Genomic DNA, 71,874 nt, shown 5'->3' on the forward strand with positions numbered 1-71,874 from the left:
CTCTCTCCTCACGGAGGCTGCCTCATCTACTGTGATTCCCAGCATTTCTTTTTGTTTTCCGTAGATTCCAGCATCTGCAGTAATTTGCTCCTACCTGTTTCATGGTAAACCATGCATGCATTATTGGTGTAAAATGAGTCCCAGTAAGTAAGCAGATCAGATCATGAGGAAACAAAGCTTACAATTCCCACCAGAAGCAATTTTCCCACAAACATTTTAGCATTTCCAATTAGCAATCCTGATCAGTCTTACTCTAAATTGACTGAATACTTATTTTGTTAATGTTGGTGGAAACTGTTGTCCATGTGCTAATATACATTGGAAATCTCTGTGAAAATTTCCAATGATGGTTTAATTCTACAGCTGCTAATGACGCAGAAAAAATTCCATATCAAGTGACACCTCTGCCATGGCAACAATTGATCCTTGCCAAACATAGTCTATTTCATAATCAGAAACTCAAATAGACTCTGGATTGATCAGTTGTAATAACGTAAGTATACTTTTATATTCGTTGAACTCTCAGCAATCGGGAATACTAATATTGTACAGAACTCCTTTGGGTCTTCATCAGTAAGTGAAACATCATAAGTTCTTGATGCAACAGTTTAATCAATTGCAAGTTAAAATTGGTTTCTTTTGTGGTGAATAGTCAATTGCAAATCTGAAATGCGGAAGTGCATTTCTTTCTAAACAACATTATGACAGAGATCTAAAATCTAATTGTCAAAAATTCTCTTGGGAACTGTTCCTTTAGATTGGGAAAACTGTGCATGTTACTCCATCTTTAAGGAAGTTTTGAGGGGGAAGCCAGAAAATGATAGATTGGTTGGACTAACATCCATTATCAGGAAATGAGTAACTCACAATGATGGGCAGCATGGTGGCACAGTGGTTAGCACTGCTGCCTCAGAGCACCAGAGGGTGCTCTGGTTTCCTCCTACAATCTAAAAATGTGCAGGTTAGGTGAATTGGCCATGCTAAATTGCCTGTAGTGTTAGGTGAAAGGGTAAATGTAGGGGAATGGGTCTGGGTGGGCTGTGCTTCGGTGTGCCGGTGTGGACTTGTTGGGCCGAAGGGCTTGTTTCCACACTGTAAGTAATATACTCTAAGTAAACATCATAATGAAAGCTAAAATGACATTGATCAGCCTCGGATTTATGGGAAGATGTTCTCCAAGGCAGACTTTGGGACGTGCAACAGTGCAGATTTCCGAACAGATGCTTGTAGCTATGTTCATTACGCATGAGGACAGCCTCACCTGGGATCTTGGGCTCGTCTCATGACAGGTGACCCCAACAGACTATACACTCACACACACAGTCATGCACATGGACAAATACACACACCCATGCACAGAGACACACATACACACCCTCTCTCACACATGCACTCACTCACACTCACACTCTCTCACAGGCATAAATGTCCTCACACACATTGCAAACTGTTTCTCAAGCACACACACTCTCACACACATATTATGCATCACTCTCACATTTCTTCTCAGGCACACACCCTCTCTCAAGAATGTGCCCAAACACACACACACACCTTTATTCTGATAAAAGCTGAAGTTATCTTGGAGCAGTGACTTGAAAATAAATTCTGGGATTTACATATTAATCAAAATCTGTACCTACATTCTAACTGTTTCAAGAATTAATAGCCATCTAATTTTGTTCAATACATTTGCAAAAGTTGTATGAACCTTTTTATCTTTGGCTATGAATTTGGTGTCCGATGTATTCTTTCTCATTGACTGCCTGGGGCTCCAAAAGTTTGTGGTTTCAAATAAACCTGTCAGACTATAACCTGTTGCTGTGATGTTTTTGCTTTTCAGCTGATGATTGTGAGTTAGCTTGGATATCTGATAGAATAATTTAAAGACTCAACTATAATGGTGACAAAAAAAAATACCAAAGTACCTTATTTATATTGACTTTTGAGTCCCTTATGAAGAGCTAAATTGGAGCACTTTGAATTCTGAAGTTGGCTGAAGAATGGAAGATAGAGATTACTAAAAATGGACAGGTACTCTCATTAGCAAACTCTGAGAAAGGAAGCTGAACTGGGGATTCAATTACAGGGTACTGGGTGGCCCCCGCCACCCCATTTATCTGAAGCTACCCTTTCACCCACTCCCAGTCCTGAAGAAGGGATACACCCGAAGCTGAAAATGTGTTGCTGAAAAAGCGCAGCAGGTCAGGCAGCATCCAAGGAGCAGGAGATTCGACGTTTCGGGCATAAGCCCTTCTTCAGGAATACACCTGAAGCATCAACCTCTCAAACTACTATTGCTGCCTGGCGTGCTGTGTTCTTCCAGCTTCCTGGTATCCACCTACATTCTTCTATAATGCCAGTTTTATTAATGTGAATTCGCAATAATGCAATTGATGAATTGGGGACACTGTTTCTACATGCGAATGTTTAAAGTGTGTATTGGTTTAACACAATTCTGGCCCAACTAGTTTAAATGGTGCTGCTTTTATGCGATTTTCTTGTAAGATGGGGAGCACAACAATGGAACTACTGGGTTATAACAGGACCAACTGTACTTGTTCAATCGCAACATCGGGAAATCAATCCTCCTATAACAAAGACTCAAAACTTAATCCTTTCTCATGGTGATCCTTTCTGAGTACAGATATCCAAACAAATACAGATATTTCTTGCCTTAATCGCACATACAACTACAACATAAGACAAAACGATTTGTTTATATGTTGTCTTGTAAGAATCATAGGGCTTGACTTCTATTGGGTTGAAAATGTGTTACTGGAAAAACACAGCAGGTCAGGCAGCATCCAAGAAGCAGGAGAGTCGATGTTTCTGGCATGAGCCCTTCTTCAGGAATGAGGAAAGTGTGTCCAGCAGGCTAAGATAAAAGGTGGGGAGAAGGGACTTGGGGGAGGGACGTTGGAAATGCGATAGGTGGAAGGAGGTCAAGGTGAGGGTGATAGGCCAGAGTGGGGGCAGAGAGGTTAGGAAGAAGATTGCAGGTTAGGAAGGCGGTGCTGAGGTCAAGGGATTAGACTGAGGCAAGGTGGGGGGAGGGGAAATGAGGAAACCAGAGAAATCTGAGTTCATCCCTGTGGTTGGAGGGTTCCTAGGCGGAAGATGGGGCGCTCTTCCTCCAGCCGTCATGTTGCTATGGTCTGGCGATGGAGGAGCCCAAGGACCTGCATGTCCTTGGTGGAGTGGGAGGGGGGGTTGAAGTGTTGAGCCACGGGGTGATTGGGTTGGTTGGTCCGGGTGTCCCAGAGGTGTTCTCTGAAACGTTCCGCAAGTAGGTCGCCTGTCTCCCCAATATAGATCACAGATACAAAATTAATTGCTCTTGACCAAAAGTTGTTAGTTGCCGGAAAAACCCTTGGTGAGGGAGCTTTCAATCAGTTGTAGAATTTCAATCCTTTAAGTAGACTTTGTGAAATGCTGAATTCCATAAGCCAAGTTCTTCACAGAGGTATCTTTGGAATTCTGTACGCTAGTGAACTGTTGGCATTCAGCTGTGAAGTACATTCGAGACTGGTATTGTTTGATTTGGGGGCACTTACAAAACCAAGCGACAAGTGAAACGTGGAGTTGATACAGTCCAATGATTGTCTTACTGAAGGACTAGGAGAAAGTGAGGTCTGCAGATGCTGGAGATCAGAGCTGAAAATGTGTTGCTGGAACAGCGCAGCAAGTCAGGCAGCATCCAAGGAACAGGAAATTCGACGTTTCGGGCATAAGCCCTTCATCAGGAATGATGAAGGGCTTATGCCCGAAATGTCAAATTTCCTGTTCCTTGGATGCTGCCTGACCTGCTGCGCTGTTCCAGCAACACAGTTACTGAAGGACTAAGTAAGTTTAAAAGATCCTACTTCTGATCTTTCTTCTGATATCCTTTTTAAACCTAATACATATATTCTAATTCAGTCAGGAACCTAAAACTTGGAATACATGCTGTCGGGAAATTTTCAGTGACCCAAGCAACCAGCCAGCGTTGTATTAGCATTTAGCAGAAACACGGAAGATACACTGTTTGGATATGGAAAACAACTTTTACCACGGCTATATCATGTTTCATCATTGTCTCATGTTTCAGGCAAATGTTTATATTGGTAGTGTTTGCTGGATCCAAACTTGTGGTTAAGCATTCGAATGTAAACGTGACTTGGTCTGAAAGCATTCTAGGCTGGAGAGATTAATGTCCTTTAGCAATATATCTTCAATTTTTCAACAGGATCTGGATGTCACTTGCAGTTAACATGGATTGTCTTGCGTGGAAGAATAGATTCCAGGTTGCATGCATTCTTACTATCTGCTTCACCCTCTCCTGCCCAATTACCCAGGGAGCGAATATATTGGTTGTCCCGCTTGATGGAAGTCACTGGGTCAATATGAGAATTTTAATGGAAGAACTGAAACTCCGTGGGCACAACTTCACTGTGCTTTATTTCTCATCATCATGGTACATCAAAGAGAGGCCTGACCTTTATCAATCTATTGTAATTGAAATGGAAGGATTATTGGGGAGAAATAATAGTGAAGATGTTATGAATGAGATGATACAAAACATACTTGAAGCCTTACAGGATGGTTGGACGCCATGGGGCTTTATTAAGTTCCAATATGCAACAATGTCTTTTATGCATGCCTGTCACCATTGGGGGATGGACTTAAACACTGCAATTTTTGAAAACAAAAATGTGTTAAATCAACTTGAAAATGAGAACTTTGACTTAGTACTTACTGATCCTGTATTTCCTACAGGTCCAATGCTTGCGCATTATTTAAAACTCCCTTTGGTATATAATGTTCGATGGATCACCAGTGGAGAAGCTCATTTCATCTCTGCCCCATCACCAGCTTCCTATGTTCCAATTCCGGGCTCTCAATTGACAGACAAAATGAGTTTTCTCCAAAGAACACAAAATGTTATCCTAAATCTTGTTCAACTAGCAATTGTAAATTTTCTAACATATCCAATGTACAATGATTTCTGCCATCGCTATCTGGGCCCAGACACAGACGTTGAGACTATTCTTCTCAGTGCAGATGTGTGGCTGATGAGAGTAGATTTTATATTTGATTTCCCGAGACCCACCATGCCAAATATTATTTATGTTGGAGGATTCCAGTGTAAACCATCCAAACCTCTAGAGGCAGAGTTTGAGGAGTTTGTCCAGTCCTCAGGGGAACATGGGATTATTGTCATGTCAATGGGGACCATTGTCAACTCTTTGCCAATGCATATTACAATGCAAATAGCAGAGGCTCTTGCTCAAGTGCCTCAGAAGGTTATCTGGAGACACAATGGAGAGACCCCTCCCAACATTGGAAATAATACCTTACTGGCAAAATGGATCCCTCAGAATGATCTACTGGGACACCCAAAGACACGAGCCTTCATTGCTCATGGTGGCACCAATGGAGTTTATGAAGCCATTTATCATGGAGTGCCAGTAGTTGGCATACCTCTATTTTATGACCAGTTTGATAATTTACTCAGACTTGAAGTCAGAGGTGCAGCAAAAGTGATTAATGTCGCAAACATGCAGTCAACAGATCTATTGCAGGCACTTAATGAGGTTATATATAACACCTCTTATCGGGAGAACATGCAGAAACTCTCTGCTCTCCACAGAGACCAACCCGAGTCTCCAATGGAGAGAGCTATTTTCTGGGTTGAATATGTTGCCCGACACAAAGGGGCAGCACATTTACGCTCAGAGTCTTACCGACTCCCCTGGTATGCTTACTATTGTGTAGATGTGATGATCTTCCTGTTATCACTGTTCCTCATGGTTATAATGCTGACAGTCCTACTATTGAAGAAACTTTGTAATGTCACTCGGAAGAAAAAGGAAAAAACTCAGTAAGATTCATTGTTTCAAATTGGGAGCGGGTGATTGAGTTGTTCCAATTAAATCGAAAATTTTAATCAATTAACTGATGCCTGCCCTTTACAGGTATACTGAGGCTTTCCAGGTCTATTTGTAACACGTAAGAATGCAGGCTTGACTGTTAATAGTAGTTCTTGCTTATAGATACTCAGTGAAATGCTGCACTTTTATTAGATTGGAAATCTGATTTTATGATCATGCAAAACTAATCATATTTGTTTACAAGCAGGAGAACCATCATTTAAATATATAGCAGAATCAGGGAACCACTTTGACCCCAGTTCATTCTTTCTCTCTAATACCCAACATTTTCCATCACAGCTCCCCTTGTGCACTAGCACATATATTTCTGCTGGTTCACATGAGGGCAGTGAAGGTCTTTGTTTCATTTGGCTTTACAGGTCAGAGCATTAAGTATAAGAGTTGCGAGGTCATGTTGCCGCTAGACAGGACGTTGGTTAGGCCACTTTTGGAATACCTCTTTCTGGTTATTGGAAAGATGTTGTTAAAGTTGAAAGGATTCAGAAAATATTCCCAAGAACGTTGCTCGGGTTGATGGGTTTAGGCTGTAGGGAGAGGCTGAATAGGTAGAGATATTTTCTCGGGAGCATTGGAGGCTGAGGGGAGATTTTAGAGAGGTTTATAAAATCATGAGGGCAGGATAGGGTAAATAGACAAGGTCTTTGCCACAGAGTAGGGGAGTCCAAAACTAGAGACCATAGGTTTAAAGTGAGAGGGGAAAGATTTAAAAGGAACATGAGGTGCAACTTTTTCACACAGAGGGTGGTGCGTGTATGGAATTAGCTGCCAGATGCTGGTACAATGACAACATTTAAAAGGCATCTAAATGGGTACATGTATAGGAAGGGTTTAGATTAGATTAGATTACTTACAGTGTGGAAACAGGCCCTTTGGCCCAACAAGTCCACACCGACCCACCGAAGCGCAACCCACCCATACCCCTACATTTACCCCTTACCTAACACTACGGGCAATTTAGCATGGCCAATTCACCTGACCCGCACATCTTTGGACCGTGGGAGGAAACCGGAGCACCCAGAGGAAACACACGCAGACACAGGGAGAACATGCAAACTCCCCACAGTCAGTCACCTGAGGCGGGAATTGAACCCGGATCTCTGGCGCTGTGAGGCAGCAATGCTAACCACTGTGCCACCGTGCCACCCACTAATAGATATGAGGCAAATGGAACTAAATTCATTTAGATTATGTTGAAAAATTGAACAGAGGCCACACAAACCAGATTGGGTGAAATTGACAAGCTGTTTATTATAAGCGATATCACTGGAAGAGAAGTTGACCCAGCTGACACAGAACTGACAGTCTGTCCAGGTAGATCAAAGGCTCTCTTCCCTAAGTTGAGAATCAAGACAGTTTTTATAGGAATACAGTACAATGATGCTAATTAAAAATAGCGAAAATACAATGGTGTTGATTGTCAAGTAATCAAGTTACGATGGTGATAATTGCAAAGCAGTTATCAGAAGAAATGTCCTGAATGTCGATACAATAAAGCGTTTGGTAGCATCAATCAGTTCGTAACTGGATCAGGAGATTCCAGCTCTCTTCGAGGGTAGGTGAGAGTGTCTCTTTGCTTGGCAGATAGATGTTTCCTTGTTGCTCTCCTGTGAGCGAGGTATTCTGGTGCCTCTCCGTCTGACCTGAGCTTTGTGTGGCTTTGGTATCACTGGGGTACGAGATTGCCCTTAAGGCTTTGGGACAGCTGTGTTGATCAGATCCAGGTCCAGGTCCATCAGTTAAGTGTACCCGAGTTCTAGTCTGTCCTACAAGAGTAGATATCCTCCTGGAATCCACTATTTCATGTCACCTCAAGATCACATGGTTCAATAACATCAACTCTCATTCTCAACTCCAATGGGTATAGGCCCAACCCGTTCAACCCTTTTTGATAATACAAGCCCTTCATTTGTATTCAATTAGTTTGTTAATCTCCTCTTATTTTCTCAAGTGAACATTCACATGCACGGGCCACACAACTTTAAGCACTGCCCTGAGTTCAACCATTTGGAAGTGCTCCAGAATGCCAGAAACGCAGCAACAAACAGGACTGATGTCCTGGCTGAGCCTATCCCGAGCTGGGAGACCTCAGCTGAGATGCAGACATTAGCACAACTCTAACGATTGGCTGCACGAAGTTCCGGCTCCCCCTTCAAACTATAGACAGCACCATTATCCCACCGCCGCTGTTTGGTATCATGTAGTGTATGTTTACAGCACATAATTACACTGCCTGGACTTTACCCAGAACTGAAAACGTTTCAAGCAGTTAAAACTTCCAGTTTTGGAGATCAATGCCACAAGCACGTTTGAAATAGTCCTGCAACAAACACCTACAGATGAAGGGTTGATCTGAATACATCAGTGCTCCTAACTTCCTCCAAATTCCACAGATAATTACCTGACAAGAAGGTTTATGATACCATCAAGGAAAGATATACTGGTATACAGTAATATGTGAATGCACATTAGTACTGTGTCCTTTCGCAAAGATGTACGAATATGCACAGGTAATGCACTGATTTATAATATTCCATTCTAGTGAGAATACACACTCAACTTAGAGAATTTACACACACTATTTTCACATTAACCGAAGAGGTATGTTTCTGTAAACAGTCTAGATTTCATTAAGAAATAAAACATTCACTATTGATTTTTGAATCCCTTCATTTGATTTTACACCTCAGCCTTTAATGAACTGAAACAATGTTTGAAAAAAAATCACTGACTTCAAATGATTTTGCCAATTGCTTAACCATACAGCTTCGTCAAATTTCATGAAGCAACATGAAATAAACAAAACTGTGACTGAAGTTACATTTTCATCAGAGGAAACTGATACTACTCAACAGCAGGCATGGAAAGACTTTTATCCAGTTTTATTTACGTCTGTATAGTATATGTCACATAGTGGAGATGAAAACATCTCCTTTTATCAACTCAGCAAGTCTGGCTTCGTCTGTGGAGTGAAAGCAGAATTAATTTTTCAGGTTCAGTGACCCTTCCTCAGAACTTTGGACAGTTTGTATAGTTCTGAAGTAGGCTCACATGTTAATTCTACTTTCTCTCCACAGATCCTGCCAGACTTGCTGAGTTTTCTGATTCTGATTTCCAGCATCCGCAGTTCTTTGGTTTTTCTCCTAATATCAAGCTTGGAGACAACGAAATGAGACATGGAAACACACAAACCAGCTTATGTCTCAAGGAACTGCCTTTGGCAGAGACATGGAGATGAACTTTTGACTGCAGAATTGGAACCAGCTAAAGCTAGTGCTCTCTGTACCTCTATTGTGAGAGAAAAGTGCCTGTGACAAAACTAATTGGACAGAAACATCAAGACACCAAGAATTGAAACAGGATACACATTCTTCAGCTGCAAATGTGTTGCTGGTCAAAGCACAGCAGGCCAGGCAGCATCTCAGGAATAGAGAATTCGACGTTTCGAGCATAAGCCCTTCATCAGGAATAAGCTTAAATTTATTTGCCCCTGCTGAGGACTGATCTTTCATCCGCAGAGAGGGGGAGATCTGGAGGGATGGTGAAAATCCGGCAAGGCTGGGAGCTAGGACCTGGTGTAGGACTGGAGCTGGAGCTGGGGCTGGGGGCGGGGACAGAGATCGAAGTAGGGGCGAAGTTAGACGTGGTGACGTTGCTCGACGTGGGGGCGGGGTCATGCGTCGTGACGGAAATAAGCGTGGGGGCGGGGTTACGTGAAGTGACGAAAGACGTTGTGGGGGCGGGGTTATGTGTGGTGACGAAGGTTTGCGTGGGGGCGGGGTTACGCGTAGTCACGTAAGGCGGCGTGGGGGCGGGGAAACCTGAGGATTTGTGTTCCTGCAGGTTAGTGATGTCAGTGGGGGCGGAAGTGGCTGCGCCGACGGCAACCGGAGGGGCGGAAATGGTTGCGGCGACGGAGGAGTGGTGGTCATTCCCGGTGGCCGCGTGGGTCGCGGGTCCGTCGGCGATCGTGGAAGCGGTTGTGTGTGTGGTGGTCACCGGGGCAGTTATTGGGGCGGCGATCGCGGGGGCTCCGAGGTCGGTGGGGGCGGAAGTGACGTCACGGTCGGCGGCGGCCTTTGGTGCCGCGGGCGCTGTAGCGGCCACATGTGTAATGGCGTCCGACAGGCCTGTGGAAGGTTATGGACTAGTTGAGGGGCCATGAGTGTGGGGGTAAGTACATGAAAGTTTTTGGTACTTACTGTCTTTAATCTCTGATATGGCTAGGAAGAACTGTTTGTTGAGTTTGTGGATTCTTCTGTAGATGAAGAACAGCAGGGGTCCTTTGCAGGTCTGTGAGAGTGTAGTCCTGAGCTGGGGTAGGGCTGATTGCAGGGAGTGTAAGTGGCGACGCATGGCTGCAAGGGTGGAGCGGAGGATCCGGAGGGAGGTCTGTTGCTGGAGGCTTCGGATTTGTTGTAGGTACAGGTTGTCCTGGTTGGGTCCAAATTTTGTTGGTTGGAATGTAGTTCGGAGTCCGTGTGGGATCAGTCGGTTCTGTAGACAGGTGCTGAGGAAGGAGATGTGGCTGTGGTAACGAGTCTGTTGGAGAACATGGCTGAAGAGTTTCTGTGCAGAGGTGGTGACCTGGGGGGTGCAGTGAGAGAGGGACTCACTGAAATCCTTGTAGAGGGAGGAAGAGAGCTTCTTCAAGGAAGGCATCCTTGTAAGAGGATTCGCAGTAGGTTAAAATCTTCGAGTAAAAAATGAGGTCTGCAGATGCTGGAGATCACAGCTGCAAATATGTTGCTGGTCAAAGCACAGCAGGCCAGGCAGCATCTCAGGAATAGAGAATTCGACGTTTCGAGCATAAGCCCTTCATCAGGAATAAGCACATTCTTCAGCACTGCTAATGGCTCAAGACACTGACTGAGCAACTATCCTCTCAGGTTAAAATCTTACACCTCATGGACATCTTCAGGACTTTAAACTGTGTCACTTTTGTATTGGACACTAACCCTGTTCAATTTTATACGAGTGAATGTATGTACTTACCACTGCAACTTCATTATTTCTCAAAGTTGGCAAACAGTAAAATTGCTTTTCTTTCACTCAAGAGAACCTTGCAACTGGCCCTTTCCTGACACAGTAAAAATTGGTTAACTACATTTCAATTCAACCGTGACTAGGCTCTGTGCCAAAACAATACAATATTTGATACAGAAAACTGAGGAGTTTGAAAAGAGGGGAGTCAATTCACTCTGGCTCAAAGGTAGAAGACAGAGGGTGGTGGTGGAGGGTTGTTTTTCAAACTGGAAGCCTGTGACCAGTGGAGTGCCACAAGGATTGGTGCTGGGTCCACTACTTTTCATCATTTATATAAATGATTTAGATGTGAACATAAGAGGTATAGTTAGTAAGTTTGCAGATGACACCAAAATTGGAGGCGTAGTGGACAGCAAAGAAGGTTACCTCAGATTACAACGGAATCTTGATCAGATGGGCCAATAGGTTGAGATGTGGCAGATGGAGTTTAATTCAGATAAATGTGAGGTGCTGCATTTTGGGAAAGCAAATCTTAGCAGGACTTATACACTTAATGGTAAGGTCTGAGAGACTGTTGCTGAGCAAAGAGATCTTGGAGTGCAGGTTCATAGCTCCTTGAAAGTGGAGTCGCAGGTAGATATGTTAGTGAAAAAGATGTTTGGAGTATTTTCCTTTATTGGTCAGAGCATTGAGTACAGGAGTTGGGAGGTCATGTTATGATTGTACAGGACATTGATCAGGCCACTGTTGGAATATTGCATGCAGTTGTAGTCTCCTTCCTATTGGAAAGATGTTGTAAAACTTGAAAGGGTTCAGAAAAGATTTACAAGGATGTTGCCAGGGTTGGAGGATTTGAGCTATAGGAGAGGTTGAATAGGCTGGGGCTGTTCTCCCTGGAGCATTGGAGGCCGAGGGGTGACTTTATAGAGGTTTACAAAATCATGAGGGGTATGGGATAGGATAAAAAGGCAAAGTCTTTTTCCTGGTTCGGGGAGTCCAGAACTAGAGGGCATAGGCTGAGGTTGAGAGATGGAAGGTATAAAAGAGACCTAAGGAGCAATGTTTTCACTCAAAGGGTGGTATGTGTATGGAATGAGCTGCCAGAGGAAGTGGTGGAGGCTGGTACAATTGCAACATTTAAAAGGTACCTGATGGGTATATGAATAGTAAGGGTTTGGAGGGATATGGGCCAAGTGCTGGCAGGTGGGACTAGATTGGGTCGGGATATCTGGTCGACATGGAAGACTGAAGGGTCTGTTTCCGTGCTGTACATCTCTATGACTCTATGATTATTCTGGATATTGCACCTGAGAGACGGTAATATGGAAATGACTGCATTTCCATTTAAGGCAAAGTAACAAGAATGCAACTCTTGCACAGCACAGGTGAAAAAATTACAAAACAGAGCAAACAACAGATAAAGTCACTGTACAACTTTACAATATTTACAAAAGTCATAACTCCTTTTAATTGTTCAGTAATTGACATATATATAAACCTTGTGACATTCAATGGTTACATGCTCAATCTTGTAAATCATAATTTTGTCTCAGTTACATAAAGTTTTTGAAGTCATACAAAAATAAAGCAGAAATTCTTGAAGGTTTCCTCTGGTCTCACCTCCAAAATAATTGCAACCCAATGAACTGTTTAACCATCTGGTCGAGATTTTAATCCATCTGCTAAAGGCAAAAGGTCAATGCTTAATTCCACAACTATCCCTACCCATAACAGAATTTCTTTACAACATTTCCTGGAAGACATTAGGAAATCAACATATAAACAAGTTCTCTGGAAAATACTGAGTGAATTGGCATTCTGGATTCTCAGCAAGTGCTTGTTCATTCTGCAAAAACTGTAAATTTAGCTTTTCATATATACATGATTTATTTGCTGTTGAAATGTCTCACCTCAATATGTAATCAAGAATATCATACAGTTTTAGCAGCACTTTTATTATTATAACAACCAGCTTTTAGGTGATAACTGTCGGAAAATTTTCTGAAATTGGGAATTAAAGTGATATGAAATGACATCTGCATCAAATGTGGACATGGTGTGCGCGAAGTGGGGCAAAATGAACAAAGGTTTTACAAACTTCCACATTTCTTCAACTTAATGCATGTAAAAACAACATATCAAGTTATAACACAGCCATGGCAACAGGTGACCCATGCCAAACAAAGTCTGTTGTATAATCAGTAATCCAAATAGACTTTGGATTGATCTGTGCAATCATTCAACAGCACTTATACATTAGTTGAACTCTCAGCTATTGGGAGTATTTGTATTGTACAGTACTCTATTTGTTTTTCACTGGTAAGTGAAACTTCATAATTTCTTGATGCAACAGTTTCAGCAATTGCAAGCTAAAATCAGTTTATTTTGTAGTGAACAGTGAGTTGCAATCTGAAATGCAGACACATTAAGGTCCTGGGGAGTGCTGCTGAACAAAGAGACCGTGGAATGCAAGTTCATAGTTCCTTGAAAGTGGAGTCGTAGGTAGATAGGATAGTGAAGAAGGCGTTTGGTATGCTTTCCTTTATTGGTCAGAGTATTGAGTGCAGGAGTTGGGAGGTCATGTTCCAGCTTTACAGCACATTGGTTAGGCCACTTTTGGAATATTGCGTGCAATTTTGTTCTCTCTCCTAGCGGAAGGATGTTGTGAAACTTGAAAGGATTCAAAAAAGATTTACAAGAATGTTACCAGGGTTGAAGGATTTGAGCTACGGGGAGAGGGTGAATAGGCTGGGGCTGTTTTCCCTGGAGCAGTGGAGGCTGAGAAGTAACCTAATAGAGGTTTATAAAATCATGAGGGGCATGGATAGGGTAAATAGACAAGGTCTTTTCCCTAGGGAAGGGTACTCCAGGGCATAGGGTGAAAGGGGAAAAATTTAAAAGGGACCTAACGGGCAACATTTTCACACAAAGGGTGGTGTATGTATGGAATGAGTTGCCACAGGAAGTGGTGGAGGCTGGTACAATTACAGCATTTAAAAGGCGTCTAGATGGATACATGAATAGGAAGGGTTTAGATGGCTATGAGCCAATGCTGGCAAATGGGACTAGATTAGGTTATCTGGTCGGCATGGATAAGGTGAACTAAAGAGTCTGTTTCTGTAGTACATCTCTGAGTCGAAGTGCATTTACTTTCTAAACAACTATATCATTGATGTCCAAAACCTCATCAAAAATTCTCTTGGAATTGTTCCTTTAGATTGGGATAACTGCATACGTTACACTGTCTTTAAAGAGGTTTTGAGGAGAAGCCAAAAAATGATACATCTGTGGGACTAACATCCAGTCTTAGGAAATGAATAAAGGTTGAAATGAAAAGTAAAGTGACATAGCCACTTGAGACTTTTCAGCTGATGAGTGAGAGTTAGCTTCAATATCTGATAGAATATTTTAAAGACTCAACTGTAATGGTGACAAAGAAATGCTAACGTATGTTGTTTACATTGACTTTTGAGTGCCTTACGAACAGCTAAATTGGAGCTTATTGAATTGAAAGTGAATGATTGATTTCTTCTGAAATTGACTGAAGAATTGAAGATGGAGATTACTAAACATAGGTCCTCGCATTAAAATGTTATGATAAAGCAATCTGTGCTGGGGATTCAATTACAGGTTGCCGGTACTCAACTGTCTACACTAAAACACTTCATCGGGGGAATCAATCCTCTAATAACAAAAACTCAAAAGTTAATACTTTCCTGTGACGAACCTTTGTGAGTTCAGACATCCAAACAAATACATACATTTCTTGCCTTTAATCACATGTACATAGCTACAATATAGGACAAAATGATTTGTTTAAATGTTGTCTTGTAAATGTCATGGGGCTTGACATCTAATGAATTGTCAGAGATACAAAATTAATCACTCTTGATCAAAGTTACTAGTTGCTGGCAAAACCCTCAGTGAGGGAACTCTCAATCTGTGGTAGAGTTTCAATCTTTTAAGTAGACTTTGTGAAATACTGAATTCCATAAGCCAAGTTCTTCACAGAGGCATCTTTGGAATTCTGTACGCTAGTGGACAGCTGGCACTCAGCAGTCTGATATTGTTTGATTTTGGGGCACTTACAAACCCAAGTGACAAGTGAAAAGTGGAGTTGATACAGTCCAATGATTGTCTTACTGAAGGACTAAGCAAAGTTACAAGATCCTGTGGCCTTCTTCTGATCTTTCTTCTGATATTCTTTTTAAACCTAATCTCTCCAGTCAGAAACTTAAGACTTGGAATACATGCTGTCTGGAAATTTTCAGTGACCCAAGCAACCAGCCAGCGTTGTATTAGCGTTTAGCAGAAACACGGAAGATACAGTATTTGGATATGGAAAACAATTTTTACCACTGCTATATAATGTTTCATTAGCGTCTCATGTTTCATGTAAATATGCATAGTGACAGTATTTTCTGGTCCAAACTTGTGGTTAAGAATTCCAATATCAAGCAATCGGCCTCCACACCACACGCGTAGCGAAATCTGTCACCCTAATGGAGTAATGACTCTCAAAGAGCGTCAAATCAAACTCTTAAAGTGGGTGTCATGGTGGCACAGTGGTTAGCACTGCTGCCTCACAGTGCCAGAGACCCGGGTTCAATTCCCGCCTCAGGCGACTGACTGTGTGGAGTTTGCACGTTCTCCCCGTGTCTGCGTGGGTTTCCTTCGGGTGCTCCGGTTTCCTCCCACAGTCCAAACATGTGTGGGTCAGGTGAATTGGCCATGCAAAATTGCCCCTAGTGTTAGGTAAGGAGTAAATGTATGGGTATGGGTGGGTTACGCTTCGGCGGGTCGGTGTGGACTTGTTGGGCCGAAGGGCCTGTTTCCACACTGTAAGTAAGCTAATCATTCTGTATTCCAGAAATACAAACATGACTTGTTCTGAAAGATCCCAGATTGGAGAGATTTATATGCTTTAGTAATATATTTTTTCAATTCTTCAACAGGATCTGGATGTCACTTGCAGTTAACATGGATTGTCTTGCGTGGAAGAATAGATTCCAGGTTGCATGCATTCTTACTATCTGCTTCACCCTCTCCTGCCCAATTACCCAGGGAGCGAATATATTGGTTGTCCCGCTTGATGGAAGTCACTGGGTCAATATGAGAATTTTAATGGAAGAACTGAAACTCCGTGGGCACAACTTCACTGTGCTTTATTTCTCAGCGACATTGTACATCAAAGAGAGGCCTGATCTATATCAATCTATTGTAACTGAAGTAGAAGGAATCATTGGGAAAAATAATAATGAAGATATTTTGGATGTTCTGATACAAAAGACACTTGAAGCCTTTCAGGATGGTTGGACGCCATGGGGCTTTATTAAGTTCCAATATGCAACAATGTCTTTTATGCATGCCTGTCACCATTGGGGGATGGACTTAAACACTGCAATTTTTGAAAACAAAAGTTTGTTAAATCAACTTGAAAATGAGAACTTTGACTTAGTACTTACTGATCCTGTATTTCTTACAGGCTCAATGCTTGCGCATTATTTAAAACTCCCTTTGGTATATAATGTTCGATGGATCACCAGTGGAGAAGCTCATTTCGTCTCTGCCCCATCACCAGCTTCCTATGTTCCAATTCCGCGCTCTCAATTGACAGACAAAATGACTTTTCTCCAAAGAACACAAAATGTTATCCTAAATCTTATTCAACTAGCAATTGCAAATTTTCTAACATATCCAATGTACAATGATTTCTGCCATCGCTATCTGGGCCCAGACACAGACGCCGAGACTGTTCTTCTCAGTGCAGATGTGTGGCTGATGAGAGTAGATTTTATATTTGATTTCCCGAGACCCACCATGCCCAATATTGTTTATATTGGAGGATTCCAGTGTAAACCATCCAAACCTCTAGAGGCAGAGTTTGAGGAGTTTGTCCAGTCCTCAGGGGAACATGGGATTATTGTCATGTCAATGGGGACCATTGTCAACTCTTTGCCAATGCATATTGTAATGCAAATAGCAGAGGCTCTTGCTCAAGTACCTCAGAAGGTTATCTGGAAACATGATGGAAAGATTCCTCCCAACATTGGAAATAACACCTTACTGGCAAAATGGATCCCTCAGAATGATCTACTGGGACACCCAAAGACACGAGCCTTCATTGCTCATGGTGGCACCAATGGAGTTTATGAAGCCATTTATCATGGGGTGCCAGTAGTTGGCATACCTCTGTTTTTTGACCAGTTTGATAATTTACTAAGACTTGAAGTCCGAGGTGCAGCAAAGGTCATTAGCGCCGCAACCATGCAGTCAACAGATCTACTGCAGGCACTTAATGAGGTTATATATAACACCTCTTATCGGGAGAACATGCAGAAACTCTCTGCTCTCCACAGAGACCAACCCGAGTCTCCAATCGAGAGAGCTATTTTCTGGGTTGAATATGTTGCCCGACACAAAGGGGCAGCACATTTACGCTCAGAGTCTTACCGACTCCCCTGGTATGCTTACTATTGTGTAGATGTGATGGTTTTCCTGTTATCACTGTTCCTCATGGTTATAATGCTGACAGTCCTACTATTGAAGAAACTTTGTAATGTCACTCGGAAGAAAAAGGAAAAAACTCAGTAAGATTCATCGTTTCAGACTGGGACTAGGAGGAATCGAGTTGTTCCAATTGAATAGAAAGTTTCATGTAAAGTTCTGTAAATCCCACTTTAGAAATAGAATCAGTCTAGAAACTAGGAGACACACTTTAACCGTACACTTTCAAAGTAGTATTTGAGCTGGGATGACATCTATTGTTAAAGCTAACTTGAGAATGTAACCTTAAAAACGTTCTGGGATTTATATATGAATGAACTGAAACTAACATGGTCATGCTAAAAGATGAAAGACTTAACAAACAACCCAGTTTTTTTCAATATATCATTTCAGTGGTATCAATCCGTAATCTTCCGCTATAAATTCTGTGTTGTATGATCTTGTACTCCACAACTCCATTGAGCACAAGGCACAGTGCTCTGAAAGCTAGTGTTTCTGAATAAACCTGTTGGACAATAACCTGGTGTTGTGTGATTTTTGTCCACCCCAGCCCAACACCGACACCTCCACATCATGACTGCCCTTTATCGGTATCCTGAGGCTTACACAAGTCCATTAGTAGTGCATAAGAATGCAGGTTTGTCTGTCAACAGTAGTTCTTGCTTGTTGACACTCAGTGAAATGCTGCACTTTGATTAGAAATCTGATTTTCAGATGTCATTAAAAATTAATCACGCTGCTTACATGAAGAAGCACCATTATTGAAGGATATAACAGAACCAGTGAGTGTAAAGCAGGAAAAATGAACAATAGTTATTACAAATTTTCATCTTTTCTCAACTTCACGCATATTAACACAAGTCCAAACAACTACTAAAATATAGGTTGTGCACAATTCTTCGAAGGACAAATAAAAGACACATATAAAGGTAAAGGTACACATTTTTTGAAGGTCGTCCAAATGCTTTTCCTGTAAGAACAGCAATCAAATCTAAACCACAGGACTCTGACGCTCCTTCAGTAGTGTGATCAGTACCTCTCTAGACAGTGGAATTGGTCACCCAGTGTTGCTATTTCGAATCACTCATTCTGCTGTGATTCCACCCTCTGGCTTCACCCTTACTGTTAAAATCTTTCATCTCTATTATTTTTGGGATTCTATTTTATCAAAAAGTAAACTGAAACAAGTTTAATTTTCCATCACTCACCAAGATTCTGCTCTGAAATGTTTTCCTGTTCAATATGAACCATCTTGTTGAAAATTTTCAAATAAAAATGTTTTTCTTCAAAGTGGGTCTTCTTCAATGAGAATCTGTGCTAATGTCTACTTTAACACCACATGGCATTTCACGGTCAGCTATCCCACTGGATTTTTTCGGACGTCAATTATCCCAGAATTCAGGTGAGAAATGTTTGAACTGAGACTTGCTTGTCTGAATGTTTTTTGAGATTTCTGCACAGGTGTAAAACTCCAGTGCATAGCACCCTCTGCAGGCTGCACCACCCGATGGCACGAATGTTCCACTGAATCCCGTAGTCTCAGTTCATCAAGTCCAGACTGATCTTCTGTAGGTAGGGATGACCTTCTCCAAGTGGGTGGCAGAGGTGCATGGACCAGATCCCGGAGCTCTTCTTTCGGTTTGGGAATGTGCTCTAGATTAGCTGACAGCACAGGCATTTGCTCTGGCAGAATATTATTTCCATTTTCTTCTCTACCAGGTCGTGCAGGAATTCGGTCAACAGTGACTGGAGTTTTCCCAACATCTCCAAGATATAAAACAGAACAGAAGCAGCATTATTTCACATGCTTTCTGCCAAGTGAGCAAAAGCAAAAGCACAGTGCAATTTAATGTTAAACAGCATCTTTCTCTTCTGATTTATGTGTGCTCAAACGATCATCAGATAGTCTGATTTTCTGAAATGCGTAAGCAGGAGCAGTGAGCACCTCTCACTTAAATCGACTTATCTTACTTCTAGAGAGAAATCGGACATCCATTTTGTGTCTCCTCATGGCACGGTGATGACTAGTGACATCAGAAGGCCTGCAAGTGTAAACCTAACCTCACTGCCCCCACAAGTGGGGCCTTGCTCAAATCCAATCTGTCAGTTCCCAAATCACCATCAGTAGTTTGGTGGATCAAGTGTCACTGTAGAACATGAATTCGTAAGATAACCTGTCACTCAGTGCACTAATGTGGCAGCGTAGCATGGTTACACAGGCAACCCTTCAGAAAAAAATGTTAATTTGAGACCCATACTGCCTCACGAATATATTGGGAAAACTGGGAGTTTTTCTGATATCCTGCCAGTTATCGTTTAACCAAAATTGTCAACATTAAGCAAATGGTATTTTTCACATTGCTGTTTGTGAACATTTAAGAAATAGGAGCAGGAGTCAGACATTTGCCTCTCAAGCCTACCATGCGACTCTATAAGACCATGGCTGATCATGCCCAAGCCTTAACTCCTATTTTGTGTCAGTGAAACCTGCAGTGTACACTTTGGTTGATGGGTTTGCCTACAGAATAACAATAACTACTTTTCAAAAGCACTTTATTGGCTCTAAAGCCAATGGAACTTCCTGAAAATAAGAAAGGCGTTGTATGAATGTAAGTTCTTCAAATTTAATAGGTGAACAAATTGACCTTTTAAGTATAATTAATCATTGGTCCTATTTATGTGAAACAGAAATAGCAAAATTCCCCTCACTTATTCAGACATTGTGATCAATAGAAAAATAAAAGGTGGCTCCAATCAGTGCACATTATTGTACCTTCCATAAAATTCAATTATAGTCGGGGCAGTTTTTAAAGAGAAGCTGTAATTAATTTAAGAACTGAGGAAAGTGAGAAGGAATTAAGTGCAAGTTATAATAAAGGAAGAGGAACCATCGTTCACATTCTTTAGCATTACACAGTGGTTTCCCTCTGGTTAAAATGAGATAATTCCTATGATTGAGAAATGAGTGTGAAGGAGCTACAATGTAACTGAAGTGTCAGTAGCACTGCCACATTCTGATTCTTACATTTGTTTTGCTCTGCTGGCTGATTCACAAGATAACTAGACAGTTCTCGCAATTTTGTGTTCAATTCATGGTTGGCTCGTTTGTACCAGACAAGCTCCTTCTCCAGCATTTGAATCCAGCCCTCATACTGCCTCTGACTCCCAGCAATTCCTTCATCCATTTGTCCTGTGAAAAGACAAAACAAAATGAGATTCTGCAAAGGGTCTGGGACTGTTCCACCCGTTGACAGAAGCTTGAACACAAATCTTCTTTGTTATCGACTCCCTGTCTCTTTTCCAAGGTTCTGGCAGGTCGTGATATCGTGACTTTATGGATGCTTAGCAACCACTGATATTGCTTGGCTGGTCTCGTGTGAATTCAGGTTAATGAGAGTCTATAATGATAATCAACTTGGAAATTCACAAATAATTCTGCACAGAGATCAAGAAGAATTCAGATTGAACATAGGTTGATTTTTCCAGTTTTTTAACCTGGGACACTGGGATTCATTGAAGCATTTTTACCACTGCCTGACAGAAAGCTGAACGGCAGTAAAATTCAGGATCCTGCTCTGTGTGCTCTAGAGCTGCAGTGTAGGTACTTCTTTCAAATGGAAAACCATTCCAGCTCAAATGAATTGCATGGATTCAATCCAAGTTCTAATGGATCTGAGTCAAGCCCATATGCTGTGATCATAAAAGATTTGGAGATGGAAAAAATGAGTGTCAAAACTGAAAGAGTGTGTATAATATTAAACAATATACATCAATAACAGTATCCATTTGGAATAAGAACATCTTGGTACAACGTATAACTCTTTAAGAAATGCTTAAATGATCACCAAGTGTGAAAGCATACAAAAATACAGACCAAATGCTGGAAAGTGAGATTAGTGTACATCGGGCGGTTGGTGCCCAATGGAGCAAAGGGCCTCTTTCTGTACTGTAAAACTCTATGAGATTATAACGATGTACAAATCTACAAATGCTCTATGAATCCAGTCAGTCCGAACCTCTGCAGTGCTGGAGCAGGAGCTGCAGGTTTTGCTCATGTTCCTTCTGCTGGACAGTGAGGCGACGATCTGTCTCGAGGCGTTGGCGCTCGACTGCTGCCTCCAGCCAGTAAACGAGCTTTTGTTGCTCCTCAGCGCGCATCTCCAACTCCATGAAAGACAGTTGCATCTTGCGCTCCTCTTCTCGGAGTGTTACCACCTGCAGGAACACATTCACACTGATTCAGAACGTGCTGCATGTCGCTTTGCCCCACTGTTGCTTACTTTACCTGACCGACATGGCTTAAAAAATACAACACGGCTGTAAAGCACAAGCAGCATTATGAACAATCGGGACTTGGAGTAAAATGTCCAAGCTCCAAGCTGGGCCCATCAATGCCACAATTAGTTTCGCCAATGTTGACAGCATGGTCTCCTTCCTCATACGTCCTTCTTACTCCCCACCTGATGGTAATAGTCTCAAGAAGGTTCTGCTGGCAATTAGACAAGGCATGCTGTGCACAGTAAAAGGAGAAACAGCCCTTACCTTGTCAAAATATTTGCAGAGCAGTGCTCTAGTTTCAGATGCTGAGAGATAGCTCAGCTTTGCCATCAGGTTCATTTCACACTGGGACAGCATGCTGGCAGATGCTTGCAGCACCCTCTGCCGACGTGTGATTGTCTCGTTTTTGTACTCAATTGCAGCATCCAGCGCTTCAATAGCTTCATCCAGCTGGAAAAGGGTCCTCTCTTCCTAGAGAGCAACAATAGACAAACATTAAAAAAGGAAAGGCAATGCTTTAATATAGGGAGTACAGAGGAAATTGAATTATTATCTGAAAAGAATGAATGTACAGGGCTCTGGTGACTGGGTGCGTTCCTCATTCAGACAGCCAACTTCGACACAACGGACCAAATGGTCTGCTTTTTGATTAGAATGATGAGAATCCCTATTGTGTGGAAACAGGCCCTTTGGTCCAACAAGTCCACATCGACCATCCGAAAAGTAACCCACCCAGACCCATTTCCCTCTGACTAATGCACCTAACACTATGGGCAATTTAACATGGCCAAACCACCTAACCTGCACATCTTTGGTCTGTGGGAGAAAACCGGAGCACCCGGAGGAAACCCACGCAGACACAGGGAGAATGCGCAAACTCCACACAGATGTTGCCCGAGACTGGAATCAACCTGGGTCCCTGGTGCTATGAGGCAGCAGTGCTAATCACTGAGCCACCATACTGCCCCAAAACAATTCTGTGAATCACAATACTGTGGCTGCTGGAAATCTGGAAAAACACAAAAATGCAAGAAAACCTTCAGCAAGCTAGCAGTAGCTGGGAGAGGGAGAAACAGAACTAATGTTTTATGTAATTAACCTTTCATCAGAACTTGGAAAGATACTGCCTGACCTTATTGTTTGCAAGTAAAACTGAATACTTCTAAACAAGTGAGGTTAGACCTCAGCTGAACTACCGTGTCCAATTGCAGACGAAGTATAATGTGGACAAATCTGCCCACTTTAGTAGGAAAGAGAGGAAGGTGGATCGTCATCTGAATGGTAATAGATTGGGAAAACAGGAGGTGCAACAAGACCTGGGTTTTCTTGTACTCTACTCGCTGAAAGTAAACACGCGGGTGCAGTAGGCAGTGAAGGCAGCAAATGGCATGCTTGCCTTCATAGCAAGAGGATATAAGTACAGGTGCAATCATACAGGACCTTAGTGAGACACACTTGGCACACTGTGTGCAGTTTTAGTCTCCTTATCAGAGAAAGGAAATTCTGTCTGCACAGGGAGTGCAGCAAAGGCTGAACCCTGAGCTATGAAGAAAGGCTGTGTCAGTTAGGACTATATTCACCGGAGTTTAGATGAATGAGGGAGGATCTCATAGAAACCTAACAAATTCTAACAGGATTAGGCAGAGTAAACACAGGAAGGGTGTTCCCGAGGACTGGGAAGTCCAGATCAAGAGGCATAATCTAAGGATACATGGGTAGGCCATTTTACTCACAGCGGTGAGCCTGTGGAATTCACTGCCAAAGAAAGCAGTTGGGGCCAAAACATTGATTGTTTTCAAGGAGACAGACCTAGTTCTTCGGGTCAAAAGGTATAGGTGAAAGCAGAAACAGGGTACTGAGTAGGTATGATCAGTTATGATCATACTGAATGGTGGAGCAGGCTCCCAGATTTGAATAGCCAATTCCTGTTCCTGTAAGGTCAGATGTCACATGACACTAGATTATAGACCAATAGGTTTATTTGAAATCACAAGATTTTGGATTGCTGCTCCTTTGTTAGGTGAAGAGAAGAGAAGAGAAGCACACAGGCACAGAATTTATAGGCAGAGAGATCAAAAGATCATACAAATGATGCGAGTGGAATGTCGACAGGCTGAATAATAAGTCAGGAGATCAAAGTGTCCGACAGTGTGAGTAAAGTGTCAATAGCTGAATAACAAGTGAAGGGATGCCCTATGATCTGATTAATTGAGACAGAGAGATACTTACAAAAAAAAATAAGATGGTGCTGGAGACAAACCAAATGGCTGGAATAATGTGTATGCTGAGGATATAACCAAAGAATCGAGTAATTAATTAGTACAAACTAATTAAGATAGAGAGATCATAACAAGTTATCAAGGTGATGGTGGCAAAACAGGACAGTAAGGATTCTCCAGATACAGAACAGTTTGGTGGGGTTACATGTAGCTGGAGATAAACCCAAGGCATAAACCCTTGATGGAGATGCATGTGTCCAAGAATGAGACTGATTCTGAAGATGAGTCCATTGTAAGTCTGATGGTGGGGTGAAACTTGTTGATATCATTGTGCAGTTGTTTTAGTGATTCCGTGCCATGAGTCCAAAGGAAGAAAATGTTGTTATGTATCTAGTGTATGGAGTTGGTTGGAGATCCTGTGCAGCGAAGAAGTTTTGCTCAAACTTGTGCATGAAAATATTGGCATATTGGGGTGCAAATTTGGTCCCCATGTCTGTTCCGTGTGTCTGGATGAGGAGCTGGCTGTCGAAGGTGAAGACGTTGTTTAAAGATTTTGTGAAGATCTGCAGCTCGGGAGCTCGTTGGATTCGTTGTTGGTCTGTTCTCCAAGCTGGTAGGTTTGTTGGTAGATATTTCTAGGTGACATCATCAGTGCTGTGTTGCCTCTTGTGAAATATTACTGTACTGTTCCACTTTGAATTGATGTGGCGCTGCCTGAACTATTTCCGGTTGTCCATTGCAGCAGTTTGTATAGTGGGTCCGGCCAATGTGCTTGTTGATGGAGCCCAAGGAAGAGTACCATGCTTCCAGGAATTTCCTTGGTGTCCTTTGTTTAGCCTGTCCTAGTATTGGTGTGTTGTCCCAGTCAAACTCATAGTTCTTGTTGTCAGTATGAAATGGATGAGTTGTAGGATGGTGTCTGGAAATTGGCAATTGTTGATGTTATTCATCTGTTGACACTTTACTGACTCTGTCTGATGCTTTTGATCACCTGAATAGACTTGTTACTCAGCTGTAGACACTCCACTCGTGCCACTTGCATGATCTTTTGATCTCTCTGTCGATAAATTCTGTGCCTGTGTGCTTCTCTTCATTTCACCTGATGAAGGAGCAACGCTCTGAAAGCTTGTGATTTCAACTAAACCTGTTGGACCAAAACCTGGTGTCACATTTTCTGTGTTGCTATGTTTCTAACTGGAAAGATGGGCAGATTGAAGAGGTAATTTTTCAGAGAGATAGTGGGAGTGAAGAGACCATAAGACATAGGAGCAGAAATTAGGCCATTCAGCCCATCAAGCCTGATCCGCCATCAAACAAGTCTGATAAGTTTCTCAATCTCATTCTCCCGCTTTCTCTCCATAACCCTTGATAATCAGGAATCTATCTATCTCGATCTTAAGTACGCTCAATAACCTGGCCCCCACAGCCTTCTGTGGCAGTGAATTCCATAGGTTCACCACTCCCTGGCTGAAGAAGTTTCATCTTATCTCCATTCTCAAAGGTCATCCCTTTACTCTAAGGCTGTGCCCTCAGGCCCTCGTCTTTCCTACCTATGGAAACATCTTCCCAACATCCACTCTGTCCAGGGGAAGCTGGCTGTGTTTTCTTTAGAATAGAGAGGTTAAAGAAAGATTTAAAAGGAAGTTATAAATCATGATAAAGCAAAGTAGAACCAACTGCTTCTAGTGGCAGATGGGTTGGATTTAAATATATTGACACAAGAATCAAAGACAATAAGGCTTTTTCTTTAAACACAGAAAGCTGTGGTGATCTGGAAAGCACTGCCTGAAAGAATGATGAAAGCAGGTTTCATAGTATCATTTAACTGGGTGACATATGTAGGTAAACAGTGACGGGAATTTAGAGAAAGAACAGGAGTGCAGCTAGGTAGTTAGACTTACTAAAGAGCCTGTAGATGCACAATGGACTTCCTGCTGCATTCTATCATTCTATGATTCTCTGTAATTTCATTTATTTACAGAAGATGGTTAGATAGAAAACTGGTTAAAACTCACTTGGATGCCTGCCCCATATTAGCACCTCAAAAACGAGAATAACTTACTTACCCCTCTCCTCAACTTGCTTCTCTCTGAAGCTGTTGATGATTCCAGGTTATACTATGAACACCAAATCCCTTCCATTACCCCATTATATACATGAGTCTAGAGAGTTTGGCTTTCTGACAGCTGGCGGGGTGGGGTAGGGTAGGGAGACCAGCATTATGACAGAGTCTGGTTCTTCTTTCATTCAACATTCATGCACAATTGCTTCCTAGGAGCAGATATTGATGACAGCTCAAAACCCTGGCTGATTGGACAAAGGAAGAAAGGAAACAAAGCCAAATCATGAGGAACATAGGTAAGGTGAGAGCAAAGGTCTTTTCCCCAGGGTAGGGGAAATCAAAACTACAGGGCAAATTTTCAACTGAGAGGCGAAAGATTCAAAAAGGGGGCAACTTTTTTTCAGACAGAGGGTGGTTTGCATGTGGAATGGAATGCCAGAGGAAGTAATAGATGGAGGTACAGTTACAACATTTAAAATACATTTTGAAAGGTGCATGAATACAAAATGTTTAGAGGGATATGGGCTAAATGCATGCAAGTGGACTTGCTTAGTTTGGGAAACTTGGTCAGCATGGACAAGTTGGACTGAAGGGTCTGCTTCCGTGCTGTACGACTCTATAATAACTGCCATTTGCTGAATACACACAGGATTGGAATCTGTGGTCCTTTGAACTCTTTAGCTCTGCAGCGCAGTGTACCTGCTGAGAAATGAGACACACACCTGCTAAAACACAAACCTTTACACAGCGAGGCGCTGCAAAGTGGAATACACTGCCTAAAAGGTTAGTGGAAACATGTTCAGGAGTCGTGTTCTTTCCAAAGGGAAGTGGGCAATTATTTGAATATTTATGCTTTTAAAAATAATTATTAACAATAAAGAGGCTTGTATCTGCAATGTACAGCAGTTTTAAACACTGGCTGAAATGTTTATGAAATTTGAATCTTATGGAACTAATCTACACACTCAGCAGAACAGGTAAGTGTTTAAATACTAATATGCTATCACTTAAATGTAAAAAATGAGGTCTGCAGATGCTGGAGATCACAGCTGAAAATGTGTTGCTGGTTAAAGCACAGCAGGTTAGGCAGCATCCAAGGAATAGGAAATTCGACGTTTCTGGCATAAGCCCTTCATCAGGAAATGTTTCCAGAAAACATACACCAGTCTTCAATGGCTCAAATGACAAAGGCATCACCCAAAATGCCATTGCTCTGTATACATTCAGTGTGGCCATAGGAGTGGCTCCAAATGGCAGCAGTCTCCTGTAGAATCCAATATAAATATCACCTTCAGAGGGCACCATGGTAACCAATCAGACATTTAATGACAGGAGATCACTTCTGCAGTGATCTTATTCTGTCATCAGTCCACCGGACCCACTGGAATTTTTGGACTTGTTGTAAAACAATAATTAAATATCAGCTTTTAAAGAGATCTCCCACGATGTTGTTCATAGAGAGACTGCTTTAGAATTGAAGTTATGAACTAAGTGTGTAGGGTAAGCAGTGCAAGTAACAAACCTTTTATTTATAGTAAATGATTACTACTACAAACATATTGCACATGAACATATAATTCACTGATTTTCCTCTGTAACACTGGAATATCAATCCCACTGCATGATAAATAAACTAGAAATGGTCCTGCATTAGCTAACTCATGAATAATAAGGGTGTTGTGTATTCAACTGTGCTTGCAGCTAGTTAATGAGGTGAAACATTATTCTAACATATGACTGATTCGGTATGATTTTACAATATGCTGCTGGATCAACTGGCTTCTCTCCCAACAAGCCCTACCTCTGCAGACAGCAGGTTTCCCATCCGGAGTTTCTCATCGAGTTCAGTGCGCTGTTTCATCATCTGATCCTTCTCATGCCGTAGGTTGGAAATCTCTTCCCGGATTTCCTGTTGGTCACAGGCACTGCCATTACGCAACTGCCCATTCTTCTCAGACAGCTCCTTCTCCAGAGATTCAATGCGGCTCGACACTCTCACAATGTCATTACTCAGCGCCTAAAGAAAGAATAATAGTAAAGAAAACTAACCAACACTCCAAGGTCTTGAAATAAATTGAAAGAAAGTGAGAATACTTTTTCTACAATCTGCTCATGTTAACAGTGAAAGGTAATGTTGGACAGGCCACAAGCTTCCAGGTTTGGTCTCTGGTCTGTGTTTGGAAAGCTGATCTCATATGGATGATGATTACAGTGTCATAATGGGTTGAAAAATGGCGAGTCAGCCAGTATTCCCACTACTGATCAGTTTGCACCCAACTCTGCTGTTAAGTGAATGCTGAGCACAAGGTTCAGCAGGCTCAGAGTTTAATGGCCCATTGAAATTTATTCTCTATGCTTACATATACAATACTGTATATATGAGGTCAGAAACTGCTGCTGACAATAGTAGAATGGTATATTCAGTCAGTTGCTTTAGGAGAGGATGGGAGAAAAATTGCAGAAAATCAACTTGAACAAGTTCTCTCTGCACTTGAAATGTAGTCCAGTACTCTCTAATCTGATTGGCCTTCAAATTTAACTCTTAAGTAAATAGGATCCCCATTTTTTTCCTTTTATAAGGTGGTCTTGACTCCAATGTTCCTTCATCCTACTGAAAAGTGTTCACTTAGGCTCTAATCTGATGCAATGTTGGAGTTGCTACCTCTCAATCACTCATTCTATAGAAGGAATTTCTCACCTGACTGGACCGCAGCCTCTTGCTCTCCAGCCCATTCTTCTCCTGCAGCAAGGCCTCCTTCTTTTCTACAATGATCTCGCGTTTGTTCAGCTCCTCTTCCAGGTCATCCAGAGCCTTCCGTTGTTCAAGAACCTTCTCAATCTCAGTGTCTAACCACCTCTTCTGCTCTTCAATTTTCTACAAGAAAAGTTGATCATCACTACACGTGTCACAGCAAAGGGCTCAGAAAGGAGCTTTTCCCACTTAAAATAATCATGGGTCATTAAAGTCTGTGTGTGTTTTCACGCACTCTCACATTCATCAGTCGTCAAGCACAATGCACTTTCAGCTTCTGATGTGAGCAGCCGCATGTTGGCAGAGATCACTGTCTATCACAAACATGGCTCTTCCCACAGCCTGCCAAATCACAAGGGGCTGCAATAGGAGGCTAGAATATCCTTAGCTTTACATTTAATTTGAAGGTGCTCCTGGTATTCCACCACAGTTGCCAAGCTTTTGATGATCTACCCTTATGTTGTGTTTTGTAAGCTGGTGTCAAAATGCTTTATCAATTATGTTCTCATTAAGTGTCATGGGACATTTTGTTACACCAGATACTATATAAATGCAAGATGGTGTTGTTGTTACACAGGTAGGGAGTTTCCTCACTATGGCCTGGTTCTGCTGGATAGCTGGGAGAAGGCACATCAATCTCTCCTAACAGCTGTGGAGCCCACCTGGTGGTCCAGCACTTAGTTCTTATTGCTGTGGTTGTGGATGAAATTCTGCCACCTTTGTGACTGGCATGACAGGGGAAGTAGAACACTAGCAAAAAGGTCCTATTAGAACAAAGTAGCGTGGCCTTTACCCCCACCACCCCTCGATCTTTGGCAGCTACAAAACAAATGCCCCGTCCATGTTCCTCACTCACTTAAAGCAGATGCTCGAGACATTTCCATCAAGGTATGTGTGTCCACTAGTGTTATACAAAAGAGGGAATGTCACTCAATCATGGATACACCACAAGATTCAAGCTGGTGTCAATTCCCATCCAATCTTCAAGGCTGTGATGTGCTTATAGGTACGCAAATCATTCAACTGTACTTGCTCTTAATGGGGCTCAAGCAGTCCTTCATTGACTTATCCAATTGCCATTTGTAACGTCTAATCATAAAATGTAAAGATAAGTACAATTTTTTAGATTAGATTACATTCCCTACAGTGTGGAAACAGGCCCTTTGGGCCAACAAGTCCGCACCTACCCTCTAAAGGGTAACACACCCAGACTCATTCCCCTACATTTACTCCAGACTAATGTACCTAACAATGTGGGCAATTTAGCATAGCCTATTCACTTAACCTGCACATCTTTGGATTGTGGGAGAAAACCCACGCAGACACAGGGAGAATGTGCAAACTCCACACAGACAGTTGCCCAAGGCAGGAATCGAACCCGGGTCCCTGGCGCTGTGAGGCAGCTGTGCTAGCTACTGTGCCACCGTACCACCTTTTGTTTCTGACTTAGTCTTCACCCAATGTCTGCACACATGCATTTTCCAACAAACATCAGAAATCAAAATCCTGGCCTTTACATAGAGGTGTCAATTGGAGTACACATTGCTCTGCAGAGAAAGGAAAGAGAATCTGTGACTATCCTGGAACTTGTGACTCAAATCAACGGAAGGAAGTGCATTCCCTGAATTGTTAAGTTCTACTGAGCATAACAAATAGGTAACATCTTGACCAGCTGTTGAATTTTAATTTTTCAGTCCGTTCACTGGTAACTTCCTTAGTTGCTTGTGTGCAAAATTAGTAATAGTCGTAGAGTTACTGTCATAATATGTCAGATCTCAGTAAAACATACAAACAAAATAAAAATCCACCCTACTCACTATTGTAGATGTACAAAAAATATAGTATGGTTAAGCTTTTAAAAACAACACTTAGCTGTTCCATGCTGTGAGGAGCTCCCCATACTGAGGTTTCTCTGAGCTCAGCTGTGAATTTCACTGTTTGTTTATTTTTCTTAGACTGAAATCCAATGTCCAGAGATGCTTGTAACTACATACCATAGGCAGTCAGCTGTGCAAGTTCACTGCCTGGTCAGTCAACTAAAAGAATGATGTTGTGAAACTTGAAAGGGTTCAGAAAAGATTTACAAGGGTGTTACCAGGGTTGGAGGATTTGAGCTATCAGGACAGTCTGAAAAGGCAGAAGCAGTTTTCCTTTGACCGTGAGAAGTTGAGGGTGACCTTATAGAGGTCATAAGGGGCATGGATAGGGTGAATAGTCAAGGTCTTTGCCACAGGGTAAGAGTGTCCAAAACTAGAGGGCATAGGTTTACAGTGAGAGGGGAAAGATTTAAAGGGGAACTGTAGGGGGTGGTGCATCTATGAAATGAGCTGGCAGAGGAAGTGGTGGAGGCTGGTACAATTGCAACATTTAAAAGGCATCTGGATGGGTATATGAATAGGAAGGGTTTAGAGGAAGATGGACCAAATGCTGGAATAGGACTAGATTAATTCAGGATATCTGGTCAGCATGGACCAGATATCCTGAATTTGACTGAAGGGTCTCTTTCTGTACTATAGATCTCTGTGACTCTATGTCAAAAACAAAGGTGAGAGGAAAGTAATTGTCAAATATTAAAACAACCCTTTAATTAGCAGTAAAATATACATTCATGGAAGTTCATAAATTGGCACAGGAGGTATTTGGCCCATATTGGACAGAACTAAGAAACAAATAATCTAATCATTTGAAAATAGAATTTTGTTGATGAAATTGAACTGCTCCAATCAATGTTCAGATGCTAACCACCGAGTTGCTCCAGGCACGTTATCACATTACCTGCTGCTCTTCGAGGCTGACTACAGACCCATTGCTGCCACTTCTCCTCTTTCTTTGGAAAGCTGCAATCTCTTCGGTTTTAATCTTGAGAATTTGTTGCTGCTGCTTATGCTTTATTTCAAGCTCCTGCATACAGAAGGAGGGAAAATGAGCTCATCATTACACTTGGGGGCATCCACAATTTACTACGTATTCACATATCCTATCTCTAGTCATTACATATACATTAAACTGGATGAGCTAAATATCTCAGGATTACACATTTCATCTCATCTGACATTGAGCCTGACTCTGAAGTTCAACCAGTGAGAATGTGTTTTCAGGTTCTTGGCTGTTAGTTGAGTTTTGCAATTCATTGTCACCTGTTTCTATTAAGGAATGTTGTGATCCTGAAATCTACCGGACTAGCAAACACTGTTGACAAAATAGCTGCTGTGCACTTTTAGAGTGTGAGGAAAATCCCACCCAAATTAGCATCAATGTTCTGCAGGCTTTTGACTAGGATCCCCAATTTCTTGTGTATGCAATGCTGACAGGAAGGTAGGGAGTTATTAGCAATTCATCAACACCAAATATTCAGGTGCAATGAAATGTAGTTGTCACATGCAGTCCTCAGCTTTTGTTCAATGGGGTGCTTTTTATCCAGCATTCATAGTGGCAGGGAAACTCCTCTCTCCTTTAAGCAGATGTAAAATGTAGGCATCCATTTGCAGAGATAGTGCAGTTTCTCTGCCCCTAAGGACGCTGGATAAAAAACACTCTACTCATAAAAGTATTTTATTATGTGCTGCACCTTGTGTTTACTCGCCTGTCTTAATCCTGATATTGTAACTCAGTACCAGAAATATTGAACTGAACAGAAAAGAACCAAAAAAAAATACACACCGTGCCCAAGTATTTATTTTGAACTACCAATTTAGTCGATCATTAAATTGTAAACTGACTTGATGTATTAAAGATTGGTGAAAATAACTGCGACTTCAAGGTGCAGTTTGTATCTCTTACAATGGAAGTTAATTACAATTGCCAGGAAGTGTTTTTTTGAATAGCTGCCTCTTTGAGTTGGTTTCACTGTTCATTGGGTTTAATGTTTCACTGAAGAAAAATGCTAAATTCTAAAATGTAAAACATACTTCAGTCTGTGCAATCACAACTTGTAGCAAACAGTACCTTCACTCGATGTTTTCCTTTCTGCATTTCTGTCTCAAGTCGTCTTTTCTGATCCATTTCCTCTTTCAGCTTTTTCTGCAACAGTGCTTGTTGCTGCTTCATCAGCTGTACATTTCTCTCCATCTCATGGATTCGCCGCTCACTCTGCGATGACAGTGAAACCAGTTGCTCTGTATCCCGCTTCTTTTGCCTGAGTACCTGGAAATGAAATGCATGTCAAGATTAGCAGCAGCTGAAATCTAGATTTACGATATATAAAAACACAGCAGTTTCTAGTAAGTACAGATGGGAGAATCCATTACACGATATTCACAGGACAGAAATAGGTCATTCAATCAATGGGACTGTGCTAGTATTAAAGCTCCATGTAAGCTCCCTTCCATCCTTTTCATTTAATCCATCAATATCATCCTCCTATCCCTTTCACCCTCATCTAGCTCCCCCTTAAACACATCAAAGCTGTTTAACTCAACTATCTTTATTGTAGCATGTTCCACACTGTAATCACTCTCCAACTATAGAACTTTCTCTACAGTTCCATACTGAATATATTTATGACTATCATATGCGTTTTTTTAGTTCTGATCTTACAAGTATAAAATCTTTTCCATATTTAACCCATCAAAACATTTCAGTCTTAATTACCTTTAACAACTTTTAATCTTGAATGGGTATATGAATAGGAGGGGTTTGGAGGGATAGGGGCCGGGTACTGGCAGGTAGGACTAGATTGGTTTGGGATATCTGGTGGCATGGACGGATTGCACCAAGGGTCTGTTTCAATGCTGCACAAGTCTATGACTCTATAAATGAGCCTCAACCTGTTCAACTTTTGATAGTTATTTTCATATCATGTTAGCAAACTGAATCTTTCACCGTCTGCGCCGCTCCATCCTTCCCATAATAAAGAGATCAGAACTGTTCAATGTTACAAGAATAGTCCTATCAAGATTCTACGTAAGTTAAACATAAATTCTTCGATTGAAAAAATAGCTGTACAATAATATTTTGCTTGCAATTGTAAGTGCAAAATCAAATTGCACACAGATTCTCATTCTGCAAGAGCAGCTATATCTCCTTCTCCCTCTTTTGGTGTCATTTTTCTACAGGTACAAACAACCTTTGTGCCCCACCTTGTACGAGTATAATGTGTTCCCATTATACAACTGCTGCATATGTGACTTTCCACTCAATCTAGGAATTCCATACTCAATAACCCAACGTATCTGTCTGTCAAATCAAACTTGCGCCAGCACATTTAAATGAGTCAAACATGGGAATTTTACAACTAAGAATGAATAATAAAAATGACAACCTGGGTTTTTCAGGAGTATAGAATTAGATGGGGCACAAAAAATAACTAAAAGGCAACCCATGTACTAGATTGCTATTCAAAGATATACTGCTGAAGAGAGACACGGTGCCAAAGCTTTTTGGTTTGCTCCCATAGGACAAGTGCAAGAACACCAAATTTCAGATAATCAGTGGGCGGCACGGTGGCACAGTGGTTAGCACTGCTGCCTCACAGCACCCGAGTCCCAGGTTCGATTCCAGCCTCAGGTGACTGTCTGTGTGGAGTTTGCACATTCTCCCTGCGTCTGCGTGGGTTTCCTCTGGGTGCTCCGGTTTACTTCCACAGTCCAAAGATGTGCAGGTCAGGTGAATTGGCCATGCTAAATTGCCCGTAGTGTTAGAGAGGGCAATTACTCTTCGGAGGGTCAATGTGGATTTGTTGGGCCGAAGGGCCTGTTTCTACACTGTAGGGAATCTAAACTGATCTCTAAAGTTGCAAGTTACAGTACATGGTATCAGCTGACAAGTGGATTCTGATTGGCCAAGGTCTTGCTACACTAATTACCAATTTAAGGTAAGCGGTTGACCTAATCGTATGCCTTACTTCTATTTGCCAGAAGTGACATATATTCATATAAGGGGACAAGTTCACAGCAAACGAAAGGAATACTTTCAAAACTTGCACTTTTATGAATTATCTGGGAGCCTGGGGAGCTTAAAGTCCTTTATGCTTTGTCTATGACAATGGCTCATCAATCCATCAGTATCACTTTTGTTTGGAATACATTGTAACTGTTTGAAATGTAACATTCTAGCACGAGTGCTGCACTGAAAGCTTCACCAACATACCCCCCTCCTCTCAGCAACACTGAAGTCTTGTACCACAAAGCAACTGTTTACAAAGATATATACCAGATTGGGACCCTGAAATAAATATTTTGAACCTGGCACATGTTGTGCCCTTTTGTTTTAAATAGTGGCCCAATAACACAGCATATTTTTCACCGTGGTCCATCAGAATTGGTACTTCCAGATTTTTACTCTTTCACTGTTTAGTTTAGCCATTTCATCAGAAGGTATTCGCAGCCACATCACCTCACATACCTGCACTTTACTTTGTGCTGCAACAATTTTTTTGTGATACTCCTGAAGTTTGGCCCTTTCCACGGGGTCCCTGGGTTCTTTCTCCTCAAAGTCCTGGAGCTGTTTCTGAGCCTCTGTCAGCTCCGCCCTTGCCTGCTCCGCCTCCTGCTCCAACTCTTGAATCTTCTGGAAGTACTGTTTATTCATCGCTTGGGCATCTTTCCCTAGCCATTCAAACATAAGCTAGTTTAGCTAAAGAGATATGGAGTGACTAACAGAAAACAAAAGGTCAGAACCTGTATATCCTGTCACAGTTTTATTTTCTCACTCACTCAAGGAACATAAGTGGCATGGACGTTCAGTGGTTAGCACTGCAGCCTCACAGCACCAGAGACCTGAGTTCAATTCTAGCCTCAGGCGACTGTAAGTATGGAGTTTGCACATCCTCCCTGTGTCTGTGTGGGTTTCCTCTGGGTGGTCCAGTTTCCTCCCACAGTCCAAAGGCTAGGTGCATTGGCCATGCTAAATTGTCCATAGTGACCAGGGATGTGTAGGCTAGGTGGATTAGCCATGGGAAATGCAGGTTTAAGGGATGGGGTGGGTTTGAGTGGAATGCTCTCTGCAGAGTTGGTGTGGACATGATGGGTCGAATGGCCTGTATAGGGATTTTAACTTGGTCCAATTGCAAAAGGTAATTTGAGGCTCTTTTTAATTGAAATGGCAGCATTAAAGCTGCAAAAGGCAATTTCACCTAACAAATGCAATCTGTTATTGTGAAATAATCAAATAGAATTTGCAGTTTACACATAAAAATGGCAACATGAAAATTCAAATGTGTTTTTACATGATTATGTTAATTCACTGTCAGATTGTAAACTTGCTTTTGTGACTGCACAATGTTTCTGTTAAAATGTGGACACAGGTGTTCACACTGGAAAACATTCAACACAAAAAAATGTGACTGAAAAACTGCACAAGTACATTATTTGGTGCAAATAGAAGGTTCAAACATATATATTTAAATATATTACAGATATAGATATGCTTGTTTATTATAGAGTCGAATGTGTCATAACACTTCTGCACTCAACTGTCTTTTCCGTGTAATGCTATTTCAACTTTCAAAAACATGAATTGAATTTTGATGCTGATGAAATACCTCACCAAATGAAAACACTATTCTGCCAAAGTCGGCACCCTGAAATTAAAAGAAAAATTATTGGAGAAACTTAGCAGGTTTGGCAGCATCTGTGCAGAGGAAGCAGAATTCACATTTCGAGTCTGGTATGATGCTTGTTTACAACGCTCAGTTCCGTTCTGAACTTCAGTGCATGCGTGGACTCCTGGAATGGCTGTGGAGGGTCAGCTCAGCAATAGTTGAGCGGGGACTCCTGGATGCAGTAAGCCCAGGGCGGGGACACTTTCAACATTGGTGAGACATTGATTGCTGCAGTATTGGTGCCCAAAGCTGGGACTTCTGGCTCTTGGCTTTGAACGTGGACCTTACCGAAGTCCTGGAACTGTGTTGGCACCGAGAAGCGAAGGGAACACTTTTCACCGTTTATGCGAAAATAAATCATTCATTCATTGGTCTTGAAACATTAACTGTTTCTCTGCCAACAGACACTGCCAAAATTGCTGAGTTTCTCCAGCATTTTCTTCTTTCGTTTTGAATCACTTCACACCAGTAGTTTTGACAGTTAGAAACAGTCTCTGAGCCAGCATTTAATGATTTTTCAAAATTAACCCCTTCTACCTGTTTTGATGAGTTCTTTGATCAATTCTTCCTTCATGCGGATATTGATGGCCAGTTCCCGCATCTTGTGCTGTGCTTGGACGAGTCTCCACTCAGAGTTGTTCATCTTGGGATGGTACACAGGGGAAACTTCCTTGAATTCAGAGAATGGCAGTGAGTGGGCCCCATCCTGGTCACACCTCCTGTGGGGAGCTGAAGAACATTAATATGGTCAGCCGTCAGGTTCTTTAATCTCAGTCTACCAAAAAAAGGGAAGCAAAACAGCTAACAGCAGTCATACATTAAGGACCGACATATAAGAGGTAAGTTTATAAACGTTATAATTCCAAGTAAAATCTATTTGCTCCTGTTAGAATTTGTGCTTCAAGAAAGAATCTGAAATTATTTGCATTTTTTTGGGAGGACAACCCCAGATTGTGCTGGGGCATTCCTGATTTAGTTACTGTTGTGACGTATAGAATCAGGCTCGTGGGACCTGACAGTTGCACCACAGTGAGATTGCCAGAGAAGCCCAAGTGCTCTTGATCCCATTACTTATAGTCATAGAGATATACAGCACGGAAACAGATTGCAGCTTTCACAGTTAGAAACAGGTTAATTTGGACAATGGCTCACTCGAACATGGGTCCAATTCTGTAGTCTATCACTTGCTTCCCCAGCTAACATTGTACAGAGGCAACTAATTCTATGGAGAATCTCTATAGAGAAGGCAAGATTAAAGTGATTGATGATATAGGTTACATTCAACACTCTGTAACAACCAGCCTAAATTCAGGATCAGTGTTTGAGATCATGTGTAAATGCAGATTACAGAATGACCTCGTAGATAAGTGGAAAAAAATAAACTAAAGGAGGAACATAGCTTTCATAAAAGGTGCATGCAGACATCATGGATGACATGCTCTGCTAGTTTCAATGCAGAATTCCAGGCACCACTACACTGTAGAGTCACCACGTAAGGGTAAGTGTGAGATAACGAAGGCAAATTAGAGAAACCTCTTCATGGTGACTGGGGAATTTAATGATAAGCAGAAGAGAGCCAGGGTCTGTACAAATAATAAGCAAAGGAGTGTTCATAGTCAGATAAGTCAAGTGTGAAATAAGTGCTTCAACAAGAAAAAACACAGACGATAGCTGAACAAAGTTTGACATGAGTAAGCCCATACCAGATGAAGGTCTTTGAGACATGGCCCAGTCAAGGATAAAAGATGGAAACCTATGTTTAATTATCAATCTAACTTAGTTATAATACATCCATAAGCCTTCTTAGTTATCGTCCATCATTTTACCTGAAGCACGAACAGCTTCAGGATATACCTGAGAACAATTAGGAGCAAGAGCCTTGGATTGAACAGACTGATCACTAATATACAGCCAGCATAACAGTCAGTTCATGAGAAGCTGCATACATTTCGTTACTTCACTTTGCAGACTGCTTGAATCACTGTCTTGGAGCTGATTAAGGTTGTTTCTGCTTTTCACTGTGCTAATCATTCCAGGCATATCTCTTTTTGTCCAGGTCCGATTGATCTGATATCTGTCAAGGGACAAGAGATTAATTTTCAGGGATGAAAACAATGCAAAATACTTTAATGTTTTCAGAAGAATGTTACACAGGTCATTACAAAATTGTTGCGCACTGCCTGCCTGTTTAGTCTTGAGTACTGGTATTTATTTTTTTATATCAATTTTTTTAGCTAACTTCTAGCTTTTTCATGTTAAGCAAGTTTTCAATTGGAAGAACGAAAATGTAAACCGGAGGACAGGCTTGTTTTATTTTGGTTAAAGTATTCCAAAGATTTAATTGACAGATTAACAGTGTAAAACTATACCAAAATTAGGAAGCAGTAACTATGAAATGAAATCATTAAAACTGCAATAAAATAAAGAACTGTGGATGAAGGAGACCTAAACAAAAACAGGATTGCTGGAGAAATGGTTCTGGAGAAGAGTCACTAGACGTGGAACAGTTATCTCTGCACAGATGCTGCCAGCCTTGCTGAGTTTCTCCAAAAAACGTTTCTGATTTTGTTGCATTAACAGTGTAGTTACTTTTAAGAGACTAGGTAAAAATCAAATGGTATTTCGTAATGGATAAACAGCTAAGTATCAAGTACGAGGGCTGATCAAAAGGTATAAAGTGCAGATATTAGGACACATACCTTGGAATTCAAAGAACTGGCCAGGAAGCACACCAAGCCCAGAACCATAAGTGTATTGAATTTTCCAGCTAAATCTTGCAAGGTGTTGTCGTAAGAACATGATTAATAAATTGACGTGCATTCAAGGTTGTGAACCCGCACATTTTGTGGAAAAGGTTATAGGCAAGAACTCAGACATTAAATGAACGCCAGTTTTGAGTCATAGAGGTCTATAGCACAGAAAGACACCCTTCAACCCACCGAGTCTGCACGGGTAAAATAACAACCTAATTATTCTAATCTCAGTTTCCAGCACTTGGCACTTTGCCTTGAATGCCATGGCATCGCAAAGGACATCTAAATAATTCTTAAATGTTCTGAGAGTTTCTGTCTCTACCATTCTTACAGGCAATGAGTTCCAGATTTCCACCTTGAAACATATTTTTCCCATATCCTCTCTCAACCTCCTGCCCCTTAAAGCAATGTCCTTGGTCATTGATCCCTCCTCAAAGGTAAAACGCTTCTGCTTATCTGCTATATCTGTGCCCCTCATAATTATATACATCTCAATCATGTACTCATGCAATCCTTTCTGCTTTAAGGAAAACAACTCCAGTCTGTCTGATCTCTCTTCATAACTTAAGCTCTCCAGTCCAGGCAACATCCTGGTAAATCTCCTCTGCACCCTTTCCAGTGTAGTCATATCCCTCTTCTGAGGTAGATTCCAGAACTAGACACAATACACTAGCTGTGGCATAACTAACTTTTTGTACAGTTCCAGCATTAGTTATCTGCTGTTAAGGTCTATGCTTTGGCTGATAAAGGAAAGTATCCCATGCACCTTCCTAATCATTTTGTCTACTTGTCCCATTATCTTATAGGACCAAAGGACATGTACACCAAGGCCCATTTGATCCTCTGTGCGTCCCAGGGTACTACTGTTCAGCATGTATTCCTTTTACTTTGTTTGTCCTGCATCACCTCACACTTGTCTGGATTGGATTCCACCTGCTACTGATCAGCCCATCTACATCCTTCTTTAATCTAAGGCAATCCTCTTCACTATTTACTACTTCACAATTTTCAAATCTGAAGTTCTGTTTACCTGGTTTTTCCTAGACTCCCACAAAAATCATCCTCCTCATCATCATCAGATCGCAACACAGTTGATCCACCATCTTTGTTGCAGTCTCTGTATAACACAGAATGCCTGTCCCCCATGCTTTGCTGCAGGCACTGACTGTGGCTATGAAATGCAATACTTGCATGTTCTGTGGAAGAGGCATTTGCAGACATCTATTGATAAAAGAGAGGAACATAATTTGCAGTCAGTTGAGTTTATAAACAAACAGGAATAAGATTGTGAAGTAACACATAGCACAGACAGCTTGAGACCAGTGTCTGAATTAAACCCAGAACTACAGTACGGATGTTTATTGCTGAACGATCATCAAAAGAAAGCTCAAAAATAAAGTCAACTGATCAAGGTCTGCTTTAATAATCTGAAATGGCACATGTTGATGATTCTGTGGGTAAATACATCACTTGGTAGACTAAAAATCAGAATGGTACACTTGTCTGTGTTGAGTTGTGTTGTAGACTTTGAGTCATGATTTCCAACTAATGACCACCTACTGTACAGCGCATGTCTGTGAAAATCAAATGAGGTTCTGGTTAGGCTTAGCTGTGTAATACTGCGCTGACAAAACAATTTACTTGATTTTACCACTCAACTATAAATGTTGAATAGATGATTGACTGAGGCACTGGAGTATATTTGGTTGCCAGTGCAACGATGCTGAGCAAGGCGATAGCACCTTCAGAAGACAGCGGAAAAAACTGTGGGAATAAGCCTCTTTCACTGCTTATTTGCAATCCTGATTCATTTGTTAGTTTACTCATTTCATTTGGATCACTGCTTGACTCTGGCCCTGCATCAGCACTTCATCAAACTTCATTCATGACTATGTTACTGTGAGGTTTGACAATTCTACTGATCAACCGGCTGACCTCTGGCCTTTCACCCTAGATAAAATGGGGTACTGAACAAAAGCTTTCTGTTTGAGGCTTAATTGTCTTTGAATCTCATTTCCCCATAACCTGCTGTGCATGATGACATTCACTGGCTGCCTATTAAATAACATCTCAATTTTAAAATCCCCTTAATTATTTTTAAATCCTTCCATTGTTTCATTTCGTATCATCATTGTCACTTTGTCTTGGGTTGTGATCTATGAATCAAAGAATTTCCCTTAGCCTCCCATTTTATCAGTGCCCAAACACCAACTGACTAGAGCAGACATTCCCATTCAAATCTGAATCAGTGAGTTTACATAACAAAATTGTGAAGAGTAACCTGGGTTTGCCATTTTGCTTTTCCCACCCTCTTTAGCCATCTGAAATTTCTACTCTGAAATTCCTACATGAAACCCATTGTACCTCTCTCCATCAAAGCTCACTTCTTTCAACATGCTTTTAGTCACCCTTCCTAATACATCCCTCTTTGGCCCTATATCAAATTATGCCAAATTGCATTCCAGTGAAATGCCTGGGGTCATTTTTCTAAATGTGCTACATAAATGCAGGTTGTTGTCATAGAGATGTACAGCATGGAAACAGACCCTTCGGTCCAAACTGTCCATGCCGACCAGAGATCCCAACTCAATCTAGTCCCACCTGCCAGTACCCGGCCCATATCCCAAGAATTTACACCACAGACCATGGAATCACCCAGTCTTCTGACTGCAATGGAAGAATTGACAATATTATTGAGTACAGTGGAAGATGCTGCGGTAGTGAGTACCATAAAAATAGAAAATGCTAGAAATAGTGTTAATAGAGAAAGAAATAGTGTTAACGTTTCAAGTTCAATAACTCTTCTTCAAATCTGAATGGGGCTGGAATATGCTGTTGACAAAAGGAGAGGAGGAATACATGGAACAGGCAGAGAGGTATCCACAGCAAAACATGAAGAGGGTGCTCATGATAGTAAAGGAGAAATCCGGATACAAAACAGATGTTAACGATAGGTGTGAATCAGTAGGTCAGTTGGCTGGACAGCCAATGTGGATTGAATTTGTTCCATAGCATGGGTTCAATCCCCCTGTCAGCTAGTGTTGATACGGGACCGGTTTCCTTGTCATATCCGAAAAGTCTCATTAACATAAACAAGCCTTTTCTTGACATGACCGATGGCTTTGTATTGGCAGGAACATTTGAAGAACTCATTTCTCTTCTCTGACTAGTATTATTTTATCGTTAACATCCATCTAAAACACCAGGGAGAGGACTGATAGTTTACTGTCTCATTCAAAGGATTAAACTCCCTACAATTCAGTATTTACCTGGATTGTCAGTTCACATTATGCATTCTCAAAGGGCTTGATGTCACAACCTTTCAACCTGAAGGCCAAATGAGCAAGCCAACATCATTGGTGAACCATCTGGATGATATATTTACAAGTAGCACAGAGGTTAATGGAAACTCACCTTCTTGGAATGAGTTCTTCCAGTTTCATCATTAAGAATGCGACTGGAATGTGGCACGTTCAAACTGCAAAGATGAGGGGCTGTGTGAGGCCTGCAGCTGGGATCAGCAAGCTGGAGACTCTCCAAGACCTCATCCACCAACACTGCAGACTGATTCCCTCCTACTAGCTTCAGTCTACTTTGTAACTCAACAATCTGGTCCTCCTGATCCAATAATGTTTCATTCTGAAAAACAGTTCAAAAGAAACTATGAACAAATTCTTTGTCTCTCTCCCTCCCAATTTTCCCTGTTGCTTTCCCATGCATTAGGTACAGAATTTAAAAAGCAGTCTAAAAGAAACTTCTCAACCGAAGATTAAAATATAGAACTTGCTACCACATGGAGTAACTGAGGTGAGCAGCAAAGATACAATTCAGGGGAAGCTACATTAATATGTAAGCGAAAGGAATAGAAGGAGATACTGATAAGGTTAGCTGAAGCACAGGAGGAGGAAGTTCAGGTCGAGTATAAACACTAGAGTAGACAAGTTGGATTGAATGAATTGTTTCTTGTTATACATTCAATGTAATACTAATTGTCCCCTCAGTATCTTTCTCAAAAGGTTGCTTTCTGTTTGGTAACCTCGCAGTCAAGACAAGCCAAATTGGATTGTTTGGACTCGGCTTCTTATGCATGAAGTTAAAGGAATTGTGACATTTAAACACGTGCTGACGGTATCAGGATATGCTGCAAATATTTATGACAAAAATCTTGGAATATTTAGAACTCTGTTTACGGCAGCGCAAAAAAACTAAGTTGCGGGGGAAGGGAGACAGGCTAATGGATCTAACTTCAAAATTCTGAAAGTGTTTGGCAGGTGATATATTGGAGGAGGACATATCAATGCTCAAAATATGCAGGGCTGCTGGTGGACCTGCCTCCAAATTGCCTGAAAGTTTGCTGAAGTTGGAAGGGCCTTCTACTGGAAAAGATGATGTTTCTGTTCAGTCTTCCTGTTGTGATAAGGTTCAACAGCAAACCCTTTCTTCATAATTGAGTTTATTTTCAAGAACAAGAGAAAGTGAAGACTACAGATGGTGGAGATCAGAGTTGAAAAGTGTGGTGCTGGGAAAGCACAGCAGATCAGGCAGCATCCGAGGAGCAGGAGAGTTCGCCGTTTCGAGAGGTTATGCTCGAAGCGTCGACTCTCCTGTTCCTCAGATGCTACCTGACCAGCTGTGCTTTTCCTGCACCACACGTTTTGACTCTTATCAAGAATAACCCTGTTTAGGTTGACAGTGTCATGTCTTTTCTCTTTCAGGCTGTCCTGACTAGTTCCAGGCTTTTTAATTTTAATTTTAATTTTAGACAAATGTAATGTTTGCATCCAGCAGTGACACATTAATGCTGTTGCAGAGCTGAGGTAATTATCGCAGAAGATACAGTACAAATGATGATTTTAATCAACAGGCTTATTTGCTCTGTATCAGAACTGTTTATTTTAATCAAATTTCCCTTTTATACTTAACTTGAAATGTTTAAGTTATTGATGCTGCATCAAGTGAGGAATTTTGAGGAATTGCATTTCATATTATTGGAAAGTTTCTTATTGCCATCCCAATTATTCTTTTAGTACTTAAGAGTCATAGAGATGTACAGCATGGAAACAGACCCTTCATTCCAACCCGTCCATGCCGACCAGATATCCCAACTCAATCTAGTCCCACCTGCCAGCACCCGGTCCATATCCCTCCAAACCCTTCCTATTCATATACACATCCAAATGCCTCTTAAATGTTGCACTTGTACCAGCCTCCACCACTTCCCCTGGCAGCTCATTCCATATCCATACCACCTTCTGTGTGAAAACGTTGTCCCTTAGGTCTCATCCTAAATCTATGCCCTCTAGTTCTGGACTCCCCGATCCCAGGGAAAAGACTTTGCCTATTTACTCTATCCATGCCCCCCATAATTTTGTAAACCTCTATAAGGTCACCCCTCAACCTCCAATGTTCCAGGGAAAACCACCCCAGCCTGTTCAGCCTTTCCCTTTAGCTCAAATCCTCCAACCCTGGCAACATCCTTGTAAATCTTTTCTGAACCTTTTCAAGTTTCACAACATCTTTCCAATAGGAAGACTAGAATTGCATGCAATATTCCAACAGTGGCCTAACCAATGTCCTGTACAGCCACAACTTGGCCTCTCAACCCCTGTACTCAACACCCTGACCAATAAAGGAAAGCATACCAAATGCCTTCTTCACTATCCTACCTATCTGTGACTCCACTTTCAATGAGCTATGAACCTGCACTCCAAGGTCTCTGTTCAGCAACAATCCCTAGGACCTTACCATTAAGTGTATAAGTCCTGCTAAGATATGCTGCATTTTGGGGAAGCACCTCGCATTTATCAGAATTAAACTCCATTTGTCACTTCTCAGCCCATTGGCCCATCTGGTCCAGATCCTGTTGTAATCTGAGGTAACCCTCTTCATTGTCCACTACACCTCCAATTTTGGTGTCATCTGCAAACTTACTAACTGCACTTATTCTGTGTTTATACACTGTCCAACCAACTGAGCTAACTGAATTCCAAATCAAACCACACAACAGGGCATCACCCTAAAAATACATTCTGAGCATGTATAAAGTTGAAACTTTTAACCACGCAATTTCAATCCTTTTGATTGGATCTTGGATTTCAAACTGGGATTGATATTTAATAAGTAACAGTGATCACTACAGTAGCATCGACTACTTTATTTCAGAAATGTAGTGGCTCCTGAACTTATGCAACCCAAAACTAGACACTTCACACTAATTTCCAAGGAATTCATTACCTCAGTGATTTGAATCTTTCTTTCATCCCAGGTAGCGCACTATTCCTTTGTTGACAGGTTTAAAGCTGTTTTCTCTCCTTTGCAACTTCTCTCAATCCCCCATTTGAGCAACCTGCTTTCCCCCACCTCCTCATCTCTTGTAGTCTCATTGGCTTTTTTCTCATCATCATCCTCTTGAAGCCTTCTCATTCTCCCAAACCACCACCACCTCCCACCCTCCTCTGACTAAATATTGGACCAGTAAATTGAAACTCTGAATCCAGTAAAACGTCTGTAACTGAGATCAGACACACGGCTGCTACCTGCTGTTTAAACCGCTCCATGGCATCCTCAAGAGCTGCCAAGAAATCTCTGTTCTCTTCCTCCAGCTGCTGAACTTTTGCCTGCAGTTTTGGAACAAGCTGTTTCTGCTCTTGCCCAAGGTCTGGGCCAACTTCACTAGGACCCTGCATAGAAAGGTCAAGGAGGGTTACAATAACATACATAGCCATCACAGATAAAGTGAGTTACTGAGCAATGCATCACTTTGGCAACGAAGCATCTCTAGAAACAATTTGGCTTAAGACAATGTACCTTGATTTATAGTGCACTTAATTTAACTCTCAAATTGTTTCCACCACTATCACCAGCAGTGACATCTGTAACTATTAGCAGTTCACTTTACTGTCGTATACCTCAAAACAACAGTCCTTCCAAAAATAAGAGTGTGACTAAGCAGAATCCAGAATTTGGTGATTATCATAAAATAAGTGGACATTCTTTGAAAATATTACAAGCCCATTTAAAGTTTGCATAGAAAAGACTGCATGAAAGGTTCACTGACTTGAAATCTTGGTGACAACATGCATCAGGAAAAGAATTTCTGACCAACAGGAACCTGTTAAAGAGGAACGTAGGGAAGTTTAGTATTGGCAAAGCTTGCAAGCTCACCCACGGTTAGAAAAATATCTCTTCAATTCTCTACATATTTAAATTCTTTCGACAGAGCGTGAGGCACTCATGGAATTGGCTGGTCAGGGAGCAATAAAGAAAAATAAGTGAGAGATTCTATAAATACACAAATTGCATGGGCAGATGGGTGCCAGGTTCAGCTCAATATAAAAAACGCTCTGGAATTAAGCATATATATTTTGATTTTGCAATATCTTGACAGCATGGATTTTGATTTCATTTCATCTAAATTTCTGCATAATAAAGGAAAATGGATATTTATCTAGTATGTTTGCAGCAGTTTACACAATAGAATCCCACCTTGAAAATATATACCTGTTCCTTAGATACACGTCTGGTCTTGGGTTCATCAGTTGAATTGCACTCAATACCACTGTCGAGGCCAGAGGCAGTAGAAAGCTCACTCCGCATCTCTTCCACGTTTGCTATCCACTCTTTCACTTTTAGCACTTGATCCACTGTGAGGTTTCCATCTCCCTGCAACTCCATAAAAATTCGGTACGCAGTATCCGTGCAGGTCCGATAATGAGAGCTCTCGGCATGTAAGCGGGCCATGTATTTCTCAGACAATTGCCTGAAACATTTGTTTGGTGATACTTGTTGGTTGTGCTCCATAGCTTCATGAAGAGTCTTGATTTGAAGTTGTAGCTCACTGGTACGATCCAGATCTTTCTTAAAGTTAATCACTGCTTGGTTTTTAATGTTCTGAGCCCTTTTGGCATAATTTAAACAGTTCAAATTCTCATCAAAGTTGAATGAAGAGGGACTTATACAGGCAATCATCAGTGTTTTTGCATTACCCCCAAGCGAGTCTTTGAGGATCCTTGTAATCTTGGAATCACGATAAGGAATATGTGAACTCTTTCTCCTTGGATCACCCAGGGCACTGATGACATTGCCCAATGCCAATAATCCACTGTTGATCTGAATGGATTCTTTCAGTCGCTCACCAGTGTTCCCCGTCTTCACAATTCGTTCTGAGCCAGCCAAGTCTACAAAGTGGAACTTAGAAGTTATCACATGTGTGGGATGCAGCAGGTCTCCAGGAGTGGCAGCAAGTCGTGTGGTTCGACCAAGTCCACGTCTCTGTTCCATGGTAATTATAAAAACAGTGTGAGAGCGGCTGGAGTGCATGTTGACCTGTGTAGTCCCAGTATGCTTGGCAGTGTTACCAATCTCAAGTAAGCTCAAAGCTTCATCCAACCCTTCGACGTCACATCCCTTGACACCACAGAGCACTAAAAATGACAGAGACATTCACAATTTATTGAAAAGGCAAATCCGTACCCATACAACAGAAGCTGCCTTTGATGTACTAAATAAATGTAACAATAATGAAAGTAAAACACTGCAGATCTGAAATGAAAACAGAAAATGATGGAGAAACTCAGCAGGTAAGGAAGTCTCTGTGGCAAGAGAGACAGTGTTGTGTTTCATATCCAAAATGACTCTTCACAGATGTTGTCCGACCAGCTGAAGTTCCCTGAACCTAACAATAATGTATTGAATTCTGTTCAAAGACTGTTGTGATTCTGTTCGCCGAGCTGGGAGTTTTTGTTGCAAACGTTTCGTCCCCTTTCTAGGTGACATCCTTAGTGCTTGGGAGCCTCCTGTGAAGCGCTTCTGTGCTGTTTCCTCCGGCATTTATATCTATATCTATCATCTGAATTATTAATTCCCTTAATTATTAGTCTATTTTATTAAAGATCCATCTGATTAGTTCCCTTAGTTATTAGTCTAACGGAGATGAAGACCTGGCTGATTTCACCTTTCCCAAACAAAATTTACTGACCTGTGTTTCCTTTGTCATCCTCTCGAGTGCGGATGTCCTTGCTTGCTGTTTCCACCTCCAGTAAGTCTCTGAATTCTTCCTTGTAGACCTCTAGGTATGACACCTTAATAGTGTGATCCACTGCATCATTCTCATCAATCAGCTTAAATATCTCAGCCAAAGCACGGGGAATTATGCCCTGGTCATCATCAGTAACAGAAGCTGAGGATAAAAGGTTGGATAAACAGTTACTTAAGTAAAAATCTAACAGTGCACAAACTCTATCCGCAACATAGAACACAAAATAAATATAGGAAAATGCTATTAATCCAAAAAATTTGTCATTTCTTAAAATAAATCAACTCTGCTGACCAACATTCTCACCAAATTCTTCAGTTTCCTCCTTCTTCAAAACCACATCTAATGTCTTTCACTGAACTCTAATTATACTCCACTTCCAAGTTTTTTCCCTGGAATGTATCCCACAATTAAAATATGATTAATTGACCTACCAGATAGTTGTCTGAGGAATGGGAAAACGACTGAATCATTAATTTTATCGTGATGCTCACAGAGGAATAAATATTGACTGTGGATGAAGAAATTATCACAGGGTGGGGATTAGGTTCAAGATATTGAGCTAAGTTTTCCCTCTCAATAGGACTGGGAATATTTTTCCTATTCATTTGTGGGACTTGGGCTTTGCTGGCCGAGCCAGCATTTATTGCTCGTCCCTAGTTCCCCTTGAGAAGGTGGTGGTGAGCTGCATTCTCGAACTGCTGCAGTCCACCTGCTGTGGGTTGACCCACAATGCTCTTAGGAAGGGAAATCCTAAGACAATTTTAATATAAGACAATATTAAGACGACATTTAAGACAACATTAATACCACTTTTGAAATAATAACAGTGAGGATAGAACCTAGACCTCATCCAAACTGTACCTCTCAGTGCGATATACCATGCATCACATTTATCAAGTGAGCCATAGCTGAGAGGTCAAATGTTCCATTTACTCTGATGCAGTGGTGCCTGTAAATTTCAGTGTTAATTCATTTTGTGTATAACTTACAAATGTAAGTCTCCCCAATGGTATATGTTTTGCCTGATCCAGTCTGTCCATAGGCAAATACAGTGGCATTGAAACCCTCAAAGAAAGCCTCAACCAGTGGTTCCACACAACTGTTGTACACTTCATCCTGACTGGCAGTCTGGTCAAAGATTATATCGAATTGGAAATGCCGGTTATTTCCCAGTGTAATCTGCTGTATGTTGAGATCGACGTGGACACAAGAGTGATGCCCATGTAGAATTTCTTTGGGTAACAGTGGTCTGATTCGGACTGCCACTCTGACAGGCGTCTCCTCGGCCTTTGTGGAGCCACTTGGCTTTGGGGCCATATCTACAGCACAAGGCAGTCACTGTTGGCAGCGTGACTTATCCAAAACGTGGAGTTCTTGCTGGCATCAGGCTGGTACACTGCAGAATAAACAGAAAATGTATTATCACCACAAAGCCCTTTTTACACCCAATGAGATCAATTATAAATGACCAACAGATTCACAAGCTTCTTTCTTAAATGTATGAAATGCCCGTTTCCCCTTCTTCTCCTGAAAGTGATGCTGTTGGTGAGGGTTGCCTAATTCCAGGAACAAGTCTCAGGCAGGCAGACCTGAAGCCTGGAGTTTTCTTCCTGTGGCCTCAGGGAGAGCAATCCTTCTGTTACTGACCCCACCAAAAGTCAAGTATGAGCAATGCTCTCAGCCATTTTCAAAGTGTCCAGCAGCAGTGTCTGCTCATTACAGTGAGCCCTCCTATTCAAATCAAAATAATATGTCAGTCGTGTGTCTCAGGACAACCCAAGATGGTAGATGTTGCAAATGTGGCAATAAAGTGAATTAACACTGTTCAAACAATTGCTGCCCTGTTTAGCCAGGTGAACCAAGTTAAAATCATCTCTTTAAATTTCTCTGATTTGTTCTCAGTGATCTCATTGAGCAGAACGTGGACATTTCTTCCAAGTAAGGTGATAGTTTGACAGTCAAAAGCTGGGGTTGAGAGAGTTCCTTCAGACTTTATTGAAAATTTTGCACATTATTTTATCACAAAGACCAAAGCAGAAAAAAAGCAACTCATGTTCTTATAGGCACCTATTTGGATTGCTGGATTTACCAAACAGCATGGGGAATGGCATTCAGGAAAGAAGGCACCATTCAGCAAGTAGCATATAGAATGAACACACTACAAGACAACACGATGTCCTACTTTATAGAACTAATAAATAGTAGGTAAATTTAATGAACTCAATATGACAACTTATGACTGCAACCCAAAATAGAGTTCAGTAGAAACTGTAAATTAAGGAAACTTGAACTTCATGAGATATTGAAATTATTTGTATATCGAAATGATCAAAATTGAACAATTCTATTATTATTTTTACTGAGTTTTTATTTTAATGATTATCTGTAAATATGCTATGAATTGTGAAGCATGATTTATTATTTTGACTTTATTTGTATCATCATCACAATCTGGTGTTGCCGTCACCATGACTTTTCAATAATCAATCATTAAACCATTGATTTATCTACGACCTAGGTAAAACAGCAATCAAAAAGAAAAGCTACTTTGATTACATTTTATTACTCTAAAGGTCTCTGACTACTTATGATCTGCCATTAGGACATAAGCAAAAAGACAAATTATTGTAACGTGACTCATGTTAGGTCATTCTTCCAATAATTTTTCTGCAACAGTTGCAGGGCACTGTTATTACGGGAATGGCTTGCAGCTCTCCTACATCAGAAGTATTCAACTGCAAGTCAACAATACAAGTAAAATACCAAAGCAGAAATGAGAGGCTCTCATGACTGGACTTGTGCATCCATTTAATTTAAAGTCATGCCATAATGATAATTATTTCCTAAATATCTGTTTTGTGACCCATTTCCCACCTACACCTCCTCAACAATTTCATGATGTAGTTCCATGGTGCCATAACCATGTGCCAGTTGACTGGAGGTGTCTATCTATTTTACGACTTAACAAATTGAACCAGCAACATTCCAATAATCTCGGCTGAGTGACTATTGTACGTACAAGCCAAGACAGCAACTATCAAACAGGGATTAAGTCATCGGATTGTGGCCAAGCACTGCTTTATCCAATATTCACAGAGATGCAGCTTCTAGCTGGCAGTGAAACAGGCCCAAAGACCAAAACATTGAATGTTGTGATTCTGATAATTAGGCACAAAAATTTGCTGAACTGCGAATGAATGTTTGGCAGGAGGGAAGGAGTTGGAGACGACAGGAGGGGGTGGGAGAGGAGGACAAGATGTGCGGGAGAAGGGGGCAGGAGGTGGGGGGACATGGGGGAGGTGGGGGGACATGGGGGAGAGACGGGGGGGCATGGGGGGGAGACGGGGGTGCATGGGGGGGAGACGGGGGGGGAGGGGGAGACGGGGGGGGGAGGGGGAGACGGGGGGGGAGGGGGAGACGGGGGGGGGGGGGGAGACGGGGGGGGAGGGGGACGGGGGGGGGACGGGGGGGGAGGGGGAGACGGGGGGGAGGGGGAGACGGGGGGGGAGGGGGAGACGGGGGGGGAGGGGGAGACGGGGGGGAGGGGGAGACGGGGGGGAGGGGGAGACGGGGGGGGAGGGGGAGACGGGGGGGAGGGGGAGACGGGGGGGAGGGGAGACGGGGGGGAGGGGGAGACGGGGGGGAGGGGGAGACGGGGGGGAGGGGGAGACAGAGGGGGAGGGGGAGACGGAGGGGGAGGGAGACGGAGGGGGAGGGAGACGGAGGGGGAGGGAGACGGTGGGGAGGGAAGGGGGAGAGACGGGGGGGAGGGAAGGGGGAGAGACGGGGGAGAGACGAGACGGGGGGAGGGGGAGAGACGAGTCGGGGGGGGAGAGACGAGTCGGGGGGGGAGAGGGGGGAGACGGGGGAGACGGGGAGAGGGGGGAGACGGGGAGAGGGGGGAGTGGGGAAGACGGGGGGGCGTGGGGAAGACGGGGGGGCGTGGGGAAGACGGGGGGAGTGGGGAAGACGGGGGGGCGTGGGGAAGACGGGGGAGAGTGGGGAAGACGGGGGAGAGTGGGGAAGACGGGGGGGAGTGGGGAAGACGGGGGGGAGTGGGGAAGACGGGGGGGAGTGGGGAAGACGGGGGGAAGACGGGGAGGGGGAAGGGGGGAGGGGGGAAGACGGGGGGAGGGGGGAAGACGGGGGGAGGGGGGAAGACGGGGGGAGAGGGGAAGACGGGGGGAGAGGGGAGGGGGGAAGACGGGGGAAAGGGGAAGACGGGGGGAGGGGAGAGGGGGAAAGACGGGGGGAGTGGGGAAGACGGGGGGAGGGGGGAAGACAGGGGGAGGGGGGAAGACAGGGGGAGGGGGGAAGACGGGGGGGGGGAAGACGGGGGGAGGGGGGAAGACGGGGGGAGGGGGGAAGACGGGGGGAGGGGGGAAGACGGGGGGAGGGGAGGGGGGGAGGGGGGAAGACGGGGGGGAGGGGAGGGGGGGAGGGGGGAAGACGGGGGGGAGGGGAGGGGGGAAGACGGGGGAGGGGGAAGACGGGGGAGGGGGATGCGGGAGGGGGGATGCGGGAGGGGGGATGCGGGAGGGGGGAAAGACGGGGGAGGGGGAATACGGGGAGGGGGCGGGAAGACGGGGGGAAGGGGGGAAAGAGGGGGGAAAAGAGGGGGAGAAAGGGGAGAAAGGGGGGGAAGGGGGGATGACGGGTGGAAGGGGGGGAAGACGGGGGGGAAGACGGGGGGGGAAGACGGGGGGGGAAGACGGGGGGGGAAGACGGGGGGGGGGAAGACGGGGGGGGGGAAGACGGGGGGGGGAAGACGGGGGGGGGGAAGACGGGGGGGGGGGAGACGGGGGGGGGGAAGACGGGGGGGGGAAGACGGGGGGGAAGACGGGGGGGAAGACGGGGGGGAAGACGGGGGGGAAGACGGGGGGGAAGACGGGGGGAAGATGGGGGGAGGGGGGGAAGACGGGGGGAGGGGGGGAAGACGGGGGGGGAAGACGGGGGGGAAGACGGGGAAGACGGGGGGGAGGGGGGGAAGACGGGGGGGAGGGGGGGAAGACGGGGGGGAAGACGGGGGGGAAGGGGGAAGACGGGGGGAGGGGGGGAAGACGGGGGGAAGACGGGGGAAGATGGGGGAGGGGGGGAAGACGGGGGGGAGGGGGGGAAGACGGGGGGGAGGGGGGGAAGACGGGGGGAAGACGGGGGAAGATGGGGGAGGGGGGGAAGACGGGGGGGAAGACGGGGGGGAAGACGGGGGGGAAGTCGGGGGGAGGGGGAAGTCGGGGGGAGGGGGGAAGACGGGGGGAGGGGGGGAAGACGGGGGGGGAAGACGGGGGGGAAGACGGGGGGGGGGAAGACGGGGGGGGGAAGACGGGGGGAAGACGGGGGGAGGGGGGGGAAGACGGGGGGAGGGGGGGGGAGACGGGGGGGTGTGGGAGAGTGAGGGTGTGGGAGGGGTGGTGTGGGGTGCAGGTGGTGTCGGGGTAGTTGGAGGGATTGGGGGTGTGTGGGGGGTGTGGAGGGAGGGGTGGGGAGAGACATGGGGGTTGGGGGGAGATGGGTGACTTGGGGGGGTATGTTGGGGGGGGGGGTATGTTGGGGGGGGGGGGTCCGGGGGGGCGGGGTGAGGGGAAGTGCGGGGGTGTGAAGTGGTGGGAAGAGTGAGAGGGGTCAGGAGGGGGAGAGGAGTGGGGTGAGGGGGAATCAAACCTCTCGCCCCGACCCTCGAGCCCTCACTGCCCCCGTCCAGCCGCCCCCTCCCGGGGCGGGAGCGCTCAGAAACACTCGGCGCTGGTGACCAGGGGGTTGAAGCGGACACTGACCCGGGGACGAGCCGCCACATCCCAAACGGAGAGTCCGCGGCTCGGGGAGAGAAACCGGAACAGGCCCCGGCGCACCGGAAATACGTCACCGGGAGCGACAGAGAGAGGCAGGAGGGAACACCCCCCCCCCCCAAAAAACTGGATCGGGGAACCCAGGGAGAGAGGGGAAGGGGGTCAGAGAGAAAGGGGAAGAAAGAGTCAGGGGTGGGGGGAACGGAAAATCAGCTGGGACAGAGATAGGGTCAGAGGGGGTGGTGTGTCAGAGAGAGAGGGTCAGAGGGGGTGGTGTGTCACAGAGAGAGAGGGTCAGAGGGGGTGGTGTGTCAGAGAGAGAGAGGGTCAGAGGGGGTGGTGTGTCAGAGAGAGAGGGTCAGAGGGGGTGGTGTGTCAGAGAGAGAGGGTCAGAGGGGGTGGTGTGTCAGAGAGAGAGAGAGGGTCAGAGGGGGTGGTGTGTCAGAGAGAGAGAGAGAGTCAGAGGGGGTGGTGTGTCAGAGAGAGAGGGTCAGAGGGGGTGGTGTGTCAGAGAGAGGGTCAGAGGGGGTGGTGTATTAGAGAGAGAGAGAGAGAGAGGGTCAGAGGGTGTGGTGTGTCAGAGAGAGAGGGTCAGAGGGGGTGGTGTATTAGAGAGAGAGAGAGAGAGAGGGTCAGAGGGTGTGGTGTGTCAGAGAGAGAGGGTCAGAGGGGGTGGTGTGTCAGAGAGAGAGGGTCAGAGGGGGTGGTGTGTCACAGAGAGAGAGGGTCAGAGGGGGTGGTGTGTCAGAGAGAGAGAGGGTCAGAGGGGGTGGTGTGTCAGAGAGAGAGAGAGAGAGTCAGAGGGGGTGGTGTGTCAGAGAGAGAGGGTCAGAGGGGGTGGTGTATCAGAGAGAGAGGGTCAGAGGGGGTGGTGTATTAGAGAGAGAGAGAGAGAGAGGGTCAGAGGGTGTGGTGTGTCAGAGAGAGAGGGTCAGAGGGTGTGGTGTGTCAGAGAGAGAGGGTCAGAGGGGGTGGTGTATTAGAGAGAGAGAGAGAGAGTCAGAGGGGGTGGTGTATCAGAGAGAGAGGGTCAGAGGGGGTGGTGTATTAGAGAGAGAGAGAGGGTCAGAGGGGGTGGTGTATTAGAGAGAGAGAGAGAGTCAGAGGGGGTGGTGTATCAGAGAGAGAGGGTCAGAGGGGGTGGTGTATCAGAGAGAGAGGGTCAGAGGGGGTGGTGTATTAGAGAGAGAGAGAGAGAGTCAGAGGGGGTGGTGTATCAGAGAGAGAGGGTCAGAGGGTGTGGTGTGTCAGAGAGAGAGGGTCAGAGGGGGTGGTGTATTAGAGAGAGAGAGAGAGTCAGAGGGGGTGGTGTATCAGAGAGAGAGGGTCAGAGGGGGTGGTGTATCAGAGAGAGAGAGGGTCAGAGGGGGTGGTGTATTAGAGAGAGAGAGAGAGTCAGAGGGGGTGGTGTATCAGAGAGAGAGAGAGTCAGAGGGGGTGGTGTATCAGAGAGAGAGAGAGAGAGTCAGAGGGGGTGGTGTATCAGAGAGAGAGAGGGTCAGAGGGGGTGGTGTATTAGAGAGAGAGAGAGAGTGTCAGAGGGGGTGGTGTATCAGAGAGAGAGGGTCAGAGGGGGTGGTGTGTCAGAGAGAGAGAGGGTCAGAGGGGGTGGTGTGTCAGAGAGAGAGGGTCAGAGGGGGTGGTGTGTCAGAGAGAGAGGGTCAGAGGGGGTGGTGTGTCAGAGAGAGAGGGTCAGAGGGGGTGGTGTGTCAGAGAGAGAGGGTCAGAGGGGGTGGTGTGTCAGAGAGAGAGGGTCAGAGGGGGTGGTGTGTCACAGAGAGAGAGGGTCAGAGGGGGTGGTGTGTCAGAGAGAGAGAGGGTCAGAGGGGGTGGTGTGTCAGAGAGAGAGAGAGAGAGTCAGAGGGGGTGGTGTGTCAGAGAGAGAGGGTCAGAGGGGGTGGTGTGTCAGAGAGAGGGTCAGAGGGGGTGGTGTATCAGAGAGAGAGGGTCAGAGGGGGTGGTGTATTAGAGAGAGAGAGAGAGAGAGGGTCAGAGGGTGTGGTGTGTCAGAGAGAGAGGGTCAGAGGGTGTGGTGTGTCAGAGAGAGAGGGTCAGAGGGGGTGGTGTATTAGAGAGAGAGAGAGAGTCAGAGGGGGTGGTGTATCAGAGAGAGAGGGTCAGAGGGGGTGGTGTATTAGAGAGAGAGAGAGGGTCAGAGGGGGGTGGTGTATTAGAGAGAGAGAGAGAGTCAGAGGGGGTGGTGTATCAGAGAGAGAGGGTCAGAGGGGGTGGTGTATCAGAGAGAGAGGGTCAGAGGGGGTGGTGTATTAGAGAGAGAGAGAGAGAGTCAGAGGGGGTGGTGTATCAGAGAGAGAGGGTCAGAGGGTGTGGTGTGTCAGAGAGAGAGGGTCAGAGGGGGTGGTGTATTAGAGAGAGAGAGAGAGTCAGAGGGGGTGGTGTATCAGAGAGAGAGGGTCAGAGGGGGTGGTGTATCAGAGAGAGAGAGGGTCAGAGGGGGTGGTGTATTAGAGAGAGAGAGAGAGTCAGAGGGGGTGGTGTATCAGAGAGAGAGAGAGTCAGAGGGGGTGGTGTATCAGAGAGAGAGAGAGAGAGTCAGAGGGGGTGGTGTATCAGAGAGAGAGAGGGTCAGAGGGGGTGGTGTATTAGAGAGAGAGAGAGAGTGTCAGAGGGGGTGGTGTATCAGAGAGAGAGGGTCAGAGGGGGTGGTGTATTAGAGAGAGAGGGTCAGAGGGGGTGGTATCAGAGTGAGAGAGAGAGGGTCAGAGGGGGTGGTGTATTAGAGAGAGAGAGGGTCAGAGGGGGTGGTGTATTAGAGAGAGAGAGAGGGTCAGAGGGGGTGGTGTATTAGAGAGAGAGAGAGGGTCAGAGGGGGTGGTGTGTCAGAGAGAGAGAGAGGATCAGAGGGGGTGGTGTATCAGAGAGAGAGAGGGTCAGAGGGGGTGGTATCAGAGTGAGAGAGAGAGGGTCAGAGGGGGTGGTATCAGAGTGAGAGAGAGAGGGTCAGAGGGGGTGGTGTATTAGAGAGAGAGAGAGGGTCAGAGGGGGTGGTGTATCAGAGAGAGAGAGAGAGAGGTGGTGTTGGAGAGATGGGGAATGAGGGAACAGAGGGAGAGATGGGGGACACAGAGCGAGAGAGAGGGGCCAGAGAGTGAGAGAGAGAAGTGGGGCACAGAGGGAGGGTGGAGGTCTGGGAGAGAGAGACTGAGGGGTGTTAGGGGTTTCAGAGAGAATGGGTCAGAGAAAGGGTAGGGGGAGAGTGAAAGTCAGAGAGAGGTGGGTCAAAAGGGGAAGGTTTGAGAGGGAGATGTGCAAGGATTCAGAGAGAGGGATGGGGTCAGGGAGGTTCAGAGAGAGAGAAGGGGAGGGAGAGATGGGGGTCCGAGTGAGACAGAGTGGAGATGTCAGAGAGAGGGGGGCTCAAATTGGGCGGGTCAGAGGGAGAGAAATGGGTGTCGGGGGGGTTCGGAAAGAAGTGGGGGAGGTGTCAGAGAGGGAGGATCAGGCAGTGGTCAGAGAGAGAGGGGGGTCAGAAAGTGAGAGAGGTGTGGGGTCAGTGAGAGATGGTGTTAGAGGGAACAGGGTGCCAGAGAGAACGGGGAGAATCAAGTAGTGGAGGGCAGCAGTGGAGGTGGGGAAGAGGCTTAGTTTGTGGAAAAACATGGGATTAGAGACTGTATAGATAAGACAGCACTCAATCTCAAACTGACCACTTGGATCTTTTGATAAAATGTGAAAGAACTGCGGATGCTATAAATCAGAAACAAAAATAGAAATTGCTGGAATAGCTCAGCAGGTTTGGCAGCATCTATAGAGAGAAATCAGTTAAGGTTTTGGGTTGAGTAACCTTTCCTCAGTCTGCAATGCTAACTATGTTTTCTCTCCATAAATGCTGTTGAGCTTTTACATCAATTTCTGTTTTTATGTCTTCACTTTGATCACTCCTTTGGGTACCTGTCCCAATATCTTCTTATGTGACGTAGTGTTGAAATCTTTCTGATAATGGTTCCTCTGAAGTAGACATTTGACTACACTAAAGATCTGATTTCTTCTCCCAGTCCTATCCCTCTGCCTGGTATTTTGAAGACTGTGTTGTGTTGCTTCCTGTTCTTATCCAGAACTGGAAAAAATAATGAGTTTCCCTTGATGTATCTCTGATTCTTCAATTCTTTTCCTTGACATATCAGGTTACAAGTCTAGAGCTAGGCTCTCATGATATTACTAGCTCACCAACTCCCATAGCTATCTTGACCACACTTCCTAACTTCATGCTTCATTTCATTTTTTCAATTTCTCTATCTCCATTACATCTGTTCTGAGGCTGCTACCTTCCACAGCAGTGCTCCAACATATCTTCCTCATTCCTCAACATGGATTTCTCCCCACTGTGGTAAAAGGATCTTAAACCAAATCTGACCCCTTTCACACTCCTTCACCCTTCCTGTTCCCAATCTTCACTTTCCATCTCACCATCTTCTATGGCAAAGGGATCATCTGTTATAATTTTTGCTACCAAACACATCTTCCCTTTCCTTCCCTCTGCCGTCAGCATTGCAAAGGGACTGCATACTCTGCAACACACTGATGCATTTTGTTGCCTCCAACATCTCATCCCATTCCTGTAACACCTTCCCATTCAGTGACAGATGGTGTAACACTTGCTCTTTACCACTTTACTCCTCATTGACCAGGACCTGAAACATTCCTTTCAGCTGAAATAACAATCTGCTTGTACTTCTTTCAATCTAATCTACTGTGTTCACTACTAACCAGGTAGTCTTCTCTATACCGGGGAGACCCTATGCTGACTGGATACCTCTTTACTGAGCATTGGTGACTCCGTCTGTAAGCATGGCTTTGACCTGATTGCTTCCTATTTCCACACACCATCTTCCTCTTATGCTTACTCTTCTATCCAACCTAGAAGTACAATATTTTGCAGTCTTCCGGACTCAATATTGATTTTCAACAACTTCCAACCATGAGCTTTGTCCTCCATTTTAATTCTCCCTCGGTTGTTTATTTCATGTTTTAATTCTCAATCAGAGCTAATCTTTATTCTGCTACTTAACCTACTCTGGACCAATACTTTGTTTCTTCACTGCATCAGTTACCACTCTCATTGCCTTTAGTTCCACTGCACTTATAATCTCTAATTTTCCTTGCCTTTACCTTTTCCTCACCTTTATGTTCCATTTTTGGTCTGCATGATTTTAATAGTAAAAGACCAATCACATTTCCACCTGTTTTCTGTTCTGAAGAAGAGTCATATTATACTCGAAATGTTAACTGTGTTTCTCTTTCCACAGATGCTGCCTAACTTGCTGAGTTTCAATGGCACTTTTTGTTTTTTATTTCAGATGTCCAGCATCTGCCATATTTTCCTTTTATTGTATATAAATGCATGTTATTATTATCCTGGAACAGAACAGATAAACCAGAAGAATGGACCAATGTAGAGAAGGATTGCAGATCTGAATATAAGAACGGTTCGGAGGTGCCAGTGTTGGACTGGGGTGTAAGTATCCTAGTATAAGAATAAGTAACATCCATACCATGTAAATGCCAGACAATGACCATCACCAGTAAGAGACAATCTAACCACCACCACTTGACATTCAGTGCTGTTACCATCTCTGAATCCTCCACTATCAACAGCCTGAAGGTTACTATGGACCAGAAATTCAGCTGGCCTCACCACATAAACAGTGGCTACAAGAACAGGTCAGAGGCTAGGGATACTGCTGTGAGTAACTCCTCTCCTGACTTCCCAAAGCCTATCCACCAGCTACAAGGCACAAGTCAGGACTGTGATGGAATATGTCCCACTTGCCTGGATGAATGCAGCTCCAATAACACTCAAGAAGCTTGACACCATCCTTGATTGGCACCCCATCCATGAGCATCCATTCCCTCGACCACTGTTGCTGATTTGTAGCAATGTAAATTATTTACAAGATGCGCTACAGAAATTCGCCAAAGATCCTCAGTAGGTGAACTGCAGTGGTTCAAGAAGACAGCTCACCACTACCTTCTCAATGGAAATGACCGGCAGGCAATAAATACTGGCCAGCCAGCAATGCTCACATTCCACAAATGAATAAACTTTTAAAAAGTGTGTACAGGGCCTATTACTCAGGGAGAAAAAAATAATTTGAGGCAATTGGCATAGAGAAATAACGAATGAGGGACAAGGGAGAGCCAATAAAGAGACTGAGCATAGTGTTAAGAAGGTGAGAGTGATGAGTACAGATCATCATCTAAGGCAGGGAAAGAGGAGCTGCATGAGAAAATTGGAGCACAGTAGAGGAAGTCAAAGCTAGAATAAGACAAGCAGTGGGATGGAGATGGCCAGAAATTGAACAATACAAGTTAGGATAGCTAGTTATGAAGTTTCATAGGAGGCAATGGCTTAGTGGTATTATCACTGCACTGTTAATGGAGAGACCAGATAATGTTCTGGGGACCTGGGTTCAAATCCTGCTAAGGCAGACAGTGGAACTTAATTAAAAATTTTGTTTTTATTGAATTTAAGAGTTCTAATGATGAGTATGAGTCCATTGTTGATAGTTGGAAAAACCCATCTGGTTCACTAATGCCCTTTAGGGAAGGAAACCGCCATGCTTACCTGGTCTGGCCTCCACGTGATTGCAGATCTTCAGTGATGCCCTCTGGGTAATTAGGGACGGCAATAAATGCTGCTTATCCAGCAAAGCCCTCATCCTGTGGATAAATAAAGAAACAAAAAGATCAAAAGAGTGCATGACACTTGCTTAGGTGGACTGCTGCAGTCAGCTAATGGAAAGCTCGGATAATATAGCTGCCTCTGGCTTTATTGGTAGGAATAGCATTTGATACAACTGGTTGGCTGGCTCAGTCATTTCACAAGGCAGTTTAGAGTCAGCCACATTGCCGAGGCTCTGGAGCCACATGTAGGCCAGATCACATAAAGCTGGCAGATTTCCTTTGCTGAAAGACTTTAGTAAACAAGATGGATATTTTCCCCCGATAATGGTTTCATCCTCGTCAATAGATTCTCAATTCTAGATAATTTTTTTGACTTCAAATTCCAGGTTTGTGCCCAGGTCCTGGGAATATTAGCTGAGTGTCTGGATTAGTCAAATAGCGAGAACACCACCGGGCCATCGCCTTGCCAGTTGGTAGGAGAATGTTGCTCGAATGCAATATTGGGCACAAAGTAACTGCAAAAAACAAATCTATGTGCTTTAGAATCCTGGAAAACAATGGACTTCACTTTGTTCACTGTTCTTGTTGTGAAAGTCATCATTGGCAGTGCAGGATTCCCAGTACAAGAGATTACAGCTTTGCTGAAATGGGCAATTAATAAAACTTGAAGGTACCGTTTCGTGTCTTTATTTCCCAGTGTGGCGCTGAGCTGTGATATATAACTGAGGTATGTGCTCAGATAGCCAATGGCACCTGGTATAGCTGGCAAATTGGTCTCAGAATACTGAAGGGGAATATCACTGATAGAATGAGTGATCCTTTACTGCACATGATCAGAATGTTTTGCGTGACAAAGAGTTATCTTTTCTTTCCCCGGAGTATCCCAATTTTAAAACCTCAGCAGCAAACCTTTGAGAGTTTAAAAATAAAGTTACTGATTCTAACACACACATTCCCTGTTAGCAAAACATCGCACATGTACAAAGACTGGAGACAGATTATTGTTAATTACATTTCTGATTTATGTCATCTCGTCTCCCAAGTTGCAGACTTGTGCTTTTTTGACGGATTTGATGCTGTGATGTTGAAGTGAGGGTCTTGTAAAGGGAAGAGTTTGTGAGATTTGTGACCGAATATCTGGATGTTGGTTCTCAGGTGAATTTTGAAAGTACTTTAGCTGCTTGACAACTAAGAACAGTCCCAGCTCACAGACTAGCTGATGGCTGATTATCACCTGGGTAATTAAGATGTAACCTGTCAAACCAGTTTTGATCACTTGTTAACACTTCTGAGGCTCACCCAGTCTAACTTGGATGGGGAGGCCATACAATGGCAAGTTCATAGTGACCTTTGACTTCCCTTTGTCCTGTTTTAAGCATGGTGTCAGGGACCCCTATAGACCTTAGATATTGGCACATCTTTAAACAAGGAGATGTGTAAAATCCTTAGATGACTGTGATGTATCTTCATTTATATCTATATTATGAACTCACCAAGGACTTGCTTCTGTGTAGTCCAAATACAAAATAAAACCACAATTTGCAGCAGCTGTCTTAATAGGAGGTCTTTTGGAAGTATTGACAGAAGGTTCCTATTTTGACATGGTCATACTAGACATGAAAGAGATAAATAAAACTAACCAAGCTTCCTGTTTCCGCTCACTGCTTATGAAAATCTTTGAGGACTTGTGAATCTGTGGATATTGGGTCTAAACAGCATTAGGTTTGGAATGAGAAATATATTTTTTTTAAAATTGAACCACTTGTGCAGTCTGACTAGGACTAATGCCACAGATATGGCCATAATATCATAAGATATAGGAGCAGAATTAGGCTATTTGGCCACTCAATCATTTCTGATATATTTCTCAAATCATTCTCCTGTTGTCTCCCTGTAACCTTCTGCAGCTCTTCCCCTCAGGCCTTAGTCTCTTCTACTAATGGAAACATCTCCATGTCCAGTCTATCCAGGCCTCTCAGTATTCTGTAAGTTGCAATGAGATCCCCCCCCTCATCTTTCTAAACTCCATCAAGTACAGACTCCGAATCCTGAACTGCTGCTCATATGACAAGCCCTTTGTTCCCAGCATCATCCTTGTCAACTTCCTGTGAACCTCTCAAAGGCTAACACATCCTTCCTTCGGTCCGGGGCCTGAAACTGCTTGCAATATTCCAAATGCAGTCTTATCAGAGCCTTATACAGCCTCAGCATTACATCCCTATAATTGTATTCCAATCCTCTTGACATGAACGCTTACGTTGCATTTGGCTTCCTAACCGCCAACTGAAGCTGCATGTTAACTTTAAGAGAACCCTGAACTTGGACTCCTAGATCTCTTTGTGCTTCAGATTTCCAAAGCCTTTTGCCGTATAAAAAAGAATATTCGTCCTAGCAAAGGCATAACCTCACATTTCCCGAATTGTATTCCATCTGCCACTTCTTTACCCTAGCCTGTCCAAGTCCTTTTGCAGTCTCCTGTCTCCTCAACACTACATGTCACTCCACCTGTCTTAATGTTATCTGTAAACTTAGCAATAATGTCCTCAGCTCTTTCATTCAGATTGCTAATATATTAAGGCTTCATCCAGTTTGTTAATGTATGACAAGGGCAGCATGGTGGCTCGGTGGTTAGCACTGCTGTCTCACAGTGCCAGGGACCTGGGTTCAATTCCTGCCTCGGACAACTGGCTGTGTGGTGTTTGCACATTTACCCCGTGTCTGCGTGGGTTTCCTCCCACAGTCCACGGATGTGCAGGTTAGGTGAATTGGCCATGCTAAATTGTCCAAAGTGTTAGGTGCAGGGGAATGGGCCTGGGTGGGTTGCTATTTGGAGGGTCGGTGTGGACTTGTTGGGCTGAATGGCCTGTTTCCACACTGTAGGGAATCTAATTTTTAAAAAAATAATGTAGAACGTATAGTATATATCAAGAACAGAATTAGAATTAAGTATGAATCACTATAGTAGCAGATACTAAAAAGTCTCTGAACTTATTAAAAATGAAAAGCTCAAAATAATGTTCTCCATCTCTATCTCTCATGTGAGTCTATATGAGGTTACAATTGACAACCTGTGTCATTGATCAATGGACTAATTATGCCATGTCTCATACTTCATGAAAAATTGTTCATCCCATCAAATCCGTGATATTTACTAGGAAGCACAACTGGTTCATCTTTCAATTAAATCTTTATTAGGTCTATGAAACAAGACCATGGAGGCAAACAAGAATCAATTTAAAAGCAGCTCACTGTGCATCTTTCAAAATCTGAGCTCTTTCATATTCAATACCACAGTCTCAACTGCAGAGGTCTATGATACTTCATTATATCCAACAAACATTGAAAAGTACTTTATTTGGAATTTCTTTGAAGTGGGTACTTTCTAGCTGTGAAATGTGGTATGAAATCCTTGACAGCTGGCTGGACATAGTAAATGACGATGTATAGGACTTAGGAACTGAAGTGGGCTATTCAGCCTTTCCCACCTGCTGCACCAGTCAATAAGATAATGACTGACCTTGTGTGTTCTCCATTTGCTTTTGAGCCTCCATAATTCATGATTCCCTTACCCAACAAGAATCTATTTTACTCTGCCTTGAATATATTTAATGGCCCTGCCTATTTTCTCAGGAAGGGAATTCCATGTACTCATGACCCTCAGAAAGAAAGCATTTCTCTTCATCTCCATCTTAAAAGTGATCCTCTTATTCTTATACTGTTTCCACCACTTCTGGTCTTCCGCAGAAGTGATTCGCTGTCCTTCAAAACCAGTAAGGTCCCTCTGGTCCTCACTTACCATCCACCAGTAACCACATCCAAAGGATCATTAGCTGCCATTTCCATCACTTCCAGCACGATGCCACTACAGGACACCTATTCTGTCCCCTCCTTTGTTAACCTTCTGCAGGGGCTGTTTCCTCTAGTACACCTTGGTCCACTCGCAACATCTCCCTACATCCCCATGGCACCTTCCCATGCAATCACAGAAGATGCAACCTGCCCATTCCTCCCTTCTCAAGCCCCAGGCACATGTTCCGGGTGAAGCAGCATTTTATATGCACTTCACTCAATCTAATTTACTGTATTCACTGCTCACAATATAGTCTCCTCTGCACTGGGGAGATGAAACTCAGACTGGGTGACTGCTTTGAGGGACACCTACATTCTGTCCATAAAAATGAGGCGGGTTTCCAGTTGCCTGCGATTTCAAGATACCACCGTGTACCCTGGCCAACACCTCTGTCTCAGGCTTGCTGCAGTGCTTACGCGAAGGTCAGCATAAGCTGGAGGAGCAGCATCTGAGTTTCCACTTGGGGACCTTGCAGCCTTCAGGACTCAATATCAAGTTCAACAATTTTCAAGCTGAAAACCTTCTTCCACGTCCTTTACCCACCTGCCACACTCCAGGCCTTGCCATGACATGGGCTGCTTTCAGCAGAGTCACTCAGTCTTGCCCACTTATGGTCCCGATTAACAGCTATTCTTGCTCCCCAGCTCACCGTTATCCATCTCTTTACTTGCCTGACTGTCTTTCTCCCTCTCGGCTCCATGTCCGCCTATTCTCTCGATCCTTTAACCACGCCCCCCACCCCGCTGTTTTCAGCATATGTTTTCCTATGACGTGGAGGTGGTGGACTGTGGTAGACAAAGTCAGAAGTCACAACACCAAGTTATAGTCCAACTGGTTTACTTGGAAGCATTAGCTTTCAGAGTGCTGCTCCTTCATCAGGTGATTGTGGAGTATAAGATTATAAGGCGCAGAATCTGTGTCTTATGAACTTACACTCCACAACCACCTGATGAAGCAGCAACACTCTGAAAGCAGTGCTACTAAATAAACCTGTTGAACTATAACCTGGTGTTGTGTGATTTTTAACCCAGTTCTTTGTATTATTCCTAATTGTCCTTTTATGTTCCCACCTGCACTTTTCATATTGGTCTAGGGATGCTGCCATATTGTTCCATTGGTATCTGTCTTAAATTTCTCTGTTTTTCCTCTTTATATCCCTTTACATCCTGGGTTTTCCAGTCTTGGTCCCACCTTTTGTCTTTACGTTTACCCTGTACCCTCGCTATTTCCTCTTTGATTGCTACCCACTGCTTTTACACAGTTTTATCTACAAATCCATTTATCTACTTTTGTTTCCAGTCCACTTCGACCAAAGATCCTGGATTTTGAGTACTCATGTTATGCAGCATTATCAAAATTAAAAATAATCCATGTGCTTATACCAAGCTCCCAACTGTAGAGCTCCAGGATGCCATCTGTTCAAGCTGAGTTTAGATCAAAGTGGTGCTGGAAAAGCACAGCAGGTCAGGCAGCATCCAAGGAGCAGCAAAATCCACATTTCGGGCAAAAGCCCTTCATCAGGAATAGAAGCAGGAAGCCTCCAGGTTGGAGAGATAAATGGGGGTGGGAGGAGGGGTATCTCTCCAGCACTACTCTGATCTAAACTCTGGTTTCCATCATCTGCAGTCCTCACCTTTACCTATCTGTTCAAGCTGAACTTGGTATTCCACCTTATACCTCGTCAATCACCAACATCTGCTTCCTTCCATCCTGAATTTCATTCTTTGCCTTCATCATTCCATTAAAATCTTGAGTCCCTCTCCAGGGCTAAAACACAAAAGCCATGGCTAACATTCTAGTTTGGCACTGAAGGGAATATTGCACAGTCAGAGATACCATCTTCCAGATGATTCTTGTAACTTGAGCTCTATCACATTCTGTCAGATCATTGTAAAAAAATCCCATAGTACTACTTTAAAGAAGAACATGAATGTTATTATCAACGTCCTGGCTAATATTTCTCTGTGAATCAACATTAGAATAAACAAGTTGCCTGGTCATTATCACGCCGTTGTTTGTGGAGTTGTTAAGCTCAAATTAGCTGCCACATTTCTTACATTACAACTTCAAAAAGTATTTAATTGGTAGTAAAGTCCTTGGAAGTGGACATTGAGATGAAAGTGCTATACAAATGCATATCTTTTTTTCTTTCATCACATCAAACTATTCAACCTCTTAGACGAAATGTAAACCACAGTACTCATTATTCTATTCATATATTATCAAAAGCCCTCAGATTGTACCATGCAACAGACGATCCATTATACCACATACAAATGAATCAAAGTCTTAATCAGAATTTAGCATAGAACATATCCTTGGTTGTTGTTAATTTCTACATATACAGCAAGGTGATGTCATCTCTCAATAAAAATATTTATGCAGTTGAAATTATGCTATCATCTGGCAGGCAGGAGAGGTGAGAGGCTGCAGTTGGGTTGATAGGGGTATACTTTTCATGTGCTTTTCTGCCTATACTGATGATTATCTGCAATCCAGCCCTTACTGTGATGTGAAATTTGTCCTCAAAATGGATCCTGGAAGTATATAACGGATGCTACAATGTAGCTGTCACCTTGGAAACACTTTGATATTTGAGCAAATATCACTAATGGAATATGCATGTTGCTTTCATTAACCCATTGATATTTCCTTATTACCCCAGACTTCTGACAGTGCACAGTTTAAGAATTATGTAATAACTGTTCAAAAAATGCCAGTTTTTTTTGCTTTTTTTATCATGAAAGATGAGCCTTAGAATTGGCTTTCTCTAATATTCTCTTCCCCTCTTCTGAATCATTGGTATATAAGATCTGCAAGGATCAGCTGCTCTGTGGCATTGTGTGTCTGTACTCATCGGTTGTCAGTGGTCTGTTTGTACGTGTATTATGCTTTAGCTGTGGTTCAATAATTCTGCTCGTTTCTTGTCTCGGGCTTTGTTGTGTTCTTCTCTAACATTCTCATCCTTTGAAGGCAGCATGGTGGCTCAATGGTTAGCACTGCTGCCTCACAGAGCCTGAGACCCGTGTTTGATTCTTGCCTTGCCCCAGTATTAGTGTAGAGTTGGCCTGGTCAGCCAGGGCTTCCTGACTGGCCCTGATGAACAACCCCAATCAGAGATCTCATAGTTAATGAAATCCATTGGGCCCTCTTACAATCACTACATCATGCTTGCGCGGGTTTCCTCCCACGGTCCGAAGATACACAAGTTACGCGGACTCGCCATGGTAACTATGTGGATCGGGTTGGGTGCTAGGTCTGGATGGAATGCTCTTTGGATAGTCATTGCACACTTGATGGGATGAATGGCCTCTTACTGCACTTCTGAGGATTCTATGATTCATAGCTCAACTGTGCTTTTCATAGGACTGTCCTAGCTTTATAAACTTCTGACTGGACTCTCAGTATAACTCCACAACCAAGAAGAGTTTTTAATAATTCTTTCAGGGATGTAAGGATCGCCAATAAGGCCAGCATTTGTTGTCCATCCCGAAATTCCCTTAAACATTTCAGAGGATTGTTAAAAGTCAGCCATGTGACTGCCAATCTGGAGTTACATGTAGGCTAGATCAGGAAATGATGGTAGATTTCCTTCCTTATAGGGTATAAGTGAACCAGACTTGTCTTCAATGAAAATCAGTGATGGTTTTAATGATAGTCATCATTACTGAGATTAGCTCTCAATTCCAGAGTTCTAAAACAAAACATTTAAATTGCACAAGCTGCTGGGCTGTGATTTGAATTTGTGATGCCAGGGTATTAGCCTGGGCTTCTGCATTACGAGTCCAATGTATATGGGCAGGCCTGGTTGACTGTTTCCATTGCATCTGCATCTGTAGGTGAATCTGTGTTATCAGCCACTAAACAGGACATGCTATATGTATGGAGACATTTCAGTAGGTACCATGACTATGCATATGACATTTCTTCAGATATCCATGGCAGCTGAAAAAGCTAAGGGCAATTTTTTCAATGCACTATCCAAGTTTCTCTCTGTATCTTTTCCATTCCCATGTTGCTCATTAAATAGGTAGAGTTCTCACAAATGTCCATTCTCATGTCTTTCTAGAATCTGGTTAATATCAACACACTACAGGTCGTTCTGCTATAACGCACATTTTGTTAATGTGAATTCGCTATAAAATGTTTGATGAATTGGGGACATTGTTTCTATAGTGCAAATGTTTAAAGTGTGTATTGGTTATAACGCGATTCCGGTCCCACTAATTTAAATGGTGCTGCTATTTCATGATTTTCTCATAACAGGGGGTTTCACGAGAATGGAATTACCACATTATGTATTTATTCACCAGGGCCTCACATTGAGCCCAATCCTGACGTCCCCTGATGCCCATACAGTGATCAAGAGCAGGACCTGCGGTTGATTTTCTCATACTAATAAAGGTATAGTGTTACCAATTGCGGTTCTCTCTCCTATTAATCCAGCAGAGACTAATAAATTGACATACACTAACACTATCGCTGGGTTCTTTGCATCTCTAAAACTCAATTCTTTCAAGAAATAGGAATTATATAAAAGACAAAAAGAATCATGGAATAATTGAGTTGTGTGGAAGCAAGCCAAATATGTAGAGTGGAGAGTCATGCTTTCTTCCAGAATTTGCAAAGAGGGCAGCACGGTGGCACAGTGGTTAGCACTGCTGCCTCACAGCGCCTGAGACCCAGGTTCAATTCCCGGCTCAGGCGACTGACTGTGTGGAGTTTGCACGTTCTCCCTGTGTCTGCGTGGGTTTCCTCCGGGTGCTCCAGTTTCCTCCCACAGTCCAAAGATGTGTGGGTCAGGTGAATTGGCCATGCTAAATTGCCCGTAGTGTTAGGTAGGGGGTAAATGTAGGGGTATGGGTGGGTTGTGCTTTGGTGGGTCGGTGTGGACTTGTTGGGCCGAAGGGCCTGTTTCCACACTGTAAGTAATCTAATCTAATCTTTGTAGTTTAAGAAGTTTTCTACCTCTGATTATTTTTGAAAAGGTACCTATGGAAAAGTTATCTCTATAAAATAAAACAATTCACGTACATTATAAAAGCATTGCGAGAAATTTGTGGCACATCTGACATTGAGAAGTGCATGCTGCTTGTTTTGGGAACATACTGGAAAATTGCCCCACCTTTCACATATGTGATCTTCACCTCAACAGCCAAGAACTCATAAAAACAATAATGTGTAATTATAGTTACACAGCTTGAGTCCTTTCGTATAAGTGTTTGATTTCAGAAATTTGTTAGGCTGAAGAACAGAAAGTCAAACGCTTCTTTTAAACAACCATTGAAAAGCATCAAGTGTTGCTGCAATGTGTGATCCTGTTTGTGCATGGAATGACTCGTGAGTGTTGAGAAATCTGCTATTTAACTGGTTAATTGAATTACTGTCCTGCTCACCCCATATATTAATTGTCATTCACTAATGGTTTCTGCTACTGCAAAATACGTCACCCGGTTAATGAAAGAATTGTTCTCTATACTAATTTTACTGAAAGCAAAGTGAATGCTTTGGTTCCTTGTTTGCTGATTCCATTATCACTGCAAGAAAGTGTATGTGTAGTGAACATCCATTTAACGTTAAATATGTGAAGGACATTAGTTCAGGGAAATGGAACACTTCCATTTCAGGCACCTTGTGTCAACATCAAACACTTTCTAAATTTGCTCCAGGATAGGTTAGGTGCAAAGTACAACACCCTCTATACTTTCCTTCAAATGCCGTCAGGTCAAGTATAGAATGTATTAGATGCAGAGTGAAGCTTCCTCCATGCTGTGCTTCAAGCATTAAAAAAATCTTTTACTTCATTAATGTGTCATCCTTCCATTTTCCACATCATTCACATTGTCCAATTAATGGGTCACAGCTAACTCTGAGCTCCCATTTTTACTAAGATTTAGTTTGCAACTGCTTCAACTTCAGTTTACACCAAAGCTATTCACAGCAGAAGTGAAAGTTCATCATATTGCATACTAAACATATCAGGAGCAATATTACATTGACATGTTGTGAGAAGAAAACACATCAAAAGAAAAAAAATTGAGATAATGAGCTTCTGCAAGTAGATACTACTTTCTAAAACATCCAATTTTTTTATTCTACAATTGTTGTTTGTTTATGTAACTTTAAAAATATGTATTCTGCAGAAGGGAGTTTACTGTTAGCTGGGGTACAGACAATTTTGTAGTTACCTTCTGAAAATTGGCCTAAGAGGCTAATCTTCTGATGTTTGCTTTGAAAGGGAGGGCTGGCTGACAGTTTCATCAGTGAGTGATGACAAGGAAACCTATTCTTGTCCTCTCCTAATGCAGAGACATGAAAATGTTACAGCAGTGATCACTGGAGCTAATCAGAATGAAAGTCTAACCTAGGGCCTTAAAACTGATTGTACCATTCCTTCCTCTGGCTTGACAAATTTACCAGACTGCATTTGGGAATCAAAACCAAGATCTTCCTTTTCTAACAGGCTAGGTTCTGTACTAATCAGTTTTACAACCAACAGTTGGTCAGGCAGCATCCAAGGAACAGGAGATTCGACGTTTCGGGCATAAGCCCTTCTTCAGATTCCTGAAGAAGGGCTTATGCCCGAAACATTGAATCTCCTGTTCCTTGGATGCTGCCTGACCTGCTGCGCTTTTCCAGCAACACATTTTCAGCTCTGATCTCCAGCATCTGCAGACCTCACTTTCTCCTTTAACCAACAGTTACCTATTGGTCTCCTATTGGCTTAAACCTTAAGTGAATCAAGGATTATGAGGAAAAAGCAGAAATATGGAGTTGAATGTTATTAGGTCAGTCATAATGTCGTTAAATAATGGAGCAGAATTTATGGCTGAATGGCGACTATGTCAGATGGTATTCGAGACCTTTTCCAGTGTATCAGCTGCTGAAGATATGAGCCAGCACAAAGCCCAGTTACAGTATATCTCTGGTAACCACATTCCAGGTGGAGGCTGCAACACATGAGCCAATCTGGATTCACCACCTTGTAGATCTTCAGTCAAGTTATCCTCAAGAGGATGAAAATTCCTCCACTGCACATTGTTCATTCAATACAGCTTTGAACCCTGTGGAGCAATAACAAAGGAGAATATTAATAAGAGAGATAACACAGTCTCAGGTGTTCAGTTTTAGAAGCGACTGGACAGGAATGTTTGATAAGGAGGAAATCTGTTGTGCCTGGCTAGGGGTAGCACACAAAGAATTTGCAGATTCATGTTTTATTCACTAGAAGATTGAATATTCTGAACACAAGTTAAGACCTTGGCCTTTCTGATGCGCATTCAAACTACAATCAGACCCTGGTAATGATAAACTAGCCTAAAGCCATATGAAATTGAAATATAATTAAAAGGTTGGTCACCTCTCCAATGATAATTTCTGAGCAGATGGCAAAGGTGCTTGTTTAGTGCCAACTCTTTCAGAAACATCAGGTTTGTTTGATTTACTTGGTGCATGTTGTATTTTGTCATATAAACTAAAGTCTGAAACACGTTGACAGGGTGGATGGGAAGAGGTTCTTTGCTCTTGTG

The 71,874-nt window shown here is 43.3% G+C and overlaps 3 protein-coding genes across 5 annotated transcripts; 2 read left to right on the plus strand and 1 right to left on the minus strand.

The window, feature by feature from the left end:
• The first annotated feature begins 4,228 nt into the window (after window positions 1–4,228).
• On the plus strand, window positions 4,229–8,497 carry LOC132834155 (UDP-glucuronosyltransferase 2C1-like). The gene is made up of 2 exons (XM_060852812.1): window positions 4,229–4,286; window positions 4,759–8,497. Exon 2 carries the CDS (start codon window positions 4,764–4,766, stop codon window positions 5,865–5,867), a length of 1,104 nt encoding a protein of 367 aa, XP_060708795.1. The 5' UTR covers window positions 4,229–4,286; window positions 4,759–4,763; the 3' UTR covers window positions 5,868–8,497.
• Window positions 8,498–12,360: 3,863 nt separating this feature from the next.
• On the minus strand, window positions 12,361–53,906 carry kif7 (kinesin family member 7). 3 transcript variants are annotated; one of them, XR_009647148.1, is made up of 19 exons: window positions 53,839–53,906; window positions 49,054–49,460; window positions 48,005–48,205; window positions 46,513–47,450; window positions 45,564–45,707; window positions 42,442–42,666; window positions 40,058–40,248; window positions 38,221–38,348; window positions 36,812–37,003; window positions 35,077–35,279; window positions 32,680–32,877; window positions 31,510–31,635; window positions 28,681–28,857; window positions 27,784–27,999; window positions 21,966–22,172; window positions 21,440–21,638; window positions 20,449–20,613; window positions 18,632–19,187; window positions 12,361–12,598 (listed from the first exon to the last, which is right to left on the minus strand). XR_009647148.1 is itself a non-coding variant. In XM_060852809.1 (18 exons), the coding sequence occupies exons 2-18, from the start codon at window positions 49,379–49,381 to the stop codon at window positions 18,781–18,783; spliced, it is 4,230 nt and encodes a 1,409-aa protein (XP_060708792.1). In that variant the 5' UTR covers window positions 49,382–49,460; window positions 53,839–53,906; the 3' UTR covers window positions 16,224–18,780. The 3 variants fall into 3 exon arrangements, 2 of the variants coding, with proteins under 2 accessions (XP_060708792.1, XP_060708791.1); XM_060852809.1 differs by lacking the exon at window positions 12,361–12,598 and having other exon boundaries at window positions 16,224–19,187; window positions 46,528–47,450; XM_060852808.1 differs by lacking the exon at window positions 12,361–12,598 and having other exon boundaries at window positions 16,224–19,187.
• On the plus strand, window positions 15,878–17,832 carry LOC132834154 (UDP-glucuronosyltransferase 2A2-like). Its single transcript, XM_060852810.1, has one exon. It carries the CDS (start codon window positions 15,879–15,881, stop codon window positions 17,508–17,510), a length of 1,632 nt encoding a protein of 543 aa, XP_060708793.1. The 5' UTR covers window position 15,878; the 3' UTR covers window positions 17,511–17,832.
• Window positions 53,907–71,874: the final 17,968 nt, after the last annotated feature.

This window comes from Hemiscyllium ocellatum, chromosome 39, assembly GCF_020745735.1.
Source record: "Hemiscyllium ocellatum isolate sHemOce1 chromosome 39, sHemOce1.pat.X.cur, whole genome shotgun sequence".
Classification (NCBI taxonomy): Eukaryota; Metazoa; Chordata; class Chondrichthyes; order Orectolobiformes; family Hemiscylliidae; genus Hemiscyllium; species Hemiscyllium ocellatum.

Coding starts and splice junctions, on each gene's coding strand:
- LOC132834155 (XM_060852812.1), top strand. CDS start 4,764: ATGCTTGCGCATTATTTAAAACTCCCTTTGGTATATAATGTTCGATGG.
- LOC132834154 (XM_060852810.1), top strand. CDS start 15,879: ATGTCACTTGCAGTTAACATGGATTGTCTTGCGTGGAAGAATAGATTC.
- kif7 (XM_060852808.1), bottom strand. CDS start 49,381: ATGGCCCCAAAGCCAAGTGGCTCCACAAAGGCCGAGGAGACGCCTGTC. Junction 48,206..49,053: donor CATTGGGGAGACTTACATTT/GTAAGTTATACA, acceptor TTTTATCCTCAG/CTTCTGTTACTGATGATGAC. Junction 21,639..21,965: donor TCTGCAAATATTTTGACAAG/GTAAGGGCTGTT, acceptor GTGTTCCTGCAG/GTGGTAACACTCCGAGAAGA.